This window comes from Cryptomeria japonica, chromosome 4, assembly GCF_030272615.1.
Source record: "Cryptomeria japonica chromosome 4, Sugi_1.0, whole genome shotgun sequence".
Taxonomy (NCBI): domain Eukaryota; kingdom Viridiplantae; phylum Streptophyta; class Pinopsida; order Cupressales; family Cupressaceae; genus Cryptomeria; species Cryptomeria japonica.
The window spans coordinates 506,718,410-506,790,498 of record NC_081408.1 but is presented as its reverse complement, the minus strand read 5'-3'; positions in this window follow the sequence as shown (position 1 = coordinate 506,790,498).

The window sequence follows — 72,089 nt, the reverse complement described above, 5'->3', positions numbered from 1 at the left end:
GATGATAGGTTTATTTGGAGTAAGAAAGGAATCATGACCATACCCTCCTTGGACAATAAGGAGAGGTGATTTAGGAACTTGAAAGGTGGGAGAAGGATAAGCACCTTGGACTTCAAAGAGAGGCTTATTATGCTCTTTTAGGTTTATCATATTAACTAATTTAGAAGTTTTGTTTTTGTTTAGAGATTTTGATAAAGCCACAAAGTCATCAAGAGCATCATCCAACAAAGCATGATCATATCTATTAAAAGGTTTATCTTTTGATTCAAAAGGAGACATCTCTTCATAGAGGGGATCATTGAAAACAACCATGTTACTAGATTTAGTGGAAGAGTTGATAGGAATGTATCCTTGAGAGGAATCATTCGACTTATCTTTCTCATCACAACGAAATGGCATAGTAACAATGTTTATGAGTTTTTGGTAAAATGAAGGTTTGGTATCTTTAGGGTTCAAAAACTCATCTAAGGCTTCATCTAATTCATCTTGGCTATACTCATAATCGACATAATTGTATACATCATCATAAATATGAACATCTTGCAAATAAAAATCCGACATTTTGAAATAAAAGTTGCATAAAACTTAAACACACAATGTAAAAAAACAAAAACAAAGAAACACACTCTTTTTCTTTTTTTTTTGAAAATGAAACTTAAATGACACACACTAAATCTAGATCTAGATCTAACAAATGCAATGCAAGAGAAAGCAATAATAAGATTCACGTCAGGTTCACCAAAATGTGTAGGGGAAAAAGCGAGACTAGGCTAACATGTCCTAATCCTACCTTTTGACACACATTGTGGAATACGAAAGAGCCTAGAGGTATCACACAATTGGCTACTTCTTTTTGTGAAAGAGAGAGCCACGGGCTACCTATTAGGGTTTCTATTCCTTTGTTGTAATTGAAAGATAAAATGATTCCAAAGTGCAAGTATGAACTAATAACAAGATTGCAGAATTGAAGTTAAACAATGGAAAGCTATAAACACAAGGACAAGACAAGAATGCAGATGTGTACCCGGAGTTAAAATCTGAGTGAAAATGTTCAGGATGGGGGCGCAGGTGCCACTGTCCTGATTCTGCTCCTGAAACTGTTGTTGTTTGGTAACCTGAAAAGCTGTATGAAACTTGTTGTCTAACAGAAGGACCAGGGCACCCAGCGCCCCTGTCCCAGGGACCAGGGCGCCTAGTGCCCCTGTCCTGGAAAGACCAGGGCACCCCATGCACCTGTCCTGGTCTTTTGCCCTAAAATTTGGTGTGAAGTTCTATCTCGATCCACTTCCATCGGATCTACAACTTGCGGCGTCGTCCGAATCCTGAAACCTGCACTTATATCTGAAAAGGTATGGTGGGCAGCTATATAGGGTTTTGCCTTAGTCAAACCCCCGCTTTGGTGATTTCCACCTCCACGAATAGCCAAGTTGTATTGTAAAAGTAGTGTGTGTGCAGACCTTGTGTGTGTGCAAGATCCTAAAATGCAAGTAAGCAAACTAGAGCAACCTAGAAAGTAAACCCTAATTGCTTGTAAATGATAATGTAAATGCTCCAAATCAAGATGCAAAGTGATCTAAAGCATGAATACAAATGATATAATGAAGCTTATGCAAAGACATGAAAACAACATGAAATCATACCCAACCCTAAGGGAGGGGTACAAGCCAATCTTCAGTCGGTGATCCCCTATTGTTCTTCAATGTCTTCAAAGCCCTAAATGGATGAATGAAATTGATGAATGCTTGATGGATGGATGTTGAATGTTGTTGAAGTCTTAAAGATCTGCTCTTTCGCTGCATAGAAGGTCCCCTGAAACCAAAATTCATGATCCCTTCAGATGAAGAAAGAGAGCTCTTATATATGAAACCCTAGGTCTTAATTTCAACTTTTGGCCGACCTAGAGATTGAATCTCCCACCAATATCTCAGGGTTAAGCTTTATTTTATGATTGGATTGTGCTCCTAAAATTTCGAGAAAAATGTCCGGGACCGTGTGCAATCCGAGCGCCATGGTCCCGACAACTTTTCACCAAATTTTCAGGGCCGTCGGATATGATGATTTTAGAGAGAATCTCGAAGTTACAGGTAATTTCAAGATGTTTTGACCCCCGAAATCAAGCCCCCAAGTTCAAAATAGGACCTAATTAGGGTTTTTGATTAAATGATGTATTGGAGGAATAAAATGAAAGGGGCACACTTTAATAAAGGGCCCAACTGGAAGATGATGAAATAGGACCTTAGACCTAATTAATTTGATTAATTAAGTGCTAAAGGGGAAATGCAATGCAAAATGCAAAATGCGCCAAGGCGGGTGCTAAACTAGGTGTGAAATTGTATTGCTTTAGCAAGTGCGTACAATTTACGACGCTACATAATTTAATCAAATTTAAATCCCTTTCTTCCAATTAATTAATTCCTAATTAGTTAATTATCCTATCTTCCTAATTAATTAATCTAATTAATTGATTATCATATCCTCCTAATTAATTAATTATCCTTGTTCTTTCATCCCATTTGATTAATTACCTTTAATTAATTAAATTTTCCTTTTCCAAAAACCCCCATGGATTAATTAATTAGACTCAAATCCTATTTGAGCACATGGCTCCTAACTTTTCTCCCTAACCTCTTTCCAATCCTATCCTAACCAACCCTATCCTTTCAACCCACTTCCCTAGCCTAGTCAACCCTCCAACTAACCTTATCCTATGCCTTCTAAACTCCCACACATGTGTGCACATTCTAACTAATTTTCTTATTTATTAGGAAGATATTCCTTTATTTGTGTGGTTATTTCCCAAATAGACATGTGTCCTTGAGGAAACATGTCATTCCTTCCCAAGACATGTGTCCCTCCTTTGAGCCACTTGTCCTCAAAGAGGACAAGTGTGGAATCTTCTTCCACTTGGCTCTCATTTGCATGCCACTTGTCTTCTTTGAGGACAAGTGTTTCATTTTGGGATCCCCTCTCCTTCCTCTCATCTCCTATTTAATCCCCCTCATTTTAGACTAAATCCACTTTTCATACATCATACTATTACTTTGCTGGAATTATCACTTAAACATATCCATTATCATTTTTCATCAAATCCATTTATCATTGCATCAATATCATGGATCAATATCGAACATCCAAAGACATCATCGAGCATACATAAAAAATCGAGGAACTATCAAATCTAAGCGGGATTGTGGTTTGCATTTGCTATTTCATTTGAGTTTCATTTTCATTTTATCGTTATAATCTTGAGGTGTATGATGTATTGTGTTTGTTTGGTTAATTAGCTTTCTTTTTAGCCCTTAGTTTAGCACACACATTTTTCATCGCACAAATTATTTTAAGTATCTCAGTAAAAAACTAGGGGTTGTTACCCCTCCTTTCTCTAACTAGATGCATAATAGAGGTGTATATTTCCAAGGGAAGACTTAGAGCTTATTCTTTATCTTGTGGATTGATGTTGTTTCTGCTCTTAGTGCAAACAGTCAAGTATGTGTTGGATGATCAATATATTTTGGTGTGCCCTTTGTCTTTGATGTCAAAGGGGGGAGAGGTTTTTGATAGGGAAAGTGATTATCTAAAGTGTTCAAGTGTTCCCATCTATAATAAAGGGAGAGATTGTTGGAAATATGAGTTTGTATGGTTGTCATTGATGTCAAACTTGATTATCTAGATGGATTATGGTCAAATATGTTCTTGTTTTGTCTTGTGTTTAGTGTTGCAGTTGAGCTTGATGTTTTAGCATTTTCCATGGCAATATGCAGGAAAGATTTTTTAATGTATGCAATAAATAATATATAATGTCTCACATAAACTAATTTTCTATTCTGTAGATTATAGAAGTTAGTTGTTACTATTCTCTAACAATAAGGTGTTAATGCATGATAGCCTCGGTAAGATAAATGATTGAATGAGAGATAAATGAAGTCTCTCATTCAAACATTTATTATCATGAGGGGGCACGATCAAGTGATTTCTTGATCGGCCATGTCCAAAAGACATGGATGGTCAAGGCATCACTTGACCGTACCCAGCCCACTACATATACCAAATGAAATGTGTGAGAATGGACATTGAAATAAAAATGCTCCTCCTGTCCTGCAACATAAAAGAAGACAATCAGATTTATACAACAATTCAGTGATAGATAATACATAGAACAAGATAAATTTTAATTCTGATCCACAAAATTAACATGGTATTAGAGCCATGTTTCCTTCTATATAGCCTAACCACCTGAAGGAAGATCTGATTAAGATCAGATTGATATTTCCTTGAAAGTCTCAAATATGACCACATTGCAAGAACTTGTCCTCTCAAACTTAAACTACAAGCGTCCCTTCCTGAAGTCAGAAATTTAGACGTATGTTCAGAAAAATATGTTATCTAGAAGAAACTCAAGATACCTTGTGATTGAGAGGGAGCTTACTAATCAAGATTGAGCACTTTTGAGGTAAAAATTGTAAATATTGATTATTATTATTAATACTAATAATTATTTAATAGGCCCTGTGTAAATCATAAGGAAGTGACGACTTCCAAATGATTTCCACTTGTATTTTTGAGGTTATTGGAAGGTGACGATCGTACAATAACTCAATATTTGTGGATAGAATAGACAGCTGAGGCAATCCACGTAAAAGATTGTTGATAGAATTGCTGACAGAGGCAATCCACACAAGAGCTCATGGAAAGAATCACCGACTGAGGCAATCCACGTAAGAGCTTGTGGATAGAATCGTTGACTGAGGCAATCCACGTAAGAGCTTGTGGATAGAATCGCCAACTGAGGCAATCCACACAAGAGCTCATGGATAGAATCACTGACTGAGGCAATCCACGTGAGAGCTTGTGGATAGAATCACCGGCTAAGCCAATCCACGTAAGAGCTTGTGGATAGAATCGCCGACTGAGGCAATCCACACAAGAGCTCATGGATAGAATCACTGACTGAGGCAATCCACGTAAGAGCTCATGGATAGAATTGTTGACTGAGGCAATCCACATGAGAGCTCATGGATAGAATCACCGACTGAGGTAATCCACACAAGAGATTATGGATAGAATCACCAAGTGAGGCAATCCACACAAGAGCTTATAGATAGAATCACCGACAGAGGCAATCCACTCAAAAGTTTGTGAATAGAATCACCGACAGAGGCAATTCACATCTTGAAACTATGGTCCCAAGATAAGCATCATACGATTTATGAATATTGCTCCCAATACCTTTTACATTATCTTACCTAGCTAAGAGGGAGTGTTAATGCATGATAGCCTTGGTAAGATAAATGATTGAATGAGAGATAAATGAAGTCTCTCATTCAAACATTTATTATCGTGAGGGGGCACGATCAAGTGATGTCTTTATCGGCCATGTCCAAAAGACATGGCCAGTCAAGGCATCACTTGACCGTACCCAGCCCACTACATATACCAAATGAAATGTGTGAGAATGGACATTGAAATAAAAATGCTCCTCCTCTCCTGCAACATAAAAGAAGAAAATCAAATTTATACAACAATTCAGTGATAGATAATACATAGAACAAGATAAATTTTAATTCTGATCCACAAAATTAACATAAGGGTGTTTGTCAAACTAGTCTGGAAAGTATTTGGTGGCCTCTGGATATATTAATTTTTTTGAGGTATAGTGGACATGATTATGTGGTTCGTGCAGTACTTTAAGTGTGTTTCTCTGGTGGTGTTTTTGTTCCACAATTGATTTATGTTGATTTGTGTTTAGTATATTCAGTTGTGTTATGGTTTCGCATGTCTAGTTGGAATATCTTATTTGGATCATGTTTTTTGGTTCAGATATGCATTGGATAATGAGTTAGAATATTATTATACTCTCACCATTGTGTTTGAAGATTCACACAGTATAATTTGCATTGGAAGATGTCTTTTGGCTAACTGATTGATAAACTTTATTGCCTATCTACATGTTATGTTTGGTGGCATCTTTGAAGGATGTGTTAGCATGTGAAAATTGTTGGATTCATCTTGGAAGGATGTGTCATGATGTATTTGGGTCCTCCCTTTCTCTGAGAGTGGACCACCTAGAGTATTTTTTGTTCAAGTGGCTTATTTTATGCAATAATGTCTATTTCAATTGTGGTTGACCCTCAATTAGGTTTTGATGGTCTATATTATATTTAAGGAGTGCAATGGAATGATTTATGAATGTGATTGTGTGTGAATCTATTAGAAAAGAATTTAATTGATGTGCAAGTAAATTTGAGATTGCAATAGTACAAAATTCAGTTTGTAAAGAGCTTTGAAGGTGATATATTCTATGAGAAAGTGTGCTAAGATAGTGATAGTTGTCAGAGATGTTTGCCATGATGTTAGTCACTTGAAATAGATGCTCAAGGAAAATTTTATGATCATGAGATCCTTCTCATGACAATGGATCCTTCAGCAACATCTTGTACTTTCCCTGAAGCTATATACCTCAATTGTGCAAGTCCTTGTATCTTTCCCTATGGTAGTGTGCCTTAGTTTTGCAAGTCCATCAGGTACATGTTGCTCCTTGGTAGTAAGTCTAAAACTTTGTAATCATTTTATTCATATTGTGAGTTTGATTCACACTACGGTTTTCCCTATTTGGGTTTTCCACATAAATCTAGTATTCATGTGTTTATGGTTGATGTGTTTTCAATATTGTTGTAGAATGGTTAAATGCTACTTATAATTAATTTGTTTTGAAGATCTGGACGGATTCACCTCCCCTCTCAATCCTACCTTGGGATCAACAAATTTATTTTAAAAAATCAACCATTGGAAGGAAAGGGGAATATAATTAATTGATAAAATAATTATATTACATGGGGAACATAATTAATTAAATATAATTTAATTAATTATTTTGGAAGAATAAAAGGGCTAACATAATTAATAAAATTAACCGTGTTACAAAGGATAATTAATTAAATAAAATTTAATTAACTTTAGGTGTCTACATTCTGCCCCTCTTTGATGCAATGTTGTGAAAAAACATCGTGTCAAAGAAAAAGGATATCCTTGCGAGAACGGAGAGAAATATGGAAGGATAATGCCCCCTCAAAAATTTGGACCAGAAAAATTTGAATTTTTAGGGAAAAGTGTCAAAAAGAAGAGAAAAGATTACGAAAAGGTGCAGAGGAAGAGAGAAAGGATTTGATGAAGGGACGAAGGGAAAAGGAGAAGATCTGTGCAAATGGTGAGTATTAGAAGGTGGAAGGAAAGGTTACATATAGGCTATGGGGGCCCATGAGAGGTCATTTTTTCACTCTTAGTTATCATGATCAAAAGGAGCCCCAGAGCGAAGGGATAATCAATTTGATGAACATTCCACGACACACACAATGCGGGGAGTAGGTAAGGAGATTATATCAATTTCTGGAGTACAGACAGTTAGTATGTACCTAAATCCTCTCATTAATTGCTTAGGTAGGTGCATTTGTGACTAGAATAGGGGGAAAATAAATTGGGGCACATATGTTGATAGTCAATTAAAAATGTACTATAATGCCTACCAAAATACCCTAGAGAAATTAAACTACTAACAAATTATTTATTTATTTAACATGTATGATCAACTAATGCAACATATAACATCATTGTTTAATTGAAATCATTAACCAATTAACCATAATGAACATATATCATTACACATCACATTAATTTACGTAAGTGGAATAAACATAAACGACATTAATCTTTCCCTAGGGTACTTCAATGTCATCACTTAAACAACTACCATAATGGCATCCTACTCACATACTTATCACAATTAATCTTAAATCTAATGCATCAAAATCATTTTCTTCAATGAGATATGCAACCTACTAATTATTTACCCAATATGATATGCATATTATTCTAGCATATGTCTAGCATGATACATTTAATCCTTTCTAATGCAAGACTAACCCCATTAGATCTACATTCATTTTGTGCACCAAATCCAAATGTGTCTTAACCCAAAAATTCCTATCTACATGCTCTTTATCCTTTTTCCATTATAATTCAATCCTAATGCATAGGTATATTCCATCTTTACTAATCCATTTAACCATGTTGAAAATGCATCTAATTTCCTATCATGATCATCTCCTTTATCATTAATTCAAATGTATAATGCAAGTATCCTAATGCTTTCTTACTTAATAATCAACATACATACTATAGATGCTTCTTATCTTTCAATGCATCGACATGATTCCACTTCATCATTTACTAAAACTAATTTACATTTCCTCAACATATACAACTCTTACAATTAAATCATTCCATTCTTAAGATTCCTTCATACACATTTATTTACACTCTAGCCATAACAATAGCATTCCCTAATTTCATCTAAGACAATTACACTATAATGTGTTACATTTATATTTCAAATATAAACTATTACAATTCCAAGTACATAAAGTCATTTCCTTCCATTATACTAATACAACATGTTACAGCATATAGCCCTATTACAATTTATGATATTATCCTAATTTCATTTCCAAACTGCTCACAAATACAATCACATCGAGTACATCAAGAGCATAGTTCTGCCTAATACAAGATTCCAACTACTACATACAAGATATTACATTACATGAATCCATCATATCCATTACATAAATCTTCTAAAAGGTACATCCATAATTCCATCAAGAAGAAGAATCCACATACACACACGATGAAATCCAAGAGAACATCCCAATGGCTAAAAATCACCAACCACCCGACCATGTGGAACCAATCCCCATTCTAGGAGATGACACAAGGTCCCAACACACACTGTAAACCTAAGCTGGCACTAAAAACCAAAGAGACTAAACCACACAAGGACTCTCAAGAAAGGACCAATCACAATGTGAGGCCTCACCTCGACTCAGTCTGACATTCAGTGGATTTTATATTTTAGACTATTATGGATACTTTATTTTGATGCATTTTGAGACTTAGAACTTATATGATTTCAGGATTTGGATAACATTGCTATGATTTGATGATTTACTTACATGCTTTATGAGATAGAACACTACATGATTATTAGATAGAATTATATTGCAATGATAGATGTCATTATTGAATTTGCAGGACTTTACTCTGAATATAGAACTATGATGTATGTTTAGTTTATGTGAATTGGGATGAAAATTGCTTATGTGAAATTGTTTGATAAAAGATGTATTCAATCTATGCAGATGAAAATTGTATGCAAGTAATGATGTGTATTGTTATATTATTGAATTATATTATATTTAGATATTTGGAAGTACTAATGTGTAAATTGAGATGCGCGGGAAATTTACCATGTGACCATGGAAAATTACGGAGAATCAAACCTAGACTTATGTATGTTTGTAAGCCAGGGTTTTTCTATTTGGAGAGACAACACCCCGTTTGTGTTGTATTTTATTCGTAACAGTATATGCTGCATGAGTGTTAAGTGTTATTTAATTTTATTGTGTAAAAGCCTCAAGAGACAATTTCATGTTTTATTTTTGTAAAAGTGTTTTATTGTGTCACTTGACACGTGTGTATGTAAATTTAAATGTTTTATTTTGTCTCTTGGTGGGAAAGTGTTTAATTATAGTTTTCTTAATAAATTAATGTGTTGTCATAAATACTTTGGGAATATAATATTTGGAGTGGTCAACTTATGTTTGACCCGAAAATAAACTTCAGAGGGGTTTAAAATGGGTTAAATGAACACCTAGGGGTAGTTTAATAGGGTTTCCTAAAGCCCATAAGGTATACCTAGGGGTTAGGGGTAATTTTAGGCAAGTTTCTACTTTATAATGATCTTTTTAACGCTTTAAAAATTGGCTTTTTTGAGTTGAGCGAAAATTGAAAATTGAAGTTAAATCAAATCAAGATTTTTCCTTTTGGAAGGAGAGTCTTTTTGCATTTTGCTTTCTTTCTTCTTTTTGTTTTTTTTAGAATCCTGTGAGAACTCAGAGAGTGAGCTTCTTAAGGAGGATTTTTGGGAATAGCAGGGTAATCACCCACTCTCCATTTTTGGAGACAGAAGGAAATTTGGAAAGAAAATAATGTTATGGAATAGAGAAATTGAATAAGGGTAGAAGGAAAAAGATTTGTGGATTGGGCAGCTCTTCATCAGATATCATAATAACCTTTGGGCAGATTAAGGTTGGTTTCAATTATTATTTGTAATGTCTTCTTCTTGTTTATGTCTGGAAGTTGTTTGTATAAGAAATCTGTGTTCTTGAAAGTTTATATTTGAAAATCTCTTGGTATTTTTGCTTTATGAAAATGTTGTGTTTTGGGAGTTTACTCAAGATCTCTTACTCTTGGGAGAGAAGAGGATCTTGAGGGTGGTAGCAGTGACAGCCCTTGAGTGAGAGACTCTCTTTTGAGAGCGATCACAAGGGATCTTTGTGTGACCCTTGCTGCATGGCCTATTTGTGCAATGGGGGTCATAAGGAGGGATATAAGGCTAGAATGCCTTTGGGGGGCATAAGGAATAAGGGGTTGAGATTCTTGATATTTTTATTGTGCCATGAGGTGGCTTCTTGTTTATTTCATACTTGCAGTTCTCCTCAGGGTATTGGTCCACTACCACCCTTTGAAAATGTTCATCACCAAAGTGTGGTGCTGTGAAAGCCAAGTTGGGAATGTGTCTGAAAAAAATCTGTATGTACTGCTTTCTATGTGTTTGCCTGTTTGTAACCCGTCTAGGATTTGGTTCTCCGAGCTCGGGGGTGGCTACCAGTTAGCCTAGGCTGGGAGGTGAGCACTCCGTGGTCATATTTGTGTTTTCTATTATGCAGGAAAATCAAAGGAAAGAGAATAGGAACCATGAAAGAGATACAGAAGATTGTTATTGAAGATACTTGAATTCAGTTGCAGATGTTTGTTTAAAGTTGTTATAGAAATATGCCTCATTCATAGAAAAGAGAAGCAAGTTGTATTTTGTGAAAGTAGACTTGAAGTTTTATTGTTGTGACTATTCAGAGAAAACATTCTGTAAATTGGTAGAATATTTTAGAGATGTTTTAAAAAAGAAAAGCTTGTTATTTCTACTTCTGGTTTATTTGAAAAAGAAAAGTTAATTTGTGTTGCATGCAAAAGCTTCTTGTATTTTGGAAAGAAATAAAAGAATTGTTTTCATTTAGATTTTACCTATATTTTTACTTGAGGCAAAATAGAAGTTTATTTATGCTGAAAGATTTTAAGTATTTTAAATGGAAAAAGTTGTTTTATGTGAATAATTTATTAGAAGGAAAAAAATCAATGAATTTCTTTATTTCCAGAAAAAGTATAATGTATCTTTGAATAGTATTCTAAATTGTATTTTAGTTAGCATTGATTTAAAAGCTTATATATATATATATATATATATATATATATATATATATATATATATATATATATATATATATATATATATATATATATATATATATATATATATATATATATATATATATATGATTTAACTTAATGCTTTTCCCTTTAATTATTTTAGTTTAAAATTTTTGCATGAAAATTCTCTTTGAAAAAAAATATATATAAATTTATATTGAAATAAATTTCATCTTTTAACTATGATTATAAAAGTTATATGAATATAAATAAATATATATATATATATATTTAATATATTATATTTTAACAAAAAAAAAAAATTTAAAATATGTTTTTGGCCCTCGCGGACTCCACTGTGTGTACGCACAGTGGACGGCCGCGCGGCGCCCACTGTGTGCACACACAGTGGAGCCGCTAGCGGCGCCCACTGTGCACTCACACAGTGGCGCGCGGCCAACCCGCCTCCCTTTCCTCCGCTGCCTGCAACAATATAAAACGTGGCCGACTTTGGGGTCTTCGGCCCAGTAAGAATTTTGGACTGTTAAAAAAAATATATGAGTTAAACCCTAGCTCGAATGGGGCTAGGGCAAATTAGTTTTAAAAATAAAAATAAATATGTTATTTAGTTTAGATAATTTATATATAAGAAATTAGAACCCTAATTAGGGTTGGGGAAAAATATGAAAATAATATTTAGGAAGTTACAATGGCTTTTGAATTAGAATTAAAATATTTGTCATTTATGTAAAATATATATTTATATATGTATCCATATATATATATATGGGTATATATATATATGTATATATATGAATTTTGATCAGAATTTTGGGTAAGTAATTAAATTTTAAATATATATATATGTATATACAAATATATATATATATATGTATATAATCCTGATTTTTATTTGGAATAATTAATAAAGAGAAATTTTAAAAAGGTTGATTAGACTGTATAGTCATATTGGAGATTTAATTAATTTTTCCTCTCCTATTTCCTTTAGCTTGATTAATTTAATAAACCTAAAGACTAGGTAACTCTTGAAGATAAAATTAAAACGGTTAGTTTTCCACAATTAAAATTAAACAATTTATCGATGCTTAGTTCGTATGAGAATTGGCTCGAATTTAATAATGGAAATTTCATTAACGCTTGTCGTGAGAGTGAACTTGTTAATTAATTTAGTATGTTTTAAAAAAAAATTTGTTCCATTTTTGTCCTAAATTTTGGGCATGACATTTTGGTATCAGAGCAAGGTTTCCACACTAGGAGCCTTACTCACTTACGTTTCGCCTTGGAATATTTTAAATTATTTTGTTAAATGAAATTTTGAATTTAATTGAATTTAATTCTAAAAGAAATAAATTAATTGTTTTGTCTTATTTTCCTCTTAGGATGCCTCCGTTGACACGACAAGCTCACAAGCGCGGACGGGGTCCTAGACGTGTGCGCATAGCACACGATGAGGTAGAGAGGGAGGCATCGGTTCCAGAGGAGAACCCAGAAGCACCTCCCGAACAGCCAAATGAACCTAACCGAGACCTCTTAGCAGCCATTCAGAATCTTATTGGCATTGTTCAGGAAAGGATCCCAGCAGAGAACCCTCAGGTTAGGAGTCATGACTCTGGGAGTCATAGATCTGTTGATAGAGAATGAAGCAGGAGCCCAGCTCCGATTCCTGTAGAGAGTCAGGGTGGTAATGAGCCAGAGTCAGTGCATATGCCAGGACCACCTCCTGCGGTGGAACTAGTTTATTTTGAGAGAGGACGTCGAGATCCAGGGGATCTCATCAGGGAGGTCATGCGCCTCCAACCACCATCCTTCGGAGGTTCTACAGATGGAGTAGAGGCCGAGGCATGGCTTCTAAGTCTTGAGAGGTGCTTTGCGTTGCGTTCATATGAGAGCAACTTGAAAGCACATGTTGCAGTTCATCTTCTGAGAGGGACAGCCTCCACCTGGTGGAGAGAGGAAGAGTACAAATGCGGATTAGTTCCTGATACACTCACTTGGGAGATATTCATAGAGAGGTTCCGTGAGAGGTACCTATCAGAGCACTTCAGGCAGCGTCGTATAGACGAATTTCATGATCTCCAACAAAAAGGCTTGTCAGTAACCCAGTGTGAGAGTAAATTCTTTGAGTTGTTGCCATATGTAGATTATCTAAAGGATGAGAAACTTCTTGTAAACCGCTTCATCCGGGGATTGAATGCCGGTATAGCCGGGCCTGTTAGGATGTCCGCTCCAGAGAGCCTTCGGGTTGCTGTAGAGAAGGCACTGATTGCCGAGGAAATTCAGGTTAGACCATAGGACAATAGGGATCGGTATCAGAACCGAAATCCCGCACCTCAGACTTATGGATTCCAGAAACCACATTGGAAGGGGAACAACCGAAATTCTCAGGGGTTCTCCAAACCCCCTCCTCCACAACAGACACCACAGAACCAGAAACAGAAGCCTCCACAGTATCAGTAGGGCTCCAAGCCCAAGCAGTGGCAGACTTAGGGACAGAAACGTGATCAGAGAGCTCAGGGGCAGTACACACAGCCGGCGGGGACCCAGCAGTCCTCCAGGGGTGGGTACAGCGGATCTAGTAGGACAGGAGGTTAGGCATTTTCTAGGCCTCAGGGTGCCCAGTTCCAGGCACGGGGTGCTTGCTTTACATGTGGAGCCATGGGGCATTTGGCGAGGGATTGCCCTCAGGGACAGGTAGCAGGGAGTCGACGGATGGCCGCTTCAGAACCGACAGTTGGTGATATGGGCAGGTCCCATAGAGTATTCGCAGCGGTTGACAACCGCCAGGCTGATCATCAGGCCACGGTTATCGAATCTTCAGGTATAATCAGAGGTAACAATGTATCTATTTTGTTTGATTCAGGAGCCACTGACTCCTTTATATCTCCATCGATTGTGGAGCGTTGCGGGCTAGTGGCAACTAGGCAGGATGTCAGATGGGAAGTGGAATTGGCTTCAGGGGCTAGAGTGTCAGTGGAATCAGAGGTTAGGGCATGTCAATTGCAGATTGGCAAGACCACCACTTTAGTAGACCTTAGAGTGACTCCACTTGGATCTTACGGAATCGTACTTGGCATGGATTGGCTTTATGCCCACAGAGCCAAGATGGATTGCAGCCTGAAAAGGATCGAGTGTGAGGATGATCATGGTTCACCCATAGTCATCACCGGGATTTAGAGGCCCGTGTCTCTTCTTATGATCTCCGCAATGCAGCTTAAGCAGAGCATGCGGAAGGGATGTCAGCTTTTTGCTATCACTATCAGTGACAGAGAGGAAGAGGAGGAAAAAGAAACATCGCTCGATGACCATCCTATCCTTAAGGGATATTCAGATGTATTTCCTTCAGAGTTACCGGGAATGCCTCCCCGCAGAGAGATTGATTTTCATATAGACCTAGTACTAGGAGCCGAGCCAGTTTCCAGAGCACCTTATAGAATGACCACAAATGAGCTTAATGAACTTAAAATTTAGCTTGAGGAACTTCTTGAGAAGGGTCATATCCGTCCTAGCGTATCCCCGTGGGGTGCACCAGTCATCTTCGTTAAGAAGAAGGATGGATCTCTCCGATTGTGTATGGATTATCAGCAGCTAAATAAAGTAACCATCAAGAACCGATATCCTTTGCCCAGGATTGATGATTTATTTGACCAGCTTCAGGGTGCCAAAGTCTTTTCCAAAATAGATCTGAAGTCAGGATACCATCAGTTGAGGATAGTGGAAAGTGATATCCACAAGACCGCATTTCGCACTAGATATGGTCACTATGAGTTTACCATAGTCCCCTTCGGACTTACGAATGCCCTAGCAGTTTTTATGAGCCTCATGAATGGGGTGTTCCGTACCTTTCTGGACCGTTTTGTTATTGTGTTCCTCGATGATATACTGATATATTCTTGGAATGAGAAGGAGCATGAGGAGCACCTGAAACAGGTATTGCAGTGTTTGCAGGATAACCAGTTGTTTGGCAGCCTATCGAAGTGTGCTTTCTTTCGATCTGAGGTCAAGTACCTTGGACACATTATTTTCGGTGATGGGATCTCAGTTGACCCATCAAAGATTAGGGCTATTATGGATTGGCCAGCGCCTACCAGTGTGACAGAGGTCAGGAGTTTCATGGGTTTAGCAAGATATTACCGACGTTTTGTCAAAGGTTTCTCCAGAGTCGCACACCCTATTACTTCTCTTCAGCGTAAAGGGAAGAAATTTGAGTGGACAGAGAAGTGCGAGAAGGCCTTTCAGGAACTCAAGAAGGCACTTACTAGCGCTCCTATCCTTGTTGTACCAGATCCTTCAGCTGACTTCATGGTTTGTACAGATGCTTCCCTAGAGGGTTTAGGGGCAGTTCTTATGCAGGATGGTAGGGCCATAGCTTTCGAGTCTAGGAAACTTAAGACTCATGAACTTAATTATCCCACTCACGACCTTGAGCTCGCAACAGTAGTGCATGCACTTGTGAGGTGGAGACACTTCCTTTTAGGACATCACTTTGAGTTGCATTCAGATCATCAGAGTCTTCAGTACATCTTCACTCAGCCGAACCTTAATGCACGTCAGAGGAGATGGATGGAGTTCTTGTGCAAATATGATTTTAATGTTCACTACATCAAGGGAAAGGAAAATGTATTTGCAGATGCTTTGAGTAGGAGACGTCATGAGGTTTACACCATATCCATGGGCACAGACTTGAGAGACCGTATACTTCGGCACTTGTCAGAGGATGGATGGTATGCAGAGGTTTGTCAGGTATTACGTTCTCAGGTTACTCTAGAAGGGAAATATGTGGATTATTCTTTGGAGTCCGATGGACTGTTACGCCACAGAGGGCGCATTTATGTACCTTCCTCCGGAGGGTTGCGAGAGCTCATTGTCACGGAAGCTCATAGAGCTCCTTATATAGCGCATCCCGGGGTTAAGAAGTTGCATGCTGACTTGAGGCAGTTGTATCATCGGCCAGGAATGCGGCAGCTCATTGCTGAGATAGTAGCTCGGTGTCTCGAGTGTCAGAGGGTTAAGGCGGAGCACCGCCATCCAGGTGGGTTGCTTCAGTCTCATGCTATACCAGAGTGGAAGTGGGATACTATATCCATGGATTTCATCATTGGTCTTCCTATGTCTTCTCATCGCCATGATGCTATCTTGGTGACAGTTGACAAGTTGACCAAAGTAGCTCACTTTTCACCAGTTCGTACTACATTCACAGCCCCAGCAGTAGCACAGGTGTTCTTGCGAGACATTGTTAGACTACATGGCGTACCCCGCAAGATTATTTCTGACAGGGATTCTGTTTTCACTTCTACCTTTTGGAAGTCATTACAGGCAGCTATGGGCACTAAGCTCAATTTCAGTATAGCCTATCACCCGGAGACAGATGGTCAGACAGAGAGGGTCAATCAGGTGTTAGAGGATATGCTTCATATGTACGTCATGGATCATCAGACCCGGTGGGAGGAGTATCTTCCCTTAGTGGAGTTTGCCTATAACAATGGGCATCACACTTCTTTGGGGATGCCACCCTATCAGGCATTATACGGCAGGCCTTGCAGGACGCCCTTGAGTTGGGATCGCATAGAGGATAGAGTTGCCATTGGTCTTGAGTTAGTTCGGCATATGGAGCAGAAGGTGGATTTGATTAGGCAGCGTCTCACAGAGGCTCAAGATAGACAGAAGAAGTATGCCGATGCAAAGAGGATAGATCGTAGTTACTTGGTTGGAGACAGAGTTTTCTTGAGAGTGCGACCGCATAAGAGTCCAATCCATTACGGAAAGGGTTCTAAGCTCGCACCTCGCTTTGTAGGACCTTTTGAGATTCTGGAGAGGATAGTCCCAGTTGCCAACTGTTTAGCTTTGCCACCTAGCCTATCACGCATCCACGATGTGTTTCATGTTTCAGTTTTGAGAAAATATATCTATGATGAGTCTCACCTTTTAGATTGGGATGCCTTGCAGGTGGAGTCAGACGGGCAGCTAGCTTTGGAGCCCATTCGCATTTTGGCACGCCGGACATTGGCCCTTCGAGGTCGAGAGCTGGACCAGGTTAGGGTCCAGTGGGATTGTTATGATGAGGTTACGGCTTCATGGGAGGATGCAGCACGTATGAGATCAAAGTACCCTCACCTCTTTGATGAACTCCAGGAGGAAGTTCATGCCTAGAGGGGGAGGATGTGAGGCCTCACCTCGACTCAGTCTGACATTCAGTGGATTTTATATTTTAGACTATTATGGATACTTTATTTTGATGCATTTTGAGACTTAGAACTTATATGATTTCAGGATTTGGATAACATTGCTATGATTTGATGATTTACTTACATGCTTTATGAGATAGAACACTACATGATTATTAGATAGAATGATATTGCAATGATAGATGTCGTTATTGAATTTGCAGGACTTTACTCTGAATATAGAACTATGATGTATGTTTAGTTTATGTGAATTGGGATGAAAATTGCTTATGTGAAATTGTTTGATAAAAGATGTATTCAATCTGTGCAGATGAAAATTGTATGCAAGTAATGATGTGTATTGTTATATTATTGAATTATATTATATTTGGATATTTGGAAGTACTAATGTGTAAATTGAGATGCCCAGGAAATTTACCATGTGACCATGGAAAATTACGGAGAATCAAACCTAGACTTATGTATGTTTGTAAGCCAGGGTTTGTCTATTTGGAGAGACAACACCCCGTTTGTGTTGTATTTTATTCGTAACAGTATATGCTGCATGAGTGTTAAGTGTTATTTAATTTTATTGTGTAAAAGCCTCAAGAGACAATTTCATGTTTTATTTTTGTAAAAGTGTTTTATTGTGTCACTTGACACGTGTGTATTTAAATTTAAATGTTTTATTTTGTCTCTTGGTGGGAAAGTGTTTAATTATAGTTTTCTTAATAAATTAATGTGTTGTCATAAATACTTTGGGAATATAATATTTGGAGTGGTCAACTTATGTTTGACCCGAAAATAAACTTCAGAGGGGTTTAAAATGGGTTAAATGAACACCTAGGGGTAGTTTAATAGGGTTTCCTAAAGCCCATAAGGTATACCTAGGGGTTAGGGGTAATTTTAGGCAAGTTTCTACTTTATAATGATCTTTTTAACGCTTTAAAAATTGGCTTTTTTGAGTTGAGCGAAAATTGAAAATTGAAGTTAAATCAAATCAAGATTTTTCCTTTTGGAAGGAGAGTCTTTTTGCATTTTGCTTTCTTTCTTCTTTTTGTTTTTTTTAGAATCCTGTGAGAACTCAGAGAGTGAGCTTCTTAAGGAGGATTTTTGGGAATAGCAGGGTAATCACCCACTCTCCATTTTTGGAGACAGAAGGAAATTTGGAAAGAAAATAATGTTATGGAATAGAGAAATTGAATAAGGGTAGAAGGAAAAAGATTTGTGGATTGGGCAGCTCTTCATCAGATATCATAATAACCTTTGGGCAGATTAAGGTTGGTTTCAATTATTATTTGTAATGTCTTCTTCTTGTTTATGTCTGGAAGTTGTTTGTATAAGAAATCTGTGTTCTTGAAAGTTTATATTTGAAAATCTCTTGGTATTTTTGCTTTATGAAAATGTTGTGTTTTGGGAGTTTACTCAAGATCTCTTACTCTTGGGAGAGAAGAGGATCTTGAGGGTGGTAGCAGTGACAGCCCTTGAGTGAGAGACTCTCTTTTGAGAGCGATCACAAGGGATCTTTGTGTGACCCTTGTTGCATGGCCTGTTTGTGCAATGGGGGTCATAAGGAGGGATATAAGGCTAGAATGCCTTTGGGGGGCATAAGGAATAAGGGGTTGAGATTCTTGATATTTTTATTGTGCCATGAGGTGGCTTCTTGTTTATTTCATACTTGCAGTTCTCCTCAGGGTATTGGTCCACTACCACCCTTTGAAAATGTTCATCACCAAAGTGTGGTGCTGTGAAAGCCAAGTTGGGAATGTGTCTAAAAAGAATCTGTATGTACTGCTTTCTATGTGTTTGCCTGTTTGTAACCCGTCTAGGATTTGGTTCTCCGAGCTCGGGGGTGGCTACCAGTTAGCCTAGGCTGGGAGGTGAGCACTTCGTGGTCATATTTGTGTTTTCTATTATGCAGGAAAATCAAAGGAAAGAGAATAGGAACCATGAAAGAGATACAGAAGATTGTTATTGAAGATACTTGAATTCAGTTGCAGATGTTTGTTTAAAGTTGTTATAGAAATATGCCTCATTCATAGAAAAGAGAAGCAAGTTGTATTTTGTGAAAGTAGACTTGAAGTTTTATTGTTGTGACTATTCAGAGAAAACATTCTGTAAATTGGTAGAATATTTTAGAGATGTTTTAAAAAAGAAAAGCTTGTTATTTCTACTTCTGGTTTATTTGAAAAAGAAAAGTTAATTTGTGTTGCATGCAAAAGCTTCTTGTATTTTGGAAAAAAATAAAAGAATTGTTTTCATTTAGATTTTACCTATATTTTTACTTGAGGCAAAATAGAAGTTTATTTATGCTGAAAGATTTTAAGTATTTTAAATGGAAAAAGTTGTTTTATGTGAATAATTTATTAGAAGGAAAAAAATCAATGAATTTCTTTATTTCCAAAAAAAGTATAATGTATCTTTGAATAGTATTCTAAATTGTATTTTAGTTAGCATTGATTTAAAAGCTTATTAATTATATATATATATATATATATATATATATATATATATATATATATATATATATATATATATATATATATATATATATATATATATATATATATATATATATATATATATATATCTGATTTAACTTAATGCTTTTCCCTTTAATTATTTTAGTTTAAAATTTTTGCATGAAAATTCTCTTTAAAAAAATATATATATAAATTTATATCGAAATAAATTTCATCTTTTAACTATGATTATAAAAGTTATGTGAATATAAATATATATATTTAAAAAAAAAAAAAAATTTAAAAAATATGTTTTGGGCCCTCGCGGACTCCACTGTGTGTACGCACAGTGGACGGTCGCGCGGCGCCCACTGTGTGCACACACAGTGGAGCCGCTTTCAGCTCCCACTGTGTGGGCACACAGTGGGGAGCCGCTAGTGGCGCCCATTGTGTGGGCACACAGTGGTGCCGCGGCGCCCACTGTGCGCTCACACAGTGGCGCACGGCCAACCCGCCTCCCTTTCCTCTGCTGCCTGCAACAATATATAACACGGCCGATTTGGGGTCTTCGGCCCAGTAAGAATTTTGGACTGTTAAAAAAAATATATGGGTTAAACCCTAGCCCGAATGGGGCTAGGGCAAATTAGTTTTAAAAATAAAAATAAATATGTTATTTAGTTTAGATAATTTATATATAAGAAATTAGAACCCTAATTAGGGTTGGGGAAAAATATGAAAATAATATTTAGGAAGTTACAATGGCTTTTGAATTAGAATTAAAATATTTGTCATTTATGTAAAATATATATTTTTATATGTATCCATATATATATGGGTATATATATATGTATATATATGAATTTTGATCAGAATTTTGGGTAAGTAATTAAATTTTAAATATATATATATATGTATATACAAATATATATATATATATATATATATATGTATATAATCCTGGTTTTTATTTGGAATAATTAATAAAGAGAAATTTTAAAAAGGTTGATTAGACTATATAGTCATATTGGAGATTTAATTAATTTTTCCTCTCCTATTTCCTTTAGCTTGATTAATTTAATAAACCTAAAGACTAGGTAACTCTTGAAGATAAAATTAAAACGGTTAGTTTTCCGCAATTAAAATTAAACAATTTATCGATGCTTAGTTCGTATCAGAATTGGCTCGAATTTAATAATGGAAATTTCATTAACGCTTGTCGTGAGAGTGAACTTGTTAATTAATTTAGTATGTTTTAAAAAAAAAATTGTTGCGTTTTTGTCCTAAATTTTGGGCATGACACACAACATAGCGAGAATAAACTCCCAGAGGCTTACAATTCATCAAGGTATAAATGCAGCCAATTAGGAATAAACATAAATCATCAAAGGAACACATGTAGGGGTGGAGTGTCATCACGTGCCATCTTCAAACACAAGTATTACAATATAAGGCACTAGCGTAATGGATATGTGGAGCCATCTCAACCTATGAGAGATCAAGGGAGATTGACTTACCATAACAATGGTCTTCTCATGCTTATCCTAAAACATTCTCCCTAGGATCAAGCCATGAGGCTCACATAAATTTTATCTTTATTAATGAATCTAACTACCCAACCCATTTTATTTATTAGGTTATCACTTATTTACAAATCATGGTAAACTCTCAATGTGCCCTGGCAGTCTAGACTTCATGCATCCTTACAAGGAACATCATGCAAGCCTATCTCTCATGACCCTGATCATCACATGGAAGCCCACTCCCCCTAGCATGGACCAAACAATAAATGCAACAAGAGGCTCATATCAACATATAAAACTGAAATCAACCATCATACAACCATACGCATACATGGACAATCCAAAGATCATAATACAAACTACACCAAGGAGCGTCAAAACATAAGATACATCAATAAAATAATCAAATATGCTCATCAAATGAAATAAGTATCAACAAAAAGGCACATCAGCTTGTTGGACTGAGCACATTAACACAACCCTCTCCACCATGGCTTCTCAACACGATAGAGGGTACAAAAGCAACATAGAAGTGAAACCAATAAGAAAACTCATCAAATAGATCAAGTACAGAATCTGGAAGACAACATACAACATCCAGAAATGCCTCTGGTATGAAATCAGAATTGAAAATGACATCAAAACTGGCAAATTGGAAAAACATTGTAAAAGACCAATTTAGTGCATATGTCCTTCAGAATAGCAGATATGCATAATTTTGAGGTGCATATATAAATTACTTTTGTGCATATGTCTTTTGTTCTAGCGCATTTACTAAACAATATGGTGCATATATTCAAATAAATGGCACATTTACTCAATTAAATGGTGCATATGTTCATTTATGTGGCGCATTTGTCACAGAGACCAAAAATTGTAGAAAACAGCTAAGTATGGAATACAAAATGAAAAATACATAGATAGGATAAAATGATGAAACTAATATCACTGGAAACACATAGAAAACACTTTCCAGAGGATGAAAATGAATTCAAACAACAAAAATCAAGGCACTACACTGACTTATGCACAAAAACTCTTTCCAAAATACATAAAAGGCTATCCAAAACACTGAAATCTTACATAAAACTTTCACAAAAGCCTACAATATCCTTTAGAAACTTAAGACTTCATTCAAAACATATAATAATCATTCCAATACATCACATCAGGCATTCAAGAGGAAGGGATAAAAATTATGTGAATCTCCTTCACAACAATACCAGTCTAGGAGCTCACAGGAACCTCCAACCTCACCCAAAATCATGAATACACAAGGAAACTCACAACAAGGAGATTTAATCTCCAAGGCAATAAGAGCCAAATCTAATAATGTGCAGATAAATAAACTCAAGAGAGAAAATACAATACATAGGTTGTGCATTCATGGCAATGCTCACAAACAGTATTTTCCCCAAATCCAAAAAAAACAATATAACCAAAAACCCATTGATTTCTCTTAAACTATATCAAAACCAAATGAAAATGAGAATTAAATTCCATTTACAGCTCCCCAAACAATGCAGACACAGAGCAAACAATCTTGGAAATCTGAAAACTAGAAAAAGAGTAAAAAGGCTCCAACCTGCACCTTGTGTGATGGAAGGAAGTTGATGAAGAGCCCACAATCACTCCAGAAAGCTCCAGCAAAACCAAAATCCCAAACCCAAGAGCCAAGAATAAAAGTTGTAGAAAAATCCAAGAGAAAGTAACCCGTGAACCAACACAGGTGTGAAAATAAAAAGCCATGAAAAATCAAAACCCTAGCCACATTCTCGACCAATCAAAATATTTTGTTTTGGAATATATTTGATGTACCCAACATAGTTTTAAAATAATATTTCCCATTCAAATTTCACCAATGGGATTAAAAGGTAAGTACAGGAAATATAAACATATTATAATTGTATAAGTGGGGCATGTTATTTTTATAAGCTAAAGTATTTTATACACCCCAAATAATTAATAAGCAAGCTATATAATTAATCAAACCATAGGCTATAATTATTTAATTTAAATAATCAAAAGGGGAATTAATAATTAAATAAATCTAATCTCATAAAATAATTAAATACCCAAATAAAATACTAAACACTAAACAAATAAATAAACTATAGTCAAAACAAACAAATAAATAAATAACCATCAAACAAATATTAATCAAACAAGTATTAAATGACAATAAGAATTAAACAATAAATATCAAATAAATATTTAAAGCCATCTTAAAATAAATAAACATAAATTATCAAATAATTAAATACTCAAGCCAATAAATCAAATACATTAAAATAAACATTATTAATTATAAAATCACACCTCAAGATCAAATAATTACTCTAAACATATTTAACTACATTAATTAAATAAATTAACAAACACATGCATACTCACAAAACCACAACTTCCTAACTAACATGGTGAATTATGCCAAGACACCGACAACTCACAGTGAACAACTTAGACCTAGAGTATGTGTAGGGAACTCATGTCATCTTCGAACCACATAAGTCATTGGAATTAAAGACATGCTCAGACCTATGAAGCTAGGTGGAGTCGATGTCTGGTACCTGCAATCCCTGCAACCACAAAATAACAATACAACATATGCATATATCTCATAACAGAAGTGATAGGGAATCATGACGGCACATCCTGCTTGCAATGAGTGATGTGACATTGCCCCTCTCACGAAGACAGTCATACAATAATCAAAAACATCTCATAAACATCTCATCATATGTAATCATGAAATAGGGTTAGTGTAACCATAATCAAAACCATGATAGATCTAATCTATCAATAATCCATCACATAGTGAGCATATAGAATCCATCAAGCACATGTATCCATCAAATCACATGATCGGTAATCATAGAGTCATCATCATATAAATCATCTCAAATAGCATATGTCCAATAATGTAAAGCATCATAATGAATAACTAAAACACATGAATAATCATCATCCATATCATCATAAATAGTCTAGATAAGTCTATCATGCATGAAATAAAAGTCAACTCTAGTCAAAACAAGTCAAGTCAAGGGTGGACACTACATCTACGCCCAATGCTTGAGTTTCATGACTAGGGAACGATGCTCATGTACGCATTGTGATGCAAGCGCATTCACATATGTCGATCGATGGATCAACATCTACATTTGGGCACTAAGGTAGATAGAGTAGGGAAGGGCATTGCAAAGTGGCATATGTGTCATTCAGCATAGGTGCCTAGGAAATGGCATCTCTGCCACAATTTAGCATCTACGTTATTCCATGCAGGTGCCTGGGAAATGGAATCTCTGCCAAAAGGGTAAAGTAGGGTAGGGTAAAAGGGTAAAAGATAGAAAAATACAAAAGGGGATGTGCCAACTAATACTGGGGGAATGATGTACTAGGTTTAGGAGAAGCTGACATAATTGAGTTGTGGATGAAGGAATCGCTAGGGTTGGTGGAATTGAGGGATCATTGGCCTTTGACCATGTGACTATGAGACCATTGGGGGGTGTAAATTGGATGGTAATACATGTGATTGGGATGGGTTGGTTGCATAGATGGATGCATGTCTGATCACACGACGTGACGATGATGACCTTGCTAGAGTGGTGGCATATTGATACATGGATCTTCCACCTATCGGTAGGTGAGGCTTCGATCACATTGAAGGATGTGTCAAGGATCCACTACATTTTGAGGGGCTTATTCTCATCTACTATTTGGACCATAATGAGCACTACATGTGACTAGTGTTTGAGACAAATTATCCACCCATGGGTCAGACATAGATGCAGCTTAATCAAATGATGAAGAGGCATCAACAAATTCTGAGGTTACCCTTGTATGTAGCAAGATTTATCAATGGGTGTCTGATGCTTGATCTTAGCAATCATGGATTCTCGATTTGTTGGACCAGATGTTTATATATAATGATAGGGGATACAGTGATCTATGCATGGGGTTATGTGATGTTGGGATAATTGTACCATGATATTCACATGTGTGTGTATCATGGGTACAAGAGCTTAGGGACAGGTGTGAAGCTCCTTCATATATGGGCCTTCGAGCACATAGTTGTTTGTAGGCCATTGTGAGTGAGGGATAGGGAGATGCAGCAACCCTATATATGTAGATATTGGGGATTATTGCATTATGTGTAGATGGGAGAGTTTACAATAGATGATCATAGAGATAGATACTCCAAGGAAACCTAAGAGAGAAAGGACCCTCTATGTCACCTCAAGAAATGATAAGGGAGAGATAATTACAAATATTATTCCACCAATTGTAGAGAAGAATGATATGGAAAAGGTCTTCTTTTGACTATCAAGCTTCACAACTTGGAAAAACAAATTAAATGAAGAGAGATTGATACATTGGATGTTGTCATAGAAATAATCAAGTCAAAGGATTCAGAAGGAGCACCCATCAAAGAAAGAATTAAAGAGTCAACTAGCTTAGTATGGGTAATTCATCAAAGATATTGCCACTGTAAGGAAGTTAAGTAGTAGAACAACTTCCTACACTAACCTTAGGAGGAGGGTAATGTAGAAACTTTTACAAATATTTACAATAATAAGAGAAACTTAACAATAATAAACATAAATAAAATGCGAGGTTGAGACACCATTTTCTTAACAAATCTCCCACTTGTAAAATGCATTGTAATATCAACAAGAGGGGTTCCAGAATCATTGTTTAATCACTGGGGGCCAAGAAGCTCATAGATTCTAAACACCATCTAATTTTTTTTGTGCTCACAGCTTTAGTTAAAGAATCTACAACATTCATCAAAGTCTCTACCTTTACCAACTTCACCCTACCATCCTACACCATATCTCTAACAAAATAAATCAATGATACTAAACATCATTCTGTGCACTCTGATTGTCATAATAAATTGTCACTACACCTTGTTTTATTACAATATCTAAACATAATCTCTTAAGTCAAATGGCTTGTTTACAAACATCAATAGTTCCCATATACTCGACTTTAGTATTGGACAAAGAAACCACACCCTGAACCTTACTCATCTAACTAAGTTTGCCACCAAATAAAGTAAGCACATAAGCGTTGGTGGATCTCTTGCTATCAACATCACCTATCCATACTAAATCCACATAACCATGAATATCAAAGGAAATATTTTCTCCTATAAAATTACTATGATGACATAAAGGATACTCTGAGGTACCCTTCAAATATCTAAAAACTCTTTTAATTGTATCTCAATGAACTCTACCAAGGCTAGACATATATCTAGAAAGAACTCCCACTATTTGGGCAATTTTTGGTCTAGTACAAACCATATCATACATCAATCTTCCAACTACACTCTGGTAAGGCATTATGCTCAATTCTTCCATCTTCGATGGGGATGTAGGATAGTCTAAAATAGGTAAATTTTTCAAATGAAAAATGAACACATAATGGTCTACTATCCTACATGTTGAACCTCCATAAAACTAAATTAATATACTTAATCTACTCTAGCCATATCTTTCTACTCACTCTATCTTTTCTAATTTTCATCCCAAAAATGTGTTTTTCTGCACTAAGATCTTTCATTTCAAATTTAGCATCAAGCTAAGATTTTAGTTTTGAAATCATACCTTTCCCTTTACCAATGAATAACATATCACCAACATATAATGCAATGTATTCAAAATGAGCACCATCAAAATTATAATAAAAATATGTTGGAAGAATGTTGCAAATATGTTCTTGAGAGATATTTGAGAGATATTTTGTCATTGATGTCAACATATTTCTCTGTCTATGACAATGATGTAGTGAAGTTCAATGAGTTAGTTTGTTCAGCGTAGTAAGTATAATGAAGATCAGAGTTTGTGAATTAAAGGGTTTCTAGAGGGTTGTCTGTAGTTGGTTCCGTTCAATTTTCAGAGTTCGGCATGGAGATTTAATTGAGTTATGGGTATCTGTGTTGTGGTTGGTTTTTTAGTTGTTCAGTGGTGACAAACTGATAGTATTTTGATCTGCATTGCTCCGCATTGTAATATCTTTTTTTGCGGATTTGGAGGTATGCTTGAGATGTTGGTGTGTGTTCTCAATTCAAATGGTTCATAGTTTGGAGGTCCACAAGTGATTTTTTCAAGGTTGACAGTCATTGCAGTTAGTGTTCCTAAGGTTCGGCATAAAAATGCTAGTGATTCTAGTAACTTGTATTGGTGTGGATGTTTCCATGGTAATTCATGATGATTGTGGATATCTTTGGATCATGTGCCTTTTGTGTTGGTGGTTTGCATTGATCATTGAGCTCGTAATTGATGTTCTTCATGTTCTTGGCTAACTGGATCCTTGTAATGTTTTGCAGATGTTCAAGGCGTAATTCTTGAAGGTGTAATGTATTCGAGGAAAAATATTTGGATCTATGTTATGTCATGATCAATATTTCTTGATCCGCATATAATATTCTATTGAGTGTGGTTGTATTTTGATAATTAGGTGTCGTGTGTTGATCCGACCTTGATGATTTTTCCAAGGTTGATGTCATGTATAAATAATTGTAATAATTTTGTATTCAAGTGAGGTGTGCAGATGAGTGTGAGTGGGTATGTGCATTGTATGTATACATATTTTGAAGGTAGAAAAGAAGTGTGAAGAATAAATTTGTTTTGTGCTTCAATGGAACTGAACCAAGCATTAAGGAGATGTTATTTCCTAGTTCATAATTTTTGGAAGTGATCTGTGATTGTGTGTACAAGCAATGAGCCTTCCCTGGGTAGTAAGCCTTTTTATTTTGAGCAGTGAGCTCTAGGAAGTGTGCTTGAATGCATGTGCATTCCCCATTGTAATACTTCTAACAAAGTGTACCTATATTGTGGGTGTATCCCCACCGTGGTTTTTTCTCCAACAGGGTTTTCAACGTACAAAATTTTTGGTGTTATGTGTGTTTATGATGTGTTGTTGATTAATGCTTTTATGTTTAATTATCAGATCTGAGAATAAATTTAAGTAATGTGAGTTTTTGTGACAACTTATTCACACCCCCCTCTCAGTTGTCTACCCTATTTTCATCAATTGGTATCAAAGCAAGTTCCTCTAAATAATCTTAATTGCTTGACGTGATCTGAGATGACAACTTACAAGAAGGACAGTTCGAGATTTGATGGTGTCAACTACTCTCTTTGGAAGAGTCACATTGAGTGTCATTTGAGATGCATTGGTGAACCATACTGGGATTTTACAAAAATCAATTATACCATTCTTGCAAATGGTCCTTCAACTCCATATGAGATCAAAAGTGTTGAATACAATATTAGGGCTAAGGAAGCATTGTTGAGTTCTTTAACTGACTCTGAGATGACAAATGTTATGAAATTGCAGACTTCTCATGAGATCAAGAAGAAGTTAGAAACCTTATATGAAGGTGACAATTATGTGAAGATTGTCAAGTTGCAGAGCCTAAAGGGAAAATATGAGATGTTGAGGATGAGCGAAGATGAGAACATCACTTCTTACAAGTAGAAGGTGAATGAACTTGTGTGCAATATCAAATGCGTCAGTGGGAAGTTGGAAGAATTAGAGATTGTTGCTAAAGTGCTTAGATCTTCACCTTCCTCCTACAAGCATAAATTTGCTGCTATTGAGGAGATCATAATTGTGACAAAGGTAACCAAGAACATGTTGATTGGTAAGCTTTCAGCCTTTGAGATGAGTGAGTTTGGTGATTCTCTTTCTAAGGTAGAATCTACATTCAAGGCAACTATTTCCAGAAAGGATGAGTAGAGATATGATACGAGAGAAAGTTCTTCAAGGGGGATGTCCAAATATGAGAAGGAGAGGAAGGAAATTGAAGATGAATAGTGTGATCTTCAGGAGCTTGAAGCCCTTATTGCCAAGAGATTACCTAAAGGAGTAAGATAGGTCATTTTTCCTCAAGGTGTTTGGAAAGAGTTCCTAAATCAAAACCTAGTAGATCTAGATTTTAGAAGAGATGTTATTATGCTACTGATGAAGGCATGACAGATGATGAATCTGATAAAGGAGGTACAAGTGATAATGAATGGGTGTTTATTGCTATCAAGGAAGATGATCCAATGCCTACTAACTGCACTAGCTGCATGAATATGGAAAGAGATTTGGCTACACAAGTTGAAGAGAAATTGAATGGGTGATTGATAGTGGATTCTCTCACCATATGACAGGTGATAAGAGTAAATTTGTGAGTTTGGAAAAGTATGAAGGTGGCGTTGTGAAGTTTTGTGATGATAAAGCTGGTATAATCCATAGGTAGGATCCATTTCTCTTGATGATAAGCACAATACTGATGGTGTCTTGTATGTAGAAGGTCTAATGCATAATCTCTTGAGTGTTGGATAGATGGTTGACAAGGGATATGATCTTCAATTCAATAATGGCAAGTGTAGAATCTTGGGTAGTTTTGGAATTATGATTCCATCAAGTACAAATACTAAAGGTAATATATTTCATTTAAATAGTGCTGGTAAAAGATGTTTGATTGCTCAGGTTGACGAAAGTTGGTTGTGGCATAGAAGAATGTGTCATGTAAATTTTGATAACATTGTTAAGATAAGTTCCACTCAGGTTGTGAGAGATCTTCCTAGGTTGATAAAACCTGGTAACACTATGTGCAAAGAATGTCAGTTAGGGAAACAAACTAGCCTTACTTTCAGAAGTAAGAAGCATTGTAAAAGTGGATTATTGGACCTTGTGCATATTGATTTGTGTTGTCCTTCTAGAGTTAGAATTTTGCAGGGAGAAAAAAAATTCATGTTATTGATTGATGATTATTCTAAGATGATGTGGGTTACTTTATTAAGGGAAAAGTTTGAGGCTCTACATAAGTTCAACATTTTCAAGGCTATGGTTGAGACATAGACAAGTTTGAAGTTGAACCAACAAAGGTGGTGAATTCACTTGCAATGAGTTCAATGCATTTGGTGGAGAACATGGGATAAGAAGATAGATGTCTACTCTGAGAACCCCTCAGCAAAATGGAGTTGTGGAGAGGAAGAACATAACCATTCAAGAAACTTCCAGGACAATGATTTTGGAGGGAAATGTTTCGCATGTTTATTGGAGAGAATATGTGAGTACTACCATTTACACTCTTAACCAGGTGCATATCAGAGGTGATACTGATAAGCCTCCTTGTGAATTATGGTTTGGTCATGGTCCTACTATTAAATATTTCATAATTCTTGGAAGTAAATTTTATATCAAGAAGGATGAAAATCTAGGAAATTTTGATGCTAGATGTGATGAAGCAATATTTCTTGAGTATTCTACCAAAAGAAAGGCCTACCGGTGTTATAATAAGAGGCTAAGGAAGATAGTTGAGAGTGAAAATGTTGAGGTTGATGAAAGCAATAAGAGACAATCCAAATATTGTGGATATGATTGAGATGATCAGAGTGACAATACAAATAATGGGAAGCAACCTCAAACCCAAAATCAAGTCCAATTCATTCTGGATAATCCAGTGCCTCAAGGAGAAGGAACTAGTGCAAGTGTTGAAGAAATAACACAAGAGTCTAAAATTCAAGGAAATCCTAAGACTCCCAGGTATGTAAGGTTGAATCATTCTTGAAAAATTAGATCATAGGAGACAGAAATAAAGGTGTTCAAACAAGAAGAACAAATATTGAAGATCAAGTTAAGCATTGTTTTATTTTAAAGATTGAGCCTAAGGATGTAAATGAAACATGTAGAGATGAAAATTGCGTAAAAGGCATGGAAGAAGAATTGATGTAGATTGAAAAGAATAATACACAAGATCTTGTTCCCAGACCTAAGGACAAAAATATAATTGGAACCAAATGGGTCTTCCAGAACAAATTGAATGAGAAAGGTGAACTTGTTAGAAACAAATCAAGACTTGTTTGTAAAGGATATTAACAAATGAAAGGAATTGATTTTGAAGAAACTTTTTCCCCTATGGCAAGAATTGAAGTTGTAAGATTGTTTCTTGGTTTTGTTGCTTACAAGGATTTCAAGTCTATTAGATGGATGTCAAGTCAGCATTCTTGAATGGTGAATTGGAAGAAGAGGTACATTGAGCAACCGGATGGATTTGAATTGTCTAATCAAGGAATATGGTTTGTTGGTTGAAGAAAACTTTGCATGGACTGAAGCAAGCCCCAAGAGCATTGTATACCGAATTGGATAAGTATTTGTTGAAGCTAGGATTTAACAAAGGTACTGCCGATAGTAATCTGTACTTCACTAAAAACAAAGGATTTAACAAAGGAATGCTAAAAACATAATTTTACATAAAACTAAGCATAATATCTCCATATCAAGCTCTCAATATACAAGCCAATAAGACTGGGGAAAACAATACACCAAAAACACAAGTTAAGGTAGACCATCTTGCTTCTCCACCCTTGTTCTTATATATTTGATGTCTTAATCTTGGAACTACACTTTCCCTTAGGGACCTTTTTTTCTCATTACAATCATTTTATGTTTGTCTTAGTCTCTCCAACTCCACTTAATTTTTCTTCAACAAGGCTAGGTTTTTAATCTATAAAGTCACCTATCTAGTTTCAAAACTATTATTTGACCATGCAATTGCTTAAAATGGAAATGTTTGGAAAAAGTTCAAATAGTGTGCTCCACCTTAAAGAGTAAATTCTCCATAAGTAAATGTAATTCCTATTCAATTGGTTTGATCCATGTGACCAAAATATCCAAGTGTAACTCCTACGAACTTTAACACGAGGTAATAATCATACTTATACACCTCTTACATATCATTATAAATAGCCAATTTAACATGTTAGTCATAAACCACTTAGTGGATCCCTATTTACTATCTTCTTACATCCACCATAAGACTCATGACACATGGTAGAGTGCCAACAATAGAATCTCAATATTCCATCCAAGTGGGGTTACCTTTTCCATGTGGGTGTACCATTTATAATATGACAAATATTAAATAATATTTCTAGACCCATGACTTCGCAAGGTGTATAATAACACATATCACTTCACAAGGTGTATAACAACACTTGATTCTCTAGTCTTAAACATATTGAGAAGGTTGTTTTTGTATCACTTGTTAAATCAACTCATTGTATTTATAATATTATTAATATTTAATATAATGAATGATCTACATTTAAGGATGAGTTATTATTGAAAAATATTTACTTAGGATTAATTATATGTTATGGTGTGTGATCTTGTTTATTTGTTGATTTCTCAATTCATATTTTAAATTTTTTATTTATATGTTTGATTTAAAATAGCAAGTTGTCTAAGTTTGAAACCTCTTTATGCTCTTCATTAAATAAATCAAGTACATAAATCTAACATTGTCTACAAGTGAACCATCATCTATTTAATAAAAATTAACCATCATGAATTCAATGACATTGATTTATTACATATTACAACATTTATTTATCAATAATTAAGCTCAATTAGAAAGATCTAGTTGTTTAGTATAGGGTGTGAATCTTTCCTTCTCTACTATTTAGGAATAATTGATAGTGTCAATTGTGTTCTTTCTTTCTATTTTTGGCTACCTTTTGTCTTATTTTTGTGTAATGTATGCCAAAATATCCTAGATAAATTAACCATCTAATATGCAAATAGAGATTTTTATTCTACATCATTTAATGCATCACATATAACTAATACTCATATACATTAAACAACCATATACAAAATTTACACATAATCTTTCATAACATAATCACAAAGCATAGTACACAAGAAAAATTAAACACAATTTAGTAACCATAATTCCCCAGGGTCTCTCAATTCCATTACTTAACACAACAATAAGAACATAACATCACATTCACTACCATAAAATAACCCATTTTATCATTTCTCTCTATCTTTAATTTACTTAAATATCAAGAATATAACCTATCATTATCCAATTACCATTAGCCCTCTTTAGATTCATTTTAAGAACACCCATCCAAATTTTCCCAATACCCATTCTCTTTATCTTAATATTATCATAACATCGTTAATTTCACTCTCAATATCATCTATCATATGTCTAATCCATTTCCTTCATAAAATTAGGCATCACATAACAATAAGTACATTCCATTCCAAGATATTAATATAATAAGGAATAAAATCTTTTCCTACTAGAACATATACTAAATTCCCCATATGAAGCTATTTAATAACAACTTGTATAATATTAATTCCAATATCTTACTTCCATCAATGATCAACATCCAAGATACATTAAGAAGTATAACAATGACTATAACATCATATCCTAATACAAAATTCATGATCATAGATTCACAACCTATTACATCATTTTTCATTACATATGAATACAAGATCTTACTATATCAAGATGCAAGGTTCTCTTCTACAAAAATCATCTCAAAAGTCCTACTAATACAGATTCCAAATGAATGATATTACATCAATTTGCTACAAGTATCCATCCATAATCTGAAGAGATAAGGAATCCACATCCACGTATAATGGATTCCAATGAAGAACATCCCAATGGAAGAAGGCATCAAATAACCCGACCTTGTGGAACCAAAGGAACCACCCCTCATGCTAGGAGATGACATAAGGTCCCACACACACTCTAGACTTAGGGTGACACCTATTAACCAAAGAGACCTCAATAATATAATCAACACAACTGAAAATCAACCACATGCAATAAGCCAAATCTCAACACACAGCTAAGTCAAAACCATGAAACCTCCAGAGGCTAACCAAAAACAAGACATAAGGAACTAGGATCTACATGTAGGGAAGAGTGTCATCACATGCTATCACCAACAATAAAGGATATCCTAGAACTCAATCTCAACATCTGTGATACACATGCAAAATCATCTCAACCTTTGATAAAATCAAGGGAGTTCAGTTTTTTCGGTTACTACATCTTCACGTACCTCATCCTGAGTCTATACAAGTACTCTAGGCCATGAGAGGGGGTACCACAATATCAATTATTATCTTATTAAGATGAATTACTACTACCCATCCCCCTAAGATTAAATTATTAGATTATCACTTGATTAACAATAATAAACTCCCAATAAGCTATCCAAAGGTCTAGACTCAGCTCCTATCATAAGGAATCCTAGTAATACATTCCTCATGACCTCGACAGACTCATGGAAGCCCACTCTCCCTAATCATGCTCCTAGGCCTTAGGGAAACAACATGCTCAAACAAGAACAAGGCCTCTCAAACATAACCCAGATAACCAAGGTTTCCAATCACATAATGAATATCAATAAATGCATAACAATGCCATTGGCACAGCCACATAGGCACCATAAATCATGTAGCATCACAAATGAAAAATATATGAAATATCCTAAATAATATAGCAAGGTATCAACCATATTTCTCAACACATAATAGTACAATATTCAATTCCAATTAACAAAGTAATCTTGGATCACCAAAGGACACTCAAATAACAAAGACTCAGCCTCTAGATAGTCAAATACCAAAACTAGAAATCAAGAAACAAATCAGAAAGTCACAAAAAATTGAAACAAAAAACTCAATTAGATAGTTTGACACATTTACTCCACAGGGTAGCACTTTTGACAAATAGAACAGTGCCTTCACATATCAGTTTAGCGCATACAACAATCAAAATAGTGCATACATTAAATTTTGTAGCGCATATGCCTAACAAAACAATGCATATGTTAAGTATAACAACACTTATGACTTCCAGCATAGCACTTTTGACATGTTCTCTAGCACATGAGCCCAGTTGCTCAGCACATATGGACAATTTTGTAGGGCTTTCAGGTAAAACAACAACACATCTAAACATAGTTATAGCACATACATAGAATTAGTGCTTCCATAATGGAGTTCAGCGCTTTTACAGATCAACTCAGAAAATGAAAGCAAGAAACTTGTGATTCAAACTAAAATACATTTGGGGCATCAATATAGCATCCAATCAATTCAGAAAGGGTGCAAGCAATCATATAAAGTTGAGGAATACACTAGAGGTGAAATAATCAAGCCTTAACCCAAGATTCACATATAAACACAAAATACTTTCGATAATGCATAGAGAATGCATATCAATCTCTTCATGGGAAAACCAAAAAAGATAGACAGAGTAAACCATAAATCCCAATACTACATAAGCATCTTAAACTCTATAAATAATCTTGCAACACTATCAACTCCTAGCCCCACAAACAATCTTTACTAGGTACAAAGCATACAATAATTTCAAATTGAATACAAAGATGGGCACAATCTCCAACCTAGAAAAATAGGAGTGATGGTAAATGAATTCAATGAAGCACAACAATTCCAACAACCAAAATCCAAGCCAAGCCAAATCTCCATAAACCAAATCTCCAATCAATCGGCAAAAATCATCCAGGAAGCTAACCTCAACAAATACACAGAAAACTCAATATATAGAGAAATCATTCAAACACTATGGAATAGGTCGGCTGATCAGAATAATCTATTTAAATATATTTCATACCAAACCTCTCAAATACTAAGGTAAGAATATAAAATATTATTTAATTACCATACCCCAATATTCTCAACCAATAGCAAAATAGGGTAGGTAGAGAATATAATATTTAATTAACCCAAATGGGTAAAAAAGGAAATAATAATATAAACCACCAATCAATTAATTAAACCAAGGCATAATAAAATATAAAAGCCCAATAATAAAATAGTCGAGGGTAATATAAATAAATACCCAAATTAAAGCCACAACTATAAATAATAAAAATAGTTAAACAATAAATAATAAATAACCAAGTAAACATTAAATCGGTAAATAAATATCAAGCACCAATAAATCAAAGCTCAATAAATATTAATCCACAACAACAAATTATTAAATAATAATTAAATATAAAACCATACATTAAATTAATTTAAACATTAATAAACTATATGAATCAATATTAATTAGGTAAATAATCAAATACTCACAATGACACAAGGCAATCCAACATATAGTCTAACATCACATAACAAGATACCAACATGACGACTAATGCCACGACACGCAAACTGACAAGGGTACAACCTAAACCTAAAGTGTGTAGATGGAACTCATGCGATCTCCAATCAACTTGCCATTGGGATGAAGAAACACTTAGATCAGTGAGACCAGGTGGAGTCGATGTCTAGTACCTACAACCCTACAACCATCAATATCCACAAAGCAACATATACAATAGTATATATCATATTGATCATGTCATGCCCAACTTTTGGGCACGAACGGAAATTTTTTTTTTTTAAATACTTAACTAATTAACGACTCACTAAATTAAAATAATGCAACTTAGTGCGATTAACTTAAATAAAATAATGCATTTTGGGTTGAGTCTAAACTATATTTATATATAATGGGTAATTAAACTCAATTGAGAAACATGGTTTACTAAGTTAATTAAAATCTATAGTATAACGCTTAATCTCAATTTAAAACGTTCTAAAATTTATCTTATCTTTCTAACCCGCTAGGATTTCTAAGTTTAATTATCCTCGTAATTTAAAACACCTCATTTAAGTGAAACCCCCATAATTTAAAATTACCTTATAATCTTATACTTAATTTGGCCCTCTTGGCCCTACAAAGGACTTAGTGTTTACACCCCTTTATTTTTTATTTTTTTTAAATCTAATCCACCTAGGTAATTAAATCCTTTTATAAAGTTTCTCCTACATTTGCCCAATGTTTAACAAAAATATTCAAAACTTAATTTACCTCCAACAAATTTATTCACAATTAAGTACTAGGATCACTCTACCTATGTAAATATGTATATATATATATATATAATATCTAATCACTATTAGATTTTTATCCATGAATGTATACTGAAAGAGGAGTGGGGGCTTTTAATTTTATATATATTAAATTTCCCTTTTTAAATAATTTTCCCACCACACACACACATGCTCATTTTAAATTGAATGTGTGTTGCCCTAACCCAAAACTAGGGTTAGGGCGAATATGTTATTACCCAACCCTTTTTTTATTTATTTAGTGTTGTGTGTGTGTGTGAAGATTCCCCCCTTTTTTTTTATCTTTTGAGCCTGTGTGTAGTGTGTGTGTTATGTGCAGGGTCGGCCGCCACGGGAGGGGCGCGCAGGGCCAAATCCCGCAGCCGGACCCTCTCCCTTTTGTTCTTTTTTTTTTTCTTGAGTTTGTTCTTAACATCCGGCGGAGTAGGGCCAAGCGGTTGAAACGACCAGGCGCGGTTTATAACTCCACGCGGGAGGAAGGGGGAAGGCGGAGTTGTTTTTTTGTTTAAAATGTGCTACAGCGAAGGGGAAGGGAGGAGGCCGAGCGGGGAGCGCCGGCAGCGCGGGTACCACCGGCTGCGGACGGCACCGCCCGCAGGCTGCGGGCGCCGCCGCTTCCTTTGCGTACTGTTTTTTTTTTTTTAAATGTTTTACTGTGGTTTTTTTCAAACGTGGATACATTTCGATTTTTTTGGGGGGTTTAATAAAATGTTAACAAGGTTATTAATAGAAATACAGAGATATTATTCAATCATAATATATATATATATATATGTATATATCATTGGATTTTCTTTCTGTCTAACAGGTTTATATGCAATAAACTTTTTGTCAGGCATGATCCAATTTATTATATATATATATATATATATTTATATATAAAATGTGGAAGAGATTTAGTAAAACACTTATTTTTGTTTCTTTATCTGTTATATAACAGAATAACAGATTAGCATGCAAGGAGGTAAATGTATATAAATAAATATATTTTTTTGTTAGCTACTCTTTAAACTATGTTCCATTTAGGCTCTATTTTTTTGAAACAACTAACAATGCAATTTTTTTTTTTAGCAACTAATAATGCCACCTTTTTGGGTAACAAAATAAACCTAAATCTAAATGTAATATTTTCTTTTCTTGTAACCAAATACTAAAACTAATTGCTAAATGTATTTTTTTTTTTTTAAAGGAATAAATTATTATAACAAGCTTCATTTTCTGCAATAAATGGGGAGAATAAATGGCAGTTTCTAATTTAATTTGCAGCAGCATAATATCATAAAGCACATGTAGCAATAATTTTCATTTTCTTGCAGAAATCATAATAAATGCATTTGCTTCTCTTTCTTTTGTAAAACATGAAAATCTACATGCAATCTAGTGCATTACTTTCTTCATTTGCAAACTAACTAGAGTGAGAACAGCATACATATTTTTTTTTTTTGCAATCTAAATACAAGTAAATAGGAGCACAAAGATTTTGGCAATAAAACATTTACATTTTCCTTTCCATGGAATAGGAATACATTGCTTTACTTTTTGAAAAAAATAAATACAACATTGACTATCTCTTTCTTTTACAAGCTAACATTGAATACATAATCCTCTTTCCTTATAAATAACACAATCTAGCTCTTTTTTTTTCCTTTTCCTTTACAACTCCAAAAGAGAATACATTGTCATATTAACTTTTTTTTTTCTGCAACATAAAACAGCCACCTAGCTCTTTAATCCATCTTTTCCCATTCCCATGCAACCTGCAACAAAACACATTTTTGACCATGGAAAGCTCACCTCCCAGCCTAGGCTTACTAGAAGCCACCCCCGAGCTTGGAGAACCAAGCACTAAACGGGTTAAAAACAAGCAACTCCACAACAAACATAGGAAGACATTCACATACAAATTTCCCTTCCCAAGCTACACTTCCACCACATTCATGGTGACTCTTCGATGGGTGGAAGTGGACCAAGTACCAATGGGGAGAATGCATGCCAAAATACAACACAAGCCACCTCATGGCAAAACAAATGCAACAAATACTTCCACAATCCTTATGCCCCCCAAAAGGCTCAAGGCCATATTTGCTCCCCTTATGACCCCCAAATGCATACACAAGGCTATGCAACAAGGGTCACAAGGACACCCTTGAGATCACTCTCCATAAGGAGAGCCTCTCACCCAAGGCTGTCATACTCCTTCCACCCCAAGATCTTCCTACCCTCCCAAGAGTAGGAGATCTTGGACACACCCAAAAACCACAATAACACAAAACAAACACATAGAAAAGAAAACTACACATTCTTAACTTCAACAAAAACTTCATAAAACACTTTCTTTACAAGTAACTCTTTTCTTTTACAAAACAACACAAACTAACACATACAACATAACAAGAGGAGGTAAGAAGTAACCAACCTTATTCTGCCAATAGGTATGCTAAAATTAGTTGGGGATGAGCTGCCCAATTCCACACTAACTTTCTCCAAATTCCACCAAAAGTGCAAATCTCCTACTAACTTTTTCAAAACAAGTATAATCTCCAAGAATGGAGAGTGGGTGATTACTCACTAAGTCTCCAAATTCTTGCCTAAGAAGGCCTCTCACACACTTCCCAACCCCTTGGGTGAGGTGTGAGTTCCCATTGGTTGCCCTTCCCAAACTCTTACACATTGCCAAAATTGGAAAGGGAAAAGGTGGAAGAAGATGGGGAAGAGAGTTTGACATCTAAAGGGAAGGTTCTCTATCCTAGGAAGAACTTTCTAAGTTGAATTTTCGTTCATCTTGGAAACACCACTTTTTGAAGTGACTAAATAGTCACATGGGAGAAGCCACATGTTGCAAAATACCCCTAACCCATAGGTATACCCTTTGGACCTTTGGAAAAGCCTTAAAACTTACCCTAGGAGTCCATTAAACCCTTTGGAAACCCAACTGAAGTTTACCTACGGGTCAAACTTGAGTTGACCACTCCCAAGACTCCCTACCCAAGGCAAATTTGGGACCACACTCATATTTTTGAATGGCTTTGGTAGAAACAAAACTCCCTCCAAGAGACAAGTCCAAATCAATGACACTAATCAGCACATGTGTCAAGTGACACAATAAAAATACAATATAAAAATCACACATGGAATTTGTCTCTTGTAGGGTTACACATATACATATAAATTAATTTTTTTAACACTCAAGCATTATTCACTTCACAAATAAAATACATTACAATGGGGTGTTGTCTCTCCAAATAGACAACTCCCGGCTTAACAAACGCACATTGGTCTAGGCTTGGTTCTCCATATAAATTCCATGGTCTCATGGATAATTTTCCTGCGCATCTCAATTAGCACATTAGTAATTCCAAATCATCACAATTATACATAATCAAATACATGGATTTCATTACACATCAAACACTCATACATTTGGCAACAATAATTCAATATCTCATTCATTCAAATTCAATTTCACATAAGCAATTAACATAATTTTTCCAAAATTGAACCATTCATAAGTATGCATCATTTTTCTATCATCAAAATAAAATCCTGCAAATTTCCAAAAATGACATTCACCATCATAATGTAATTCTATTCTAGTAACATATCTAAAGTTTCATAATCATCATGCATGAAATAAAGCATCAACATATGTCAGTGTGATCCAAATCATGGAATCATATAAGTTCTAAGTCCATAAAGCATAAAATAAAGCATCCATAATAGTCTCAATATGCAAATAACTGAAAATGTCAAACTGAATCGGGGTAGGGCCTCACAGATCAGATAATTGAAGAGAATTGCAATATCATATCATGCTCGCAATAAGTGATATGACATCATCTCTATCATGAATACAGTGGTAAGACAATCACGACAATCATAACATCAACTTATCCAATATAATCATGAAATAGGGTTAGTACCATCAAGAATCCATCATAATCTCATAATCAATGTAATCCATTCATGGATAATGAGCACATATAAATCATCAAATATAAATAAATCCATCATAATAGTCTAGGATATGTCATCATCCACATAGATGATCACCATCTATATAAAATGTCTAGCATCATCAATAAGTATCAAAGGTATCAATAGAGTCATAAGTATTAATCAAAACAACATCAAAGAGTCTAAATAAGTCTATCGATGCATAATCAAAAGATGAATTAGGGAGGGATACTATATTTTTTTCATGTGACTTGTTTTGGATTTGTTCTAATAGCTAGGTCTTCTATGTTCTAGTGTAGTAATGTCATGTTGGTCTATTTACTATTTTTTGCTTTAGACCCTTTATCGAACTCATTTATTAAAAAAATAGTACACTAATTGGGGATATGAGAGTTGTGTAATGTAGGAAAATGGGGTTCCCTAGTCTAAACATGCAAATTAGGAATCAAACTCGTAGACACCTAAAATTGTCCTTTGATTGAATTAAAAATTATTAATTATTTAATAATTTTTTATCCTAATGTCTCTTATTAATTAAATATCAAGTATTTGGAATATCAAGCAATCAAGCATTTGGAGCATACTTTCTAGCTTTTATCTTTAGATCATAGTTTTGCATCATCACAACCACATCCATTCTTTCATGAGCTCTTGTGCAAGGGAAACACAAATATGAGAACAATATATCAAAACAAGACCATGGAGATAAGAGAACAATGAATGTCAAAACCATTTGAATGTGTGAACACGTCATTTGATTTATTTTATGATTTTACATGTTTGATGGTTCTTCATTGATGTGTTGTTGAATTTTATTGTAGACCTAGGGTTTTGTGGTTAGAACTAGGGTTTACAATATTGAGAATTCAAATTCAACATATACATTCTGGCACGTCTAGTGGGACTCTTGTCCCTTATTTCTTATAACATTTTTTGCTTGAGTTTTTTTTTGTCAATATAGTTTTTGCATTTCATCATTGGCATTTTTTAGATTTGGTTTTGTTTTGACTAACCCTTGTTGGCACTAACAAAGTGGTGTAGTTTTCCCTTACATTTTTAGAAGGCCCCCTTTCATTACTTGTTATTATCTTTCTCTAATCTTTGTGTTTTTAGGTTGGGGCTATTATTGAAACTACTAATTTGTTTTCTTGCAAGGGTATCTAGGTGTGTGTTTGTGATTTCATAAAATAGCTCACATTTCAATTTGGTGCATTAAAAAGAACCCTTGTTTGAAGTGTCATGTGCACTTGCACACTTTGTAATGTATAACCCTAAGGTTTTGTGAAATTATCCCCTCCCCTCACCTTCATGGACTTTGGGTGTAAGATAAATCACTAAGCATCTTATTTTTCTTTTTTTAGAGGGCCTGCCTTTGGAGAAGTGATCACTCCAAGGGAAATGACCCAAAGTGATTTTTCCTTCTAGCCACTATATAAAAGCTAAAGGTCAAAAATGGAATCTATCTTGATAATATATATCGTAAGTGTCAATTTAGGGGTAGACTAAGAGCCATGTAGGGTTGAATAAATCCTTAAGTGGCTTACTAAGTGAGTGTGGTAACATAAATCCCTTGGCCAACGACTAAAAACCTTATGTTAGAGGCTCGTCTTATTGATTGAGTTGTTGGTGTCACTCTTAGTGCAAAGGTGTAGCATTTCACCTTAAAGTTACTCCATATATGGCTCCCTTGAGATGAGACAGAAATCCTTGACTTTAGATAAGATATGCATAGATTTCCAAGGAGAGGGTGATTGGTTTATCCTTCCAATCCTGGAGGCCCCTACCTATCCTCTTTCTCAAAGACAAGAATGCAAATAACTTATTTAGGTGTTGCACTTTTGAGTCAAAGGAGATTCCAAGTGTGAGCCTAAGTTTGTTCCCATTGGATATTGACCTTAGGAATAGGAAGTGTTTGGCATGTATTCTTTTGTGATAAGACCAATGAAAATTTGGTCTTTGAGGAGCATATTTCAAACCCTTGTTATTATTTCTCACACAACAACCATTGTTATTTCTTGTTTGAAATGTTTTCTTGCCACAATAATGATCAAACAATCAGATTTGGTCACATCGATACCCAAAACTAACATTTAGATTTGAAAAAATATTAGGCAAAACACATTTTTTAACAGAAATACTTATTTTGACACTATTGTCGCATTTGTGGCACCTTATGTTGCATATTTAAGACATGCTATTGCATATACGATACTTTTTGTCACATATTTGAGACATATTGTTGCATATGTGGTTCTACAAAATTGTGCATCTAAACATTTTAACTACATATTTGGACATTGTTGTTGCGTATTTGGATCTTTATAATATGTATGTAGCATATATCATTGTGTATCTGGTATCTTTTTGTGTATTTGGAAATAAAGATTGAAAGAACTTGTTGGCTAATTCCTTAGGATTCTCAATCAGTCAACCATTAGTTTACCATTGTTGCCATTCCATTTTCAGTCCATTCAGACCTTCACTCATCCAAAAACATCAACATTGCCAAAGTCAAAAAGTTGTCTTGTTGTCCTTACTATCTTGCAATCAAAACTTTGTTATCACTTGTTGGTTTCCCTCTTATATCTATCATCTATGGTGCCATTATATTATCTTGAGTTAGGATATCCTACCTTGGAATTTGTCATATCCTAGGAAGTCATATTTTGTTTGAGCTATCAATTTATGGCTATCTATCATAGTCCTCATCTTATCATTTTGGAACCTCATTTTAGAACCATTGCAAGACAAACTCTAGACCTTTGGTCATTGTCACACCTTTCAATCCATCTTTCTTTTTCATCCTTCCATTTGCCTAATTTAAAACTTCTCCTTATTAATATGATGTTGGTACTAGTCAAAATAGACATAGAGATATCCCCGTGTTTGACTCACCTTCATCTGTTTTGCAAAAACTAGATATTCCTACTTGTATGCACACTCAAAAAGCCTATGAGAAAACTCATACTAATGACCTTCATGGCTGAAGAACTACCAACACATATGCTAATAACCAACATTAAGATATCAATCAAGGCCATACTCATATTTGTGCTTCCATTAGACAACCTCATACTACCTTTGATGAGAACCACTAAGATCATACTCAAGGCCAACGTCAAGATACGCACCAAGTCCATAATTGGGGTCATTGTTATACTAGACAACCTCTTTTTACATTTGAGGATCAATACCAAGGTCATGCTTTCAATGCCAATTATACTCACTGTCATGATGCTCACACTCAATCAAGGGTTTATACTTGATACTATAATTACAACCCACATAGTTACATTCCTCTACCTAGTACATGATATCCTAGTTATATTCATCCTCTCAATGGTCATCATAATTATTTAATTCCTCCTCCACTTGGTGACTCAAAAATAGGGATAAATCTAAGGAACGTACCTCCTAGTGATGAATTGCGACAAGTGAATAAATTGGAACAACAAATGGCTAGAATACATACACCTATCAAGAATTACACGCTTTAGGATATTTGTTCTTATCCTTTTGACAAGACTATACCCATACCACCCTTTCCCCCTAATTTTGATGTGCCTAAATTTGACAAGTACAAGGGAAAGGGTGATCCCAAGGAACATATTAGAGGATTATTCGATGCTTATATAGAGTTTCCCCATGAGGATTCTTACTCAATGCACCTCTTTCCTCACGGTTTAGGGGGACAAGCTATGGAATGGTTTTCACATTTACCACATGGAATTCATTCTTGGGGTGAATTTGCTAAGAAATTAATTCAACACTTCTCCTACAACATTGAGCATGAGGTTTTAGTAACAACTTTATGTACCACCAAAAAATGCAATGGAGAGTCTTTTTTGTCATTTTTCCAAAGATGGAGAAGTTTGGCTAGTCATTGCTCTTGTCATGTTATACAAAAACAATTAGTTGAGATGTTCACATAGAACCTAATCAAGAAATTTGATATGAACTTTTCAAATTATGCTTGACCATATTTCAGGAAGTTGTTGAGAAAGGTATAACCATTGAAAAGGTCCTTCTTGAGAAAGGTATTTTTAAAATATTTAAAGAGAGCAAAGATGATTCAAATACAAAGTAAAAACCCCACTTTTGGAACAAGAACAAGAATACTATTAATGATGGGGTTGTGGATGAAAACTTAGTAAAACCTTTAAGTTTTCATAGAATTATTTCATTAAGCAGTCAAGTGAATACCCAAAGGGAAACAAGGCCTATGACACAAAGGAAACATGCACCTTGGGAGAACCAATTGAGTTAGCATTACAAAATTTGGTTGCTAATAAGCTCATTAATTTACCAAAAAATAGACTTTTTGAGACAAACATTAAACCAAGATGGTGGAATGATAATGAAATTTGTGAATATCATAGAAAAAAAGGTACAAGACGAAGAATTTTCATAAGCTTAAGAATCTTATTCAAGACTGCATTAAGAATGTTGTTCTTGAGGTTGAGGGTCACTCTTCCAATGAATAACATGCAATGTTTAAGGATCCTTTCACAAAAAATGATAAAGGAAAGGCTCCTAAGATCAATTTTGATACCAATACCAATCATACCAATGTTTCTTATGAGTATATGATTAACCACATTTTTGAGATGGACCATCATGTCTCTACCATAACTATAAAGGATAAAACCTCTAAATGTAATGTAACAACTTGTCAAGGTAAATTATCCTTGCAAGGTACCATGTCCAAACCCTCTTCATCTTCCAACCAATATGACCTTATTAAGCAACTTGGAAAAACACCAACCCACATGTAATTCTTGTCAAAATACCATAGAGAAAATAACTAATCTAACTAACAAATAGAGATAAAAAAAATTTAAACATTCACTAATGCCACACATAATACTACAAGTACTCATATGCACTAGTCATATCATTACATGAATGCATAAACATCTTAAACATTATCATATTCTTAACTATATATTACGCAAGCAGAAATAACATTGCAACAATTATCATCTCAATTAATTCATTCCCTAGGGTACTTCAATGTCATCACTTACTATCAATATCACAAAAACACATCCATATCATGAAACATTTAACACCCATTTCATTTAAGTTCTTCTCAAATACTTTCTTCCCAACATGAGAATCATTTATTCTCAATGCATACCTATCATAATCCTATTAACTATTGGATGTATTTTAAACACCAAACCAAATGTTCTTAACTCCCTAGTCTTTATCCATCCATCACATCATAAATCTAATTAACTACCTTCTATGATAGAACTAGATCATTCCTTAATAATCACATTACATCTCATCAAGATCCTACTCACATACATGTTCACGGATTAGAACCACAAGTACAAAACTTCTTTCAAATAGAATTCCATATATATGCAAGGCTAACTCATGAACTCATACACTACAATAACACATATAAACTAATCGTTCATTTTCTAATCCAATATAGAGTCTAAATCTCCATCTCTTATGCATTGAATTTTTATTACAATACATTCCAATGCAATGATTATAACATCTCACATCTTTATAAGCCATAATCCCAGCTACTACATCCTATCCTAATGCATGAGAACACAAGACATAAAAGTACATTATCTCTTTTACTTTTACAATGTCATCATGACACAATATACTATCTCAACCCCTATAAATCAGCTCTACATAATGAAGAATCATAGTGTCTATACAAATCAACAACTACACATTCATTTCCATATCCCAAGATTAACATTAAAGATTAACATATTTCCAAATCAAGGCATACATGACCATTAACATATTCACTACCAATCACAAGATAATCCAATCGTATCACTCAATCATTTAAGTCCTTTCTAATCTAGAATTACATACACATTGAATATCCATTTACAACAATATCATCCAATACATCTTATTCTGAAATCAACCTACTACAAGTCCTAATTCATATATTCACAAGATGCTAATTGTATACACATAAAATTGGCTATGAGCAATTAAATAAATATTTTATATTTATTTAATAATTATTCTTCTATTAAATAGTTAATTTATTTAATTCATTCTTCTATTAATTAATTAAAATATTTTATTAATTAATTAATTTATCCTTTCTTCTAATCAATTAAATATTATTGTATGATGAAAGAATAAGTATATGGTCAACTACTGAGAGGGGGGGTGAATCAATAGATAGAAAAACTGATACAAACTTCACCAATCTCAAAAATCAATCTCTCAAAGTAAACTTAGAACTATCAATGTAATACAACTGTCAATATAAAAACTCATAAGATAAACTGGTTGACTGTTACAACAAATTAACAATAAACAACTTCAAACAAATAAACATCCAAATGCTTTTTCATATGTCAACAGACTTCATTTCTCAATGCTTCTAGTTATCATAACTTATCAAATTAGTTAAGTAGTAAAGTAAATCAACCACAAAAACATTCACCACTTGACACAAATATTTTTGACGTGGAAACCCAAATGGGGAAAACCACGGTGAGATGAGACTCACAAGATAACTATCTGAACTCTTCTGAAGTTTGCCCTGTTAGGAGCCTAGCCTGTTAAAGCTTTACGAAATTCATGTTAAGAATTGATCCTATTAGGAACCACCCGGTTAAGGGATTGACTACAATGCCTTGTTAGAAGAAATACCCTGTAAGGAGTAACCTCGGTAGAGGATTTGAAAATCCAAGCTAATGGATCACCTTGTTAGAGGATTTGAATAGTACCAAGCTTGTTAGAGCTTACTCAATTAGGGGATTTCAGTTTTGTTGTAATTGTTAGAAAACAACAGGAGTTTGTTGATCTTTCTTAATAGCACTACACTTGCTTGATCAGATCCATTTCATGCTCCTATCTTCCTTTACTCAAACTGCAAATACATCATCTAATTCGGCAACCACACACTCAACTGATCTTTTCCAAATCTTTTCCAACTCATTAAAATAAACAACTTCATCAACCTTATAAACAAATCAATTAGGTCGATAACACAACATAAACCTAATTCTCATAAATATTACAAACAAGTCGGTTCAAGTATGACTGTTAGATTACATAACAATCTTTGCACATCAATCAAGAAAAACTTGATCGCTCCTTGATCACCGCTTCATCAAACTTAGTAACTCATCACATGCTTTGCATTATATGCAATACATTTTCTCATTCCCTAGACAAAAACCGTTACAACAGTTCGCCAAAAACACTTGAAATTGTCTTCATATAATAATAATACGTGTCATAATCATTGCCGCTCATCATCAAATCATAAACCAATATAACCAATTCACCAAACTTAATCGGTTAGGGTTTATCAAAAACAATAGGTAGGGTTTACCGGTTACCGGTTCAACTCTCCAATATATAGCAATACCAGTTCACTCCACAAATTCTTCATGCCAGTTACAAAACAATATTAAAACAATATCATCAATATCATTACTGATTAATTGACATCAATGACAACATAGCATATCATTAACGCAATCTTCATGCAAATGCCAACAATCTCCCCCTTTGGCATTGATGGCAATACAAATATCAATACCATTTATTGTTGTTGTGATTCTAAATAAGAATCCTGGTTTACATTACCAAGTATTTACCATGCTCTCCATGTCTTCAGCTTGTCGCTGGTTCTTCTTCCCATAATCACATAATTCTTCTCCCCCTTTGACAACAATGCCAAATTGAAAGTAAAACATGTAATGTCAAATTTCACTATGCAATATCAACAACCTGCAAGTTCATGCTCCCCCTGTGGAATAACTCCACTTCTACACCAATCCTTCTGTAAAATTCTGCAAGTAGCTCTAGGACAGATGTAATCTACATCATGCTTAATTGACCTCATGAAGGGGTACAACCCCTAGCTGACTTCTAAGATACTCAAAAGTAGTCTTAGGCAGAGGTTTAGTAAAAATATCTACAAGTTGCTCCTTGGTAGAAACATGCTCCAAGATCACATCTTTACTCTATACTTTTTCCCTTAAGAAATGATACTTCAATTCAATATGCTTGGTTCGTGCGTGCAAAACAAGGTTCTTGGAAATATTTATGGCACTTGTATTATCACATAAAATCTTTATAAGTTTTGAAATATTCATCTTAAAACCTTCCAAAATGTGCCTCATCCAGATAGCCTAAGTACAATTCATATCAGCTACAACATACTCAGCTTCAGCAATATATTGTGAAGTAGAACTCTGATTTTTACTACTCCATGAAACAAGTCTTCCTCCAAGAAAAAATGCTCCACCGGTTGTGCTTTTCCGGTCATCAACATTTCCTAACCAATCTGCATTTGTGTACACCTTCAAATCAAAATTTCCTCCATATGGATACCATAATCCATAGTCAATAGTACCTTTCAAATATCTAAAAATTCTCTTGGTTGCTATCAAATGTGTTTCCTTAGGATTCTTCTGGAATCTAGCAACTATGCCAACTGCATGAGCTATGTCAGGTCTGTTGTGAACAACATAGTGCAATTTTCTAATCATTGACCTTTATTCCTTCTCATCAACAGATGTGGATTCATCTTCCTTAGACAACTTACAACCTGTAACCATTGGTGTCCCAACTGGTTTACAGTCACTCATGCCAAATGTCTTCAAGACCTATCAAAGCATAACCATCTCACTGCTCAATGTATACTTCTTCTTCCAGTATCCCATTCAAAAATGTTGACTTAACATCCATCTGGTATACCTTAAATTTCTTGTGTGCTACAAATTCAAGTAAAGTTATGACACCTTCCAGTCTTTCCACTGGTGCAAAAGTCTCTCCATAATCTTCTCCTTCCTCTTGTGCATAACCTTTGCAAACCAACCTAGCTTTGTTGTGAACTACAACACCATCTTCATTCAACTTGTTCCTAAATACCCACTTAGTACATATCACATTTTTATTTATTGGTCGGGGAACTAGGGTCCATCCGTTGTTCTTCTCAATTTGATCTAATTACTCCTCCATAGCTTTAACCCAATCATCATCACCAAATGCTTCCTTAGTAGTTCTTCGTTCAATAGTGGAGATCATGCAAGAATTCTCTCTTATTCTTCTTTTTGTTAGTACTCTAGCATCCTTATCCCCAATAATTTGTTCAGGATTGTGATTCAGTCTCACATATCTTGGAATAACATGATCATTATCTCCAAGTTCAACTTCTTCAATATCATCATCTTCTTCTGAATTTATCTGTTCCGATTGAACTGGTACATTAGTATTTGCTTTGCCAGTTTCTGGTTCCAAATACAAGATGCAAGGATCTTCATCCTTTTTCTCCAAAGTGGTTTCCTCTGAGACTTCAAGATATTCATCCACTTGAACATCAGCACTCTCAATAATTCTTTGTGTTCAGTTGTTAATACACTTGTAAGCCTTACTCTTGGTGGAATAGCCAAGAAATATACCTTCATCACTTTTAGCTTCAAAATTGCTAATATAATCACCTCTCTTAATAAAACATTTGCTTCCAAATATCTTGAAATAACTAACAATAGGTGATCTTCCATGCCAATATTCATAAGGAGTCTTGTCCTTACCTCTTTTTACCAAAATCTGGTTCATAGTGTAGATAGTTGTGCTGACAGCTTCTCTCCAGAAAGTTTTTGCTACACTTCCTTGTATCAACATCATCCTAGCAACTTCAACAACTGACTGGTTGTTTCTCTTTGCGATGCCATTCTGTTGGGGTGTCCTTGTTGGATATTATTGGCATATGATGAACCGGCATGTTGATATGATGATAATATATGTTGTCATTAATGTCAATAGGTTCAAGTGAATCGGTATGAAGAGGTATGAGGAGATGCAGTGAACCGGTGTCAGGGTTTCACTAAGTGTGACTACCGGTTGGCAGTCTCAGCTCTAGGGTTATCAGTTTGGTGATCCACCTTGTGTGATGCAGCCAATGATACTCTATGATGAGTTAGCCAAGAAATATGAGTAAGATCGAGGTGCCACGTTAGCCTTGTGCACATGTAGGATTTCCTTGAGGATCTTACATGAGGAGAGCGACTACGTTTGATGTCTACCTTAGGAATGATCATTCTTCTTGGCGGTATGAGAAGAGAGCATGATGGGTTACTGATTCCCATGTGTGGTGAAGGATGAATGATGCAGATTGTCTTTTGATTTGTTTAAAATCATAATACTCTATGCAATATGTTTGGACGGTCAGGATTGGACCGCCTGTGTTGTAAACCTAAGATGTTTAGGGTTTAGGGTTTATGCTATTGACCTAATTGATGTCTATAAGGTCGATGATGTTTGTTATTGTAAAGTTGTTGGAAAATGTTGTGTGTGTATCCAAGTGATGAGATACTTGCCAGACCAGTAAGAGGAAAATTGCAGAGTGTGATTGCAGAGTAGAGGAAATGAAAAGGATTTGCCTTGGCATGTAGTATTATTATCAATCAGAAGTTTTACCTGTTGTCTTCTAATCATTTCAATAGTTGGAAAATCCCTTTATCAGGTAGCTTTAATAGGCTTATTGTAAAACCTTTAACCAGGTGACTCGAGATCATTGAGTTCTTAAAATCTTCTAGTGAGGTAACCTTTAATAGGGTTTCAACCTTTAATAGGGTATATAGCCATCCCTTAACCAGGTGATCTCTAACAGGATTGGTTCCTAACATAAACTTATTATATAGTCTTTAACCGAACTAGGCTCTTAACAATGCGAGCTTCAAAAGAGTTCAAAAACAAGCTTATGGGTATTCATCCCCACCGTGGTTTTTCCCATTTGGGTTTCCACATAAAAAATTTGTGTTATGTGTTATACATTTTTCATGTGATGATTATGTATTATTTGGTTGAATGATTATGCATGCAGAGTTATTAGGTTATGGTATTACTGGTATACCACATGCATATGTTTATGGGTGAAGTTGATATCAAGTATTGATCGTATTTGAAGTGTTCAGACTTATCAGTTTATGGTGTCTGATGTCTTACTGTGTTTAATTGGTATTGTCGTGGTTAAGTTCAGTGATGGTGACAACTAGTTGGTATTGCTTTAATCGGATAAGTTGTTGAGAAAGTTTTTGCCTGTACTGACTCACCCCCGCTCTCAGTGTTGGTTGGGGTATCTGTTGTTAATCATTATTCATCAGTCCTTGGTGCAGAAAGTTGTCGTTTGATACCATTTTCTTCACAATATCTAGTGAATTCCTCAAAAGTAAATTCACCACCTTGATCTGTCCACAGACATTTTATCTTCTTACCAATCTCCTTCTCAGCTAAGGCCCTGAATACCTTGAACTTTCCAAAAGCTTCAATCTTACCCTTCAATAATGTGACCCACATCATCCTTGAGCAATCATCAGTGAAGATCATAAAATATATGTCACCTTGAATACTTTTTGTCCTTATTGGTCCACAAAGATCTGTATGAACGAAATCTAACAAATGTTCTGCTGAAAAAGATTTGCTCTTGAAAGTTGAGGATGTCATCTTTCCCAACTGACATTCTTTACATAGAGCATTAACCGGTTTGTCCAACTGAGGCAAACCTCTCATTGTCTTGGACTTATTCACTTTAACAATATTATCAAAGTTTATATGACAAAATCTCCTATGCCAAAGCCAACTATCATCTATCTTTGCAATTAAATAGTTGCTGACTCTAGGATTAAGGTGAAACAAGTTACCTTTAGTTTGCTTCCCAGTTGCAATTAGTTCACCTTTGTTGTCATAGATTTTGCACATACCATTCTTAAACTCCAATGGGTATCCTTTTTCATTGAGTTGTGCCACACTCAAAAGATTGTGCTTTAAACCTTCAACCCAGTAGACATCATCTGCACTGCTCTTTCCATTAAGAGAAATAGTTCCCTTACCTTTAACCATGTAGGGTGAGTCATTACCAAATCTTACAACTCCACCATCAAATTCCTTCAAAGAAAGAATTTTTCTCTGATCACCGGTCATGTGATGTGAACAACCACCATCAATGATCCAATCATCAGAGTTATCCATCCTGGATACTAATGCCTTATGATCTAATATCTTTTCTTTAATGGCTACAAACACAATGTCTTCATTAGCATCACCATCAAACTCTTCATTAGTAATACCACCATCAACAGCAATAAGACAATCTATTTTTCCTTTACCCTTATACTTCTTGAATTTCTCTCGTTTGTGCTCATTACCACCATTAGGACAATTAGCAGCTATGTGTCCAATCTTGTTGCATGCAAAACATTTCAAAGGTAATTTACCTCTATATTTACCTATACCTCTAGGCAACCGCTTGGCCAACAATGCTTCAAGCTCAACTAAACTATCTTCATCATCAGCTTCTCTGTTGGATCTGGATTCATAACTGTGACTGGCATCTCTACTTTTTCTCACATATGGGTTAGAAATAGAAGCTCTAAATGCAGACTCAAATTTATGTACACTACCATCATAACCATTTAATTCAAAAGCAGTAAGCTTGCCAATGATGGAGTCAAGAGTTACCTTAGTTTTATCAATGGACTTTAGCTCTTGAATGGCTGCAACTCGGATAGTGTACACCAGTAGTAGGGTTCTCAGTACCTTACTGATCATTGTGGCATCTTCCACTTTACCTCCTGCACTCTTAATTTCACCGACTATCTCCTTTATCCTTTGACCATACTGCTGGATATTCTCACCTTCAGTCATCCGCATGTCATCAAACTTTTCTCTTAGACTCTCTTCTTTAGCAATCTTAACATGTTCATAACTGCTATAAATCTCTTCAAGTTTTTTCCATACCTCGTATGCAGTCTCTAGACCATGAACATCTGCATACTCTACATCAGATAAAGAACGGATAATGGCCTCTAATGCTTGATGATTTTCTTGTTTCTCTTTCTTCTGATCATCAATCAACATCCTAGTAGGTGCAACATATTTAGTATCGACATGTTCCCAATACTGGCTTCCCAAACTCTTGATGTAAATTTTCATTCCGTCACTCCATATCCTATATTTTTCTCTATTAAACTTTGGACCTTCCTTCTTCATCGTGATCTCGAAGATATTTATCTCAAGATGTTAGGCTTAGACCTTAGAGGACCTAATATGCTCTGATACCAATTGATGGTATGATGAAATAATAAGTATCCGGACAACTACTAAGAGAGGGGGGTGAATCAATAGCTAGAAAAACTGATACAAACTTCACCAATCTCAAAAATCAATCTCTCAAAGTAGACTTAGAATTATCAATGTAATAACACTATCAAGATAAAAAACCATAAGATAAACCTGTTGACTGTTACAACAAATTAATAGTAAACAACTTCAAACTCATTAACATCCAAATGCTTTTTCATATGTCAACAGACTTCATTTCTCAATGCTTCTGGTTATCATAACTTATCAAAGTAGTTAAGTAAATCAACCATAAGAACATTGATAACTCAATGATGAATGAATAGTACCAAACCGGTACTGAGAGGGGGGGTGAATCAGTACAAACAAAAATATAGTCCAAAACTGGTTTGACAGCAAATACTCCAAATGACTGGTAAGTAGTGATACTAGTTGAAACAGAGTGCAACCGGTAAGACCCAGAATAACTAAAACAATCATAAACCGGTCACTCACTAAGCTTTCCTCTTAGCTCAATACTATGGTACCATTACACCCTCATGTATGAACAGGTAAACTATCATCAGATCTTCACAATAGTTAGTTCAATATATTTTATAGACAGGCATAAAACATAGAACCATCATATGCTCAACAGGTAATAACAAAGCATCACAAGATAAAAGCATCACACATGACACACATATTTTTCACATGGAAACCCAACTAGGAAAAACCATGGTGGGGATGAATACCCACAAGCTGCTTTTGAACTCTTTAGAAGTCCACTCTGTTAGGAGCCTTGTCTGGTTAAAGACATTATAATAGGTTTTACTAGGAACCGATCCTGTTAGGGATCACCTGGTTAAGGGATGGCTACAATACCCGATTAAGGGTTAAACCCGGTTAGGGTTACCTTGTTAGAGGATTTCAAGAACTCAATAGCTAAATGATCTCCAAATCTCTATAGCTTCCCAGAACTCAATAACTTCAAGTTACCCTGTTAAGGGATTTGAATCAAGTCGGTTAAAGCTACCCTATTAAGGGATTTGTATCAAGCCAGTTAAGGCTACCTTGTTAAGGGATTTCACAATTGTTGAAGTGGTTAAAGATCAATAGGAATTACAATGATCTGGTAATAGCACTCAATGCTAATGCAGATCTATTTTGGCTCCTCTTCACCTTTTGCACATTCACTTTGCAGGTATCTCTTCTCTCCTTTGGTTTGGCAAGAATCATGTATCACTTCCCTTGGATACACACACACCACTTTTTCCAACAACCTTAGAAAGAAACACAACATCGACCTTATAGGAAATAGATAGGTTGGTAGCAAAAACCCTAAACCCTAAACCTATTAGGTTAAGCAATTCAAGCGATTCATTCCTGACCATTGAATCATACTGCATTAAATGCAACAATCTTGAATCGATCTCAAGACATTCTCCATCGTCCATTATCCACCAATTTCATGGCGGCTGATAACCCATCATGTGTTATCACCATTTGACAAACTTTGCACATTCTCGAGGTAGATAGGAATAGTCTTCTTCATGCAAGATCCTTCACGTGCACAGGGCTTATGTGGCAACACGACCTGTTCTTCGTTATACCGCTAACTCATCACACAAAGATCATTGATTGAGTCACATAGGTTTGACGTACTCCAACTGAAAATCCTGAAGTGGAAACTACCTACCAACTGGTAGTCAAACAATGTTTCCATGTGTCGGTTCCCATAACTACATGTTGGTTCACCTTGAGCAAATACACTGCTTCACTTTGGCATATATACCGGTTCTCTCTTTTCACATATCACATATTGACATCAATGACAACATACAATATCATTATGTCCTTATACCAGTTCACATAATGCCAACAAACATAACCACAAAAACATTCACCACTTGACACAAATGGGAAAAACCATGGTGAGATGAGACTCACAAGATAATTTTTTGAACTCTTCTGAAGTTCGCCTTGTTAGGAGCCTAGCCTGTTAAAGCTTTACAAAAGTCCTGTTAAGAACTGATCATGTTAGGAACCACCTGGTTAAGGGATTGACTACAATGCCTTGTTAGAAGCAATACCCTATAAGGAGTAACCTCAGTAGAGGTTTTGAAAATCCAAGCTAATGTATCACCTTGTTAGAGGATTTGAATAGTACCAAGCTTGTTAGAGCTTACCCAGCTAGGTGATTTCAATTCTGTTGTAATTGTTACAAAACAACAGGAGTTTGCTGATCTATCTGAATAGCACTACACTTGCTTGATCAGATCCATTTCATGCTCCTATATGCCTTTATTCAAACTATAGATACATCATCCAATTTGGCAACCACACACTCAACTGATCTTTTCCAAATCTTTGCTAAAAACTAAACAACTTCATTGACCTTATAAATAAATCAATTAGGTTGGTAACACAACAAAAACCTAATTCTCATAGAGATTACAAACAAGTTGGTTCAAGTATGACCATTAGATTACGTAGCAATCTCTGCACGTAAATCAAGAAAACCTTGATCACTCCTTGATCACCGCTTCATCGAACTTAGTAACTCATCACGCACTTTTCATTATATGCAATACATTTGCTCATTCCCTAGACAAAAACCATTACAATAGTTTGCCAAAAGTACTTGAAATTGTCTTCATACAACAATCATACATGTCATAATCATTTTCGCTCATCATCAGATCATAAACCAATATAACCAATTCACCAAACTTAATCAGTTAGGGTTAATTAAAAACAACAGGTAGGGTTTACCGGTTACCGGTTCAACTCTCCAATATATAGAAATATCGGTTCACTCCACAAATTCTTCTTGACGGTTACAAAACAATATTACAACAATATCAACAATATCATTACCAGTTAATTGACATCAGTGACAACATAACATATCATTAACGCAATCTTCATGCAAATTGCAAAAAAATATCTAATATTTAATGATTATTCTTCTATCCACTATCCTATAGTCTTCTTAATTAAATAATTTCTTAATTATTTAATCTCCCTTCCCCAACTCTCCCTCATCTCCACATCACTTCTTCATTGCCAACTCATCCATCATGTGGCTAAAGATATTAATATTTTTTATATAAATATATCATTATCTTCAACATTCATTGTTGGTATTACAAATAGAAAGGAGATTGTTGGCATTTCAATAAAGATATTGAGAAGGTTGTTGGACATTATTGATATAACTGAAGAAGGATGATTACTGTCTTTATAATATTATTTTGTCATTGATGTCAATAAATTGACTTTCTGATTCAGTATGATGTTACCATATCTTGAGAAGTATGTATTGATGAGTATTAAGATGTCGGTAAAAGACACAAAAAGAATGTGATGAATAAGGGGAGAAATAAGTTATTCAATGGGCAACTATTACCGAGTTAGACAATGATGAGATCATGTTGTTTAGATTGTTTTGATATCCTACATATGTTGTTGATTGTAAGGTTAATACTATACTATGTCACCGAGCAAAGAACCTAGTCGGTAAACCCTAAGGTTATCGATATCGGTTAATGAAGGCAAAATGTCTACCGAGTAAAGTTTAGTATTTACCGAGTAACAACCAAGTTATAATAGATCGCATTGGATGGATAAAAGCATTATTTAATGAAGGATGTTGATGAGCTAGAGATGAATAAATGATTGGTATGCCGCGCATGAAGTTTGTTAAAGATCTACGACAATGGAAAATCAAGAGGAAGATCTAAAGCACAAATTGAACCGCATAACCTAGCACAAGTTCCTAGGAAGGAATGCAAGTTCCAAAGTGAGGTAAAATGTTTTCAGATCAAAGGATACATTGAACCTAGTCAAGTTTGATGATCTGATGGCTATGATTGATCATGGGAAATGTGATCAAGGAGATTCGGTGGTTAGCAAATTGTTTATAAATAAGAAATTGTTGATAAACAATGTATGCGGGAAAGTGTAAGCACAGGGATGCTACATAGTGATTACCGAGCACACAAGCTTGAAGACCTGTCTGAATAATAGAGTAAAGAGCCCAGCAGAGGGACAAGATAAGTTCTATGACAAGATTGTTTTGAGCAAATAGAATCTGCTTTAGCATTTTAGATGTGAAGTTGCAGATATATTTTATTACTGTTGTTTATTTTGTAAGTGACAGAAAATCTCTTAACCAAGTGGACTTAACAGTCTTATTTGTAAACCCTCTAGCAAGGTAACATTCTAAATGAGTGTTTGAAATCCTTTGACAAGGTCACTTCTAACAAAGTGCAAGACTCTAACAAATTTGAGAGAAATCCCTTAACCGGGTCACATCTAGCAATGTGTTTGTAATCTTTAATAGGATTTGCTTTTAACCGAGCATACTCTAGAAGAGTATATTTCTTAGTGGGTCCGAAATCCCACAGTGGTTTTTCCCTATTTGGGTTTCCACGTTAAATCTGGTGTTATATGTGTTATGATGATTATGTGTTTATGAGTTAGCATGTTTAGCAGTTTTTGGTTATATTGCTGAAGTATAAGTTATCGAGGTTGAATCTGTTGATTTTATGGAAGGTTAAGTTTGTATGATTCACCCCCCCCCCCCTCTCATCTTGTTATCTATTGGCATCATAACTTTACAATTGGTATTAGAGTTGTGGACTCCAGAAGAAAATTTTAAAGATACTTCAGGCAAAGATCTGAAGATGTATAAAAGGGATGCACCAAAGCTGAACAAGTCAAGTTTCTCCACATGGCAGAAACGGATGAAGCTGCACTTATCAGGAATTGGAGAATATGCAACATATTATTTGGAGAATGATTACATACCACCAAGCACCAACCCGATGACCTTGGAGGAGATAAAGGCAAAGAAATAATATATTCAAGCTATGATTGAAATAACATCAGCATTGATCGACTCAGAGTTTAATGATCTAGAATATTGTAATGATGCAAAAGAAATGTGGACCAAGCTCATATATGTGTATGGAGGTGATGAACATGTTCAAAGAGCAAAACTAGATAGTATAAGAGGACAACTTGAATCCATGAGAATGAATGAAGGTGAGAACGTAACCCAATACAGTACAAGGTTAAAGGAGACTGTCAATCAAATCAAAGGAGCAGGAGGAACTATTGAAGAAAAGGATGTAACAAGTAAGTTGCTTAGAACTCTTCTACCTGCTTATGCCATTTAAGTCTCTGCAATAAATGAGCTAAGGTTTGTACCAAATATGCCAGTTTCTTTGGATGCTACTATTGGTAAGCTACATGCATTTGAGTTAAGTAATTTTGATAACAGTGGATCTTTGGTAAATAAAGTTGAATCTGCATTCAGTTCTTTTCATATTGGTGAATCTGATGATTACAATGATAGAATGAGTAGGTATATTGAAGAAATCACAGTGGAGCAAGTGAAAGATTTCACAAAAACATGGAAGAGGTACACAAACTATATGAGGAAATCAAAAAGCAAGAAGAGTTTGAACCATTATTAGCCAGAAGGTTACCGAGAGGAAAAGGTAAGTATAAAGGAAAGCTACCTTTAAAATGTTTTAACTGTGATAAAATAGGACATATGGCTTCTAACTGCCCTGACAAAGAATCTAGTGAAAAAAGAGAATACCGAGATAATAGGCAGAAAGACAACCAATACAGAGGACACCGAGACTTTAGAAGGAGAGACAAAAAGACAAGCCTAGTAGCTGATGAGGAATCCAACGATGATAAATCTGATGAAACTGATAAAGAGGAAGTTGTTTATGTGGCTATTAAAGATGGATCAGATGAAGAAAGGTATGAAGAAAAATCCCTAATATCTCACATAAATAATAATGATTCTTGGGTCATAGACAGTGGATGCTCACATCACATGACAGGTGATAAACAAAAGTTTGTTAAATTAGAAGACTATGATGGAGGCTATGTAAGATTTGGTAATGATGCACCATGTCCGGTGAAAGGTAAAGGATCTATAAGACTTCTTGACAATGCTAAATGTGATGATGTATACTAGGTTGAAGGTTTGAAATACAATTTATTGAGTGTAGCACAACTAAACAATACAGAATACCGAATAGAATTCCAGAGGGGATGTGTCAAAGTTCATGACAAACATGGAAAGCTAGCTACTACCGGGACACAAACAAAAGGTAATACATTTCATCTTGACTCAACTCAGAACAAGTGTCTTTATGCAAAGATAGATGATACCTAGTTATGGCATAAAAGGTTTTGTCATATAAATTTTGATAATCTAATCAAAATAACTAAGAAGCACCTTGTAAGAGGTATTCCGAACTTGAAAAAACCTGAGAATGCTTATGTGTCAAGGATGCCAATTGGGTAAGATGACAAGATCAAGCATTAAAAGTAAGTCCTACACATCTAAAGGAATTTTAGATCTAGTACACACTGATCTTTGTGGTCCCATGAAAGTTCAAAGTTATTATGGTGATAAATATTTCATATTATTTGTGGATGATTACTCAAGGATGATGTCAGTTATGTTTTTAAAAGAAAAATCATAAGCTTTTCAAATGTTTAAATGGTACAAGGCAAGAGTTGAAAATGAAATAGGAAGACAGCTGAAATGTCTTAGATCTGATAGAGGAGGAGAGTTCACTTCTGATGAATTTAACTTATTCTGCAATGATCATGGTATAAAAAGACAAGTGTCTACACCAAGGACACCTCAGCAAAATGGGATAGCTGAGAGAAGAAATAGATTAATTGTAGATTGTGTCAGAACCCTAATGATAGAAAAGAGGGTACCTCAAACATTTTGGAGAGAAGCAATCAGCACTGCAGTTTACACCCTGAACTGAGTACAACTGAAGAAAGGAACTATGAAGACACCATATGAAATCTGGTATGACAAGAAACCTAATGTAAGATATTTTAAAATCTTTGGAATTAGATGCTATGTACACAAAGATGACAGAAATGGAAAGTTTGATCAGAAAAGTGAAGAAGGAACATTTCTAGGTTATTCTTCTAGAAGTAAAGCATTTAAATGTCTGATCAAATCATCTAACAAAATAGTAGAAAGTGCAAATGTGAAAATTGATGAATTTGCAGAAAGAAATGATGAAGGAAACTCTAAAGATCCAAAAAATTATGAAGAATTTGTTTATGGTCAACCGAGAAGTCCTACCGAGAGAGTTACTGAAGAAAATGAAGATAATGTCTAGTTACCGAGTGATGAAGAAGATCATACAGAGCCTACTGAGCTTGTATTAGCCAAATATGTCAGAAGACATCATGCATCAAGTTAGATTATAGGAGATAAGGATGATCCAGTGATGACAAGGAAAAAATTGAGACAGAACACATGTCTGATATCTAAATTTGAACCGAAAATAGTAAAAGAGGCATTTAATAGTGAAGATTAGGTAAATGCTATGACAGAAGAGATTGATCAAATCAAGAAGAATGACACATGGACACTGATCCCAAGACCAAAGGACAAAAATGTAATTGGTACAAAGTGGATTTTCAGAAACGAGCTAAATGAAAAAGGTGAGGTCATTCGCAACAAAGCAAGACTAGTTTGCAAAGGTTATGCTCAAGAAAAAGGAATATATTATGGTGAGACTTTTGCACCTATGGCTAGACTAGAGGGAGTAAGAACATTGTTGGTATATGTTGCTTTCAAAAATTTCAAGGTATATCAAATGGATGTTAAATCTGCATTTTTCAATGGCATACGAGAAGAAGAAGTTTATATTGAACAGCTTGAAGGATTTGTTGAAGACAGGAGTAAAGATCAAGTATGTAAATTAAACAAAGCTTTATATGGTCTAAAACAAGCACCTAGAGCATGGTATGAAAGACTGCACTCTTATTTGATCAAGATTGGATTTATAAGGACAAGTGAAAACAGCAATATGTACATGAAGAAAATAGAGTAAAGAGCCCAGCAGAGGGACAAGATAAGTCCTATGACAAGATTGTTTTGAGAAAATAGAATTTGCTTTAGCATTTTAGATGTGAAGTTGCAGATATATTTTATTACTGTTGTTTATTTTGTAAGTGACAGAAAATATCTTAACCGAGTGGACTTAACAGTCTTATTTGTAAACCCTCTAGCAAGGTAACATTCTAAATGAGTGTTTGAAATACTTTGACAAGGTCACTTCTAACAAAGTGCAAGACTCTAACAAGTCTGAGGTAAATCCCTTAACTGGGTCACATCTAGCAATGTGTTTGTAATCTTTAACAGGATTTTCTTTTAATCGAGCATACTCTAGAAGAGTATATTTCTTAGTGGGTCCGAAATCCCACAGTGGTTTTTCCCTATTTGGGTTACCACGTTAAATCTAGTGTTATATGTGTTATGATGATTATGTGTTTATGAGTTAGCATGTTTAGCAGTTTTTGGTTATATTGCTGAAGTATAAGTTACCGAGGTTGAATCTGTTGATTTTATGGAAGATTAAGTATGTATGATTCACCCCCCCCCTCTCATCTTGTTAGCTATTGGCATCAAAACTTTACATTCATTTCACTCTCCAAATAATGTGTACGTACACACATTTTTCAACCTCCCTATATTCTCTCCAACCTTCCTATATCTTTGGAGGAAGTTGAGTCCACTTGTCCTCTTATCCCTAAATCTTCTCCAACTATCATATATTCTCTCAATCTTCATCCTCAGTCAAGGTGAGATGAATGACATGTGCCTTCTCTTTCCACCTTTTCCTCCATCCTATAGTAGTAGGAGGAACATCTTCCACCTTTCTCTCTCACATCTCAACCTCTTGCTCATAGCCATTCAAAATTTCAAGAATTGATCATGATCATTGTCTCAGCCACCTGGGTTTATGCACTCAAAAATCTATAAATAGAGGTCTTCTAACCCAATTTTTAAAAACTAATAGTCTAATAGATAATCTTACAGTCATTCTAGGAGTCTTTATCTTGCATCCATGAATTTGAGTTTAAGCAAATAGCATGTTAAGAGTTTTGAGCATAAATCATTTTCATAGCATGTTAGCTTAATATCATTTGCATATCATAGTATCAATTAACTATCAGTCAATTCTTTATATTCCATCTTGGAGGCTACCAGTACTTGTTTGAGAGAAAAACCATCTACAACCAAGAACAGTGGAGTTAGGACACAATGAGGTGTAAATCATGGAAGGTATAATCTTGTTTATTTTGTTTATTTCATGTTACTTCATTGGTTGAAGCTAAGTTTCTTGTAGATTTATTTTATACTTTATTATGGACTAATAAGTTTTAGTATACATCTTTGGAGTTGAACTTTAGCCTCAACATTTTTGGCACCCACCATGGGGCTCTTGGGCCTCGCACGAGTTTCTAAAAATTCTCAACTTCTATCTTTTTCTTGCATATTTTCACAGTTTCACACATTTGTAACCTGTTTCATGCCTTTGTGAAACAAGACAACACATTTATGCGGTAGGTTAGTGCTTTTGCACTGTAGATTAGCACATTTGAGTTGTAAGTTAAAGCATACATCAAACAAGTTAGCACTTTTGAATTGAAATCACGCATTCAATCAGTAGGTTAGCACATTTGTAACGCAGGGTAGTGCATTTGTTTTTCAAAATAGCGCTTTCATGGTTTAAGATCGTGCATTTCCAGTTTTAGTGCTTATCTTCTATCAGCCTTGAAAATTTAATTTCTCAGCTAAACATACTTTTGCAGGTTCAACCATCCAAGACCAGATTTTTGAAAACTATTGACATTTGTGTGTGTAGGGTATATTTTGCAAAATTTTCCATGCATTTCCTCACCTAGTTTAATTAGGAGTATTTTGGGAAGTAAAACATCATACTTTTTGCTCATCTAGCTTAACCAGGATGATAATCAATAGAATGCAACTTTCATTTGAGTGTCTTCTTTAAAGTAGTTGCACATAGATTTTAGAAGGCTTAAAATAAACCTTTGTCTTATGTGCCTATTGAAGTAGTAGGCGAGTATGCTCACACCCTCATGTGATGATCAGAAAACAAGACCTACTTCCTTTATGCATAACCTTTAGAGGGCCTATCTTCCTAAGCTGCCTTGAGGGGGCTAGTGAGAAGATAACAACCCAAGTGAGTATGGCTAAAGTCAAGTATTCTAACTCACTATAATCAAATCACCTTTTGAGATGATAATCTTGGGGGACGAAGCATATTTGAGTTATCTCTTTTGATTTATCTCATATCGAGCACTTTGTAGGGCCTTGAGGTCTCAATCACACTTGTGTGAATACATCTTGTTTGGTACTTTGTTGGGCTATAGGCCTCAATCACACTTGCATGACTTCAAAGGGTATCTTTGAACAAAATCCTTTACTAAAAACCATTTGTATTAACTACCAAAATCCTTCTAATTGTTGATGCGGGAGGTCAAACCTTTGAAGCGGCTCACACACATACGGTTCTTAGTAGAGATATGAAGTTTTCCATGGGGCATTTTTCATGGAAATTGGTGTTTGGTTACCCCAAAGAAGTGAGTGCTGAGGGTGGAGCCAGTGGGGTCAAGCACCTAAATATCTGCTTTGGATAGCGTAGCCTCATGGGAAACCCCGCGTGAGATTCAATCATTATTGTCTCAACCTACCATAAGTTTTATGCTTGCTTGTGCACTTTTCTTTCTAAACATTGTGTCTTTTGTGTCTAAAAAACATTCTCAAAATGGTCAAAAACTTGAAAAATCATCATTCTAAAATGAGTCAAAAATCTGACAACTTGCTGGAAAATTGAAAAATCTTTTTAACGCAGATAGAATCACACTTTAATCCCACAAAACAACACATTTGTTGTGCAAAACAATGCTTTTGATAAACAGTACATTGCTTTTAATCTCTAGAATCACGCATTTGCTCATTAAAAGAACACTTTTGTACCTAAAATGATGCTTTTGCACCATAGATTAGCGCATTTATGATATGGAGTAGTGCTTTTATCCCATATAACAGCACATTTGTCACACAGGTTAGCGCTTTTAATCAATAGGTTAGTGCAAACGCTTTTCCCACATTTGTAACAGTGAGCATTTCTGAATATTAGACCAAAACTTCAATATCATTTTCAGATACCATTTTTTAGTAGATTTGTCTTCAAGTATCATAGGTCTTCAAGCTAGTTAGATAATTAGGTTATCAATCAAACAGGTTATTTCCAAAGGTTTTTATAAGCATAAAACATCCAACAAGTTAGTGATTCAACCATCTCAAGTGCAAAAATCAACATCGTTGTCAGTTTCTCATCAGGATACATCAAATCCTTTATCGCGAAACTTGATCATATCAACCTTTGTTCATTATCTTGGATATATCATTCCTAATTGAACCTGGGTTTTATCAAAATCAAGATTGCAATCACATTGGAATCAAACAACTTGAAAACCATCATATTGATAGTTTTGATACTTAATGTTAAGTACAGATGCCAAGCTAATAAGATGAGAGGGGGGGGTGAATCATAAAACCTTATACTTCCATAAAAACAACAGATTCAACCTCGATAACATCTACTTCAGTAATATAACCAAAACTGATAAACATGCAAACTCAAAACATATAAACATCATAAAACTCATAACACCAGATTTAACGTGGAAACCCAAATAGGGAAAAACCACTGTGGGATTTCGGACCCACTAAGAAATATACTCTTCTAGAGTATGCTTGGTTAAAAGCAAATCCTATTAAAGATTACAAACACATTGCTAGATGTGACCTGGTTAAGGGATTTCCCTCATATCTGTTAGGATCTTCACCTTGTTAGAAGTGACCTTGTTAAAGGATTTCAAACACTCAATCAGAATGTCACCTTGCTAGAGGGTTTTACAAATAAGACTGTTAAGTCCACTCAGTTAAGAGATTTTCTGTCACTTCACAAAATAACAGTAATAAAAATCTATCTGCAACTTCACATCTAAAAATGCTAAAGCAGATTCTTATTTGCTCAATACAATAGAACTTATCTTGTCCATTTGTTGGGCTCTATACATTGTTATTCAAATAGGTCTTCAAGCTTCTGTGCTCGGTAATCACTATGTAGCATCCCTATGCATACACTTGCCCGCATACATTGTTTATCAATAGTTCCTTATTTATAAACAATTTGCCAACCGCTTAATCTCCTTGATCACATATCCCATGATCAATCATAGCCATCAGATCTTCAAACTTGACCAGGTTCAATGTATCCTTCGATCTGAAAATGGTTTACCCCACCTTGGAGATTGCATACATCTCTTGGAACTTGTGCTAGGGTATTGCAGTTCAATTTGAGTTGTAGATCTTCCTGTCGATTTTCCTTTACCATAGATTCTTTAACAAACTTCATTCACAGCATACCAATCATTTAATCAATTCCAGCTCATCAGCTTCCTTCATTAAATAATGCTTTTATTCATTCAATGCATTCTATTATTATTTGGTTGCAACTCGGTAAATACTAAACTTCACTCAGTAGACATTTTGCCTTCATTAACCGATAGCGATAACCTTAGGGTTTACCGACTAGGTTCCTTAGGGTTTACCGACCAGGTTCTTTGCTCGGTAACATAGTATAGTATTAACCTTACAATCAACAACATATGTAGGATATCAAAATAATATAAACATCATGATTTCATCATTGTCTAACTTGGTAATAGTTGCCCATTGAATAGCTTATTCCTCCCCTTATTCATCACATTCTTTATGTGTCTTTTATCGACATCTTTATACTCATCAAATCATACTTCTTAAGATATGGCAACATCATACTGAATTAGAAAATCAGTTTCTTGACATCAATGACAAAATAATAATATTAAGACAGTAAACATCCTTAATCAGTTATATCCATAATCATCAACAACCTTCTCAATATCCTTATTGAAATGCCAACAATCTTCCTTTGTCTATTATAATGCCAACAATCTCCTCCTTTGGCATTGATGGCAAAACCAATTGATTTGACCTAATTGATTTGGATTGTCACAACCCTCCTTTATCACCCTTTTTTGTTTTAAATTACAAAACTCTACTTATATTCTTTGGATGAATTATTGAATGAATATTGTAAGGGAATAAAAAATAATAATAATAATAATAAACCCCACACACATGGAAAATGCATATATATTTTAAATTAGTTACTTAATTTCCCCCAAATTAAGGCACATGTTGTAGGAGGAATAAGAAGCTTCTAGAGACTTCTCCACCTCCTTGCATGTAACTCCTCCCACTAAGCCCAATTAATTTGCATGGAGGCCAAATTGGGAGAGAATCTCCTCTTTTTCCAATTAATAATTAGGTAGTGGGAATTTGAAATTTGCTTTATAAAATAGGTACAAGTTTCAAAAGAAAAGTTAGCTATTCCATAAGAAATTCGGCAATTTCTCCTTGTAGTCCATTTTTCATTGCAGCCAAGGTTTTGTTGGGAGGATTTCTCTTCAAATTGGAGGATCAAGGAAGACTCTACACCATCTTCAAGCATCCAGGTTCCTTCAACTTAGTTTATGCATCTTATTTTTATGGTGGATTAGATTTGATTAGATTAATTATGAGTATGCAATTCATTTGTGTTTGTTAAAGAATTAGTTTTAGATTTTGTAGAAAATGAGAGTCATGGTTTTAAAATTGTGTTTAAATTCTTGATAGGAAATTGGTTTTAGATTTTGTAAAGAATGAGATTTATTGTTAAATAAGATTCATTGTTTAATTCTGATAAGAAATTAGTTTCAGATTTTTAGAAAATAAAATTCATTGTTTAAAATTTCGATAAGGAATTTGTTTCAGATTTTGTAGAATGAAATTCATTGTTTTAAATAAGAAATTTGGTTCAGGAAATTCATTGTTTTAAATTCTTAGTTTCTGATTTGTAGAAAATAAGATTCATTGTTTAGTTTCAGATTTTTAGAAAATAAAATTCATTGTTTAAAATTTTGATAAGGAATTTGTTTCAGATTTCGTAGAATGAAATTCATTGTTTTAAATAAGAAATTTGTTTCATGAAATTCATTGCCTTAAATTCTTAGTTCTGATTTGTAGAAAAATGAGATTCATTGTTTAAATCTGATAAGAAATTAGTTTCAGAGTAAATGGAAATTAGATTCATTATCTTCAGTTTATTTTGATAAAAATTGGACCTCCCTGTGTGTATAAATAAATGAGTTCCTTTCTCTGTGAATGAATTTTTCCTGTGTAGGAAACAAAAGAAATGAAGAAAAGGAATAAATCCTCTCTATCTGTGAATGTATTTCCCTGTAGAAAACAAAGAAATGAAAAAAAATTCCTCTGGTTACTACTTCATCTATCCAATACGGGATAGGCATCTACCCATACAGGGTAGGCATCCATCCAAACGGGATAGGAGATGCTCTGGCCAGAGACTTAGACTCATCGGGACCATTCGGGTCCTGAGCCACTCACTAAGTACTACATTCTTCTAACAAGAATGCACCGAGGTCGCCGTCCTTAGGAGTAATAAGAAAATAAGACAAGCTTGAATTCCGCCTCGGAATTTGGCTTAAAGCCTCGGGAAGTCAAGCGAATCCATACGGGATTCCTTCCGAGTATGCATTGAATTGAGTTTGATTATCTTATCTTTCGATTAGGATTATTACTCAACCAAGCCTAGACCCCACCCACGAACGCCTGAGTACGAGGGGCAACTCCGTCCCAAGACTGCCTACATACCCGCTTCGGCGCGGGATCAAGGCGTAAAGTATGTAGTTCTGTTTTCTAAACTATGGTTTGATGTAAACTGATTTTTTTTTTTTTTTTTTTTTTTTTTTTTTTTTTTTTTGGTTACTCATTTATATATATATATATATATATATATATATATATATATATATATATATTTATATATATATATATATATATATATATATATTTGTTACAGTATTATCATTATCACTTTATACAGGAGTATTATAACTATTAAAGACATTTGAAGATTACTCAGAGTAGGTTAATAATGAGTAATTAACAGTGTTTATAGATTAATTTCAGGGATAGATGAAGTAGTAACCAGAGGAATTTTTTTTCATTTCTTTGTTTTCTACAGGGAAATACATTCACAGATAGAGAGGATTTATTCCTTTTCTTCATTTCTTTTGTTTCCTACACAGGAAAAATTCATTCACAGAGAAAGGAACTCATTTATTTATACACACAGGGAGGTCCAATTTTTATCAAAATAAACTGAAGATAATGAATCTAATTTCCATTTACTCTGAAACTAATTTCTTATCAGATTTAAACAATGAATCTCATTTTTCTACAAATCAGAACTAAGAATTTAAGGCAATGAATTTCATGAAACAAATTTCTTATTTAAAACAATGAATTTCATTCTACGAAATCTGAAACAAATTCCTTATCAAAATTTTAAACAATGAATTTTATTTTCTAAAAATCTGAAACTAAACAATGAATCTTATTTTCTACAAATCAGAAACTAAGAATTTAAAACAATGAATTTCCTGAACCAAATTTCTTATTTAAAACAATGAATTTCATTCTACAAAATCTGAAACAAATTCCTTATCGAAATTTTAAACAATGAATTTTATTTTCTAAAAATCTGAAACTAATTTCTTATCAGAATTAAACAATGAATCTTATTTAACAATAAATCTCATTCTTTACAAAATCTAAAACCAATTTCCTATCAAGAATTTAAACACAATTTTAAAACCATGACTCTCATTTTCTACAAAATCTAAAACTAATTCTTTAACAAACACAAATGAATTGCATACTCATAATTAATCTAATCAAATCTAATCCACCATAAAAATAAGATGCATAAACTAAGTTGAAGGAACCTGGATGCTTGAAGATGGTGTAGAGTCTTCCTTGATCCTCCAATTTGAAGAGAAATCCTCCCAACAAAACCTTGGCTGCAATGAAAAATGGACTACAAGGAGAAATTGCCGAATTTCTTATGGAATAGCTAACTTTTCTTTTGAAACTTGTACCTATTTTATAAAGCAAATTTCAAATTCCCACTACCTAATTATTAATTGGAAAAAGAGGAGATTCTCTCCCAATTTGGCCTCCATGCAAATTAATTGGGCTTAGTGGGAGGAGTTACATGCAAGGAGGTGGAGAAGTCTCTAGAAGCTTCTTATTCCTCCTACAACATGTGCCTTAATTTGGGGGAAATTAAGTAACTAATTTAAAATATATATGCATTTTCCATGTGTGTGGGGTTTATTATTATTATTATTATTTTTTATTCCCTTACAATATTCATTCAATAATTCATCCAAAGAATATAAGTAGAGTTTTGTAATTTAAAACAAAAAAGGGTGATAAAGGAGGGTTGTGACATCCTCCCCCCCTTAATCTGTGCATCGTCCCGATGCACTTATTAAATGCATTCAAAAGAGTTTATAGTTCATGATCAAAATAAAAAGGGAAATAGCTGCTGCATCTCCTTAGTATCCTCCCAGGTGGCATTCTTCTCGTCGTACTGGTCCCATTGTACTTTGCACTGATCAACCTCTCTGTTGCGCAACTGGCACTGGCGCCTCTCCAAGATTCTGAATGGCTCTATCATTATTCCCCCCATTTCTTGGACCTGCAAGGCATCCCAATTCAAAATGTGTTTCTCATCAGGTACATATTTCTTAAGAAGAGATACATGGAAGACATCATGGATTCGGCTCAATTGGGGAGGCAAGGCTAACCGATAAGCAACTGGATTAATTCTTCCCAATATTTCAAAGGGTCCGACATAACGAGGTGCAAGCTTAGTCTTTTTCCCAAATCTTATGGAACTCTTGTGTGGCCTAACCCTTAGGAAGACTTTCTCTCCTACTTCAAACTCCCTTGGTGTTCTGTTTTTATCTGCATAACTCTTCTGCCTATCCGAGGCTTCCTTCAACCTTTGCCTAATTTCCTTAGTTTTCCTTTCCATTTCTCTCAACATATCTGGCCCAATAATCACTCTATCTTCAAGACTATCCCAACTCAAAGGTGTTCGACATGGTCTACCATACAAAGCTTCAAAAGGTGCCATTCCCAAAGATGTTTGATATGTATTATTGTAGGCAAACTCTACCAAAGGTAGGTACTCTTCCCATTTTCTCTGTTGGTCCATGCAGTACATACGAAGCAGGTCTTCCATAATCTGATTCGTCCTTTCTGTCTGACCGTCGGTTTCCGGGTGGTATGCGGTGCTAAAATTTAGTTGAGTCCCTAGGGCTGATTGAAGTGTGGTCCAAAACCTGGAAGTGAATCTTGCATCTCTGTCTGATATGATTTTCTCTGGTACTCCGTGCAACCTAACTATCTCCTTAATGAAACGTCTAGCCAAGGTGGGTGCATCATCTGTCAGATTTCCTGGTATAAAGTGTGCCACCTTAGTGAGCTTGTCAATTACCACCATTATTGCATCATGCCTAGAAGGTGACATGGGTAGCCCTTGTACAAAATCCATACTAATAACTTGCCACTTATGTTGGGGTACATCGTGCGATTGTAACAATCCAGCTGGGTGCCTATGTTCTGCCTTGACTCTTTGACACTCCAAACATTTGGCTACATACTTGACAATATCGTTCTTCAACCCTTGCCAAAAGTATAACTTCTTTAGATCTGCATAAAGTTTGTTAACTCCTGGGTGGCCTGAATAAGGGGCATTGTGAGCCTCCGATAAAACTACTTCCCTTAAATTCCCTGAATTAGGAACATAGATTCTGTTATTGTATCTGAGTAGCCCATCTTCATCAAATGTGTACCCTTCAACCTTAGGGTCGGTCGGGTTGTGTCTTATAGTTAATTTGACTTGCTCATACCATGGGTCATGTCCTTGTTCATCCATTACTTGCTTTTTGAAAGAGGTTTTGAAGGTTGCTAT